Source organism: Labrus mixtus, chromosome 2, assembly GCF_963584025.1.
Source record: "Labrus mixtus chromosome 2, fLabMix1.1, whole genome shotgun sequence".
NCBI lineage: Eukaryota > Metazoa > Chordata > Actinopteri > Labriformes > Labridae > Labrus > Labrus mixtus.
This window is the reverse complement of record NC_083613.1, coordinates 27,687,250-27,759,338: the sequence shown is the minus strand read 5'-3', so window position 1 is coordinate 27,759,338 and position 72,089 is coordinate 27,687,250. Positions and strand designations below refer to the sequence as shown.

At 39.9% G+C, this 72,089-nt stretch overlaps 2 protein-coding genes across 8 annotated transcripts; one reads left to right on the top strand and one right to left on the bottom strand.

Annotated features, from left to right (window-relative positions):
- Positions 1-38,576: 38,576 nt before the first annotated feature.
- Positions 38,577-47,524, bottom strand: mettl14 (methyltransferase 14, N6-adenosine-methyltransferase subunit). The gene is made up of 11 exons (XM_061059783.1): positions 47,323-47,524; positions 47,098-47,186; positions 45,852-45,939; positions 44,663-44,740; positions 43,243-43,330; positions 42,844-42,934; positions 42,542-42,683; positions 41,339-41,431; positions 40,136-40,252; positions 39,322-39,532; positions 38,577-39,176 (listed from the first exon to the last, which is right to left on the bottom strand). Exons 1-11 carry the CDS (start codon positions 47,386-47,388, stop codon positions 38,869-38,871), a joined length of 1,371 nt encoding a protein of 456 aa, XP_060915766.1. The 5' UTR covers positions 47,389-47,524; the 3' UTR covers positions 38,577-38,868.
- Positions 47,525-48,611: 1,087 nt separating this feature from the next.
- prss12 (serine protease 12) lies at positions 48,612-71,604 on the top strand. 7 transcript variants are annotated; one of them, XM_061059759.1, is made up of 13 exons: positions 48,612-49,217; positions 51,053-51,191; positions 52,139-52,311; positions 52,541-52,691; positions 53,281-53,459; positions 53,988-54,129; positions 54,207-54,445; positions 57,241-57,382; positions 61,180-61,385; positions 62,029-62,107; positions 62,995-63,117; positions 67,880-68,175; positions 70,342-71,604. In XM_061059759.1, the coding sequence occupies exons 1-13, from the start codon at positions 48,821-48,823 to the stop codon at positions 70,677-70,679; spliced, it is 2,604 nt and encodes an 867-aa protein (XP_060915742.1). In that variant the 5' UTR covers positions 48,612-48,820; the 3' UTR covers positions 70,680-71,604. The 7 variants fall into 7 exon arrangements, with proteins under 7 accessions (XP_060915742.1, XP_060915725.1, XP_060915715.1 ...); XM_061059742.1 differs by having other exon boundaries at positions 48,613-49,217; positions 61,180-61,394; XM_061059732.1 differs by having other exon boundaries at positions 48,614-49,217; positions 61,180-61,406.
- Positions 71,605-72,089: the final 485 nt, after the last annotated feature.

Genomic DNA, 72,089 nt, shown 5'->3' with positions numbered 1-72,089 from the left:
TTTCTTATTTTAAGTGTGAGTTTATAAATTGTCTGATTATATTGTACATGATATGATCTGTATTGTCCAAAATCCCTACCCAGTTAGATCCTAACCTAGGTTTCATTACCAATTGAATTGAAATATACCATTAACATTTTTTTTACTGTTACAAGGACTGTTTTCATAAAGTTATTAGCTGTTAATAAAATTATCCCATGTTCAACAAAAGTGCAACAGTATATAGTTTAACAAAAAATCTTCAAATGATAAAAGACTCCAAATTACTTACTGCTGTGGTTACTTTGTTTTTCAATTCTTTGAACGCTGGTGAGGATTTATTTGCAAGCTGGGCTGTAAAGTTTTGCTGCAATTTGAATTGCAACATAATTTTTGGTTCAGGTGGTGATGCAGTTTTAGTTGTTTCCAGTGCAGAAGTTGTTGCAATTGATGGTGCTGCTGAAGTTCCACTTTGAAGGGGAGTTGACGGAACATTTGAGGTTAAAGCTGGTGATGAGGAAGTTGGGAAGTCAGGTAAAGTTTGAGTTGTTGGTGATGATGATACACTGACTGGTGCTGAAGTTGTCTTGACTGTCTCTAAAGTTGATGATATTGGTGTTGGGGATGACTTTACAAGTGTTGCAGTCGACTTTGCAGGGGACGAGGTTACAAGTGGTGGAGAGGTTTGAAATACAGTTGATGTTTCACTGACTTTCTGTGATGTGGTCTGTTGCACTGAGGTGGTATCAAGGGATGTGGATGTCTCAGTTGAGGCTTCAAAAGTTGTACTGCCTCGTGATGAAGTTGTTGCTGTTTCTGAACTTGTACTTCTCAATGGCAAATGAGACGTTCCAGGTGCTGTACTTGAATCAGGCTTTTGTGAACTTGTACTAAGTAGTGATGAAGTTGGGTTGACTGCTGGTGAGCTTGTTTTCTGTGCTTTTTGATTTGTAGTGAGTGGAGTGGAAGTTTGAGTTGCTGATGATACACTGACTGGTGCTGAAGTTATCTTGACTGTCTCTAAAGTTGATGATATTGGTGTTGGGGATGACTTTACAAGTGTTGCAGTCGACTCTGCAGGGGACGAAGTTACAATTGGTGGAGAGGTTTGAAATACAGTTGATGTTTCACTGACTTTCAGTGTTGTGGTCTGTTGCAATGGAGTGGTATTAAGGGGTGTGGATGTCTCAGTTGAGGCTTCAAAAGTTGTACTGCCTTGTGATGAAGTTGTTGCTGTTTCTGAACTTGTACTTCTTGATGGCAAATGAGACGTTCCAGGTGCTGAACTTGAATCAGGCTTTTGTGAACTTGTACTAAGAAGTGATGAAGTTGGGTTGACTGCTGGTGAGCTTGTTTTCTGTGCTTCTTGATTTGTACTGAGTGGAGTGGAAGTTTGAGTAGCTGCTGATGATGATACACTGACTGGTGCCGAGGTTGTCTTGACTGTCTCTAAAGTTGATGATATAGGTGTTGGGGATGACTTTACAAGTGTTGCAGTCGACTTTACAGGGGACGAGGTTACAAGTGGTGGAGAGGTTTGAAATACAGTTGATGTTTCACTGACTTTCTGTGATGTGGTCTGTTGCACTGAGGTGGTATCAAGGGATGTGGATGTCTCAGTTGAGGCATCAAAAGTTGTACTGCCTTGTGATGAAGTTGTTGCTGTTTCTGAACTTGTACTTCTTGATGGCAAATGAGACGTTCCAGGTGCTGTACTTGAACCAAGCTTTTGTGAACTCGTATGTAGTTGCGATGAAGTCACAATTAGAGGTATTGAAGTGGTAGGAGTTGAAGATGGAATTGTTGTAGCAGCTTGAGTTGGTGCCAACACAGCTGTAAAGTTGACATGTTAAATTGTATTTAATGTTGATGCAGGGATAACTCAAACAACATAATTTGTTAAAAAAGATGTAAACATTGGTGACACGCTCAATAAAGAATGCATGTAAACCAACTTACACTCAAGCCTGGTAATAACTTTAAAGTCTTACTTGTTACGACAATGGACGATGTGTTTATACTCAGAGAGAAATTAGAGCTGGAAGCAGCAGACCCCACAGTTTCAGCCACAGAACTGGCAGTTGGTAGTGAGCTGACATTATTGAATATCACCTCAGCGTCTACCACAATGGATCCTTGACTGTAATGAAATATTATTAAAGAGTTAATCACTTAATTTGAAAGTCTAGTAAAGACATTCAAGAAAGGAATATCTGTTTCATTTGAATGTGAACTGCAGAGTTTCATACGAAGCGCTTTGTCTTCAATGCTAACAGCATGCCCACATTTGGACTTCTACTTATTAAGATTAGTAAAGGTTCAACCAAATTATGATGATATTGTACATTTTGAAAGTTTATAAAAGGTAACATCAAAGTTTGCAATCATATCTGTAGCAACATGCTTTACCTGAAACCGTTGATCACAGTTCTGTTGAAGCTAGTTCCATATTTAGCTGAATATACTTGGTCGAGCTGTTAAAGGCAAATTTGGGAAAAATATTGCAAAAAGGTCAGAGGAAATGCATTTCTTATTTTAAGTGTGAGTTTATAAATTGTCTGATTATATTGTACATGATATGATCTGTATTGTCCAAAATCCCTACCCAGTTAGATCCTAACCTAGGTTTCATTACCAATTGAATTGAAATATACCATTAACATTTTTTTTACTGTTACAAGGACTGTTTTCATAAAGTTATTAGCTGTTAATAAAATTATCCCATGTTCAACAAAAGTGCAACAGTATATAGTTTAACAAAAAATCTTCAAATGATAAAAGACTCCAAATTACTTACTGCTGTGGTTACTTTGTTTTTCAATTCTTTGAACGCTGGTGAGGATTTATTTGCAAGCTGGGCTGTAAAGTTTTGCTGCAATTTGAATTGCAACATAATTTTTGGTTCAGGTGGTGATGCAGTTTTAGTTGTTTCCAGTGCAGAAGTTGTTGCAATTGATGGTGCTGCTGAAGTTCCACTTTGAAGGGGAGTTGACGGAACATTTGAGGTTAAAGCTGGTGATGAGGAAGTTGGGAAGTCAGGTAAAGTTTGAGTTGTTGGTGATGATGATACACTGACTGGTGCTGAAGTTGTCTTGACTGTCTCTAAAGTTGATGATATTGGTGTTGGGGATGACTTTACAAGTGTTGCAGTCGACTTTGCAGGGGACGAGGTTACAAGTGGTGGAGAGGTTTGAAATACAGTTGATGTTTCACTGACTTTCTGTGATGTGGTCTGTTGCACTGAGGTGGTATCAAGGGATGTGGATGTCTCAGTTGAGGCTTCAAAAGTTGTACTGCCTCGTGATGAAGTTGTTGCTGTTTCTGAACTTGTACTTCTCAATGGCAAATGAGACGTTCCAGGTGCTGTACTTGAATCAGGCTTTTGTGAACTTGTACTAAGTAGTGATGAAGTTGGGTTGACTGCTGGTGAGCTTGTTTTCTGTGCTTTTTGATTTGTAGTGAGTGGAGTGGAAGTTTGAGTTGCTGATGATACACTGACTGGTGCTGAAGTTATCTTGACTGTCTCTAAAGTTGATGATATTGGTGTTGGGGATGACTTTACAAGTGTTGCAGTCGACTCTGCAGGGGACGAAGTTACAATTGGTGGAGAGGTTTGAAATACAGTTGATGTTTCACTGACTTTCAGTGTTGTGGTCTGTTGCAATGGAGTGGTATTAAGGGGTGTGGATGTCTCAGTTGAGGCTTCAAAAGTTGTACTGCCTTGTGATGAAGTTGTTGCTGTTTCTGAACTTGTACTTCTTGATGGCAAATGAGACGTTCCAGGTGCTGAACTTGAATCAGGCTTTTGTGAACTTGTACTAAGAAGTGATGAAGTTGGGTTGACTGCTGGTGAGCTTGTTTTCTGTGCTTCTTGATTTGTACTGAGTGGAGTGGAAGTTTGAGTAGCTGCTGATGATGATACACTGACTGGTGCCGAGGTTGTCTTGACTGTCTCTAAAGTTGATGATATAGGTGTTGGGGATGACTTTACAAGTGTTGCAGTCGACTTTACAGGGGACGAGGTTACAAGTGGTGGAGAGGTTTGAAATACAGTTGATGTTTCACTGACTTTCTGTGATGTGGTCTGTTGCACTGAGGTGGTATCAAGGGATGTGGATGTCTCAGTTGAGGCATCAAAAGTTGTACTGCCTTGTGATGAAGTTGTTGCTGTTTCTGAACTTGTACTTCTTGATGGCAAATGAGACGTTCCAGGTGCTGTACTTGAACCAAGCTTTTGTGAACTCGTATGTAGTTGCGATGAAGTCACAATTAGAGGTATTGAAGTGGTAGGAGTTGAAGATGGAATTGTCGTAGCAGCTTGAGTTGGTGCCAACACAGCTGTAAAGTTGACATGTTAAATTGTATTTAATGTTGATGCAGGGATAACTCAAACAACATAATTTGTTAAAAAAGATGTAAACATTGGTGACACGCTCAATAAAGAATGCATGTAAACCAACTTACACTCAAGCCTGGTAATAACTTTAAAGTCTTACTTGTTACGACAATGGACGATGTGTTTATACTCAGAGAGAAATTAGAGCTGGAAGCAGCAGACCCCACAGTTTCAGCCACAGAACTGGCAGTTGGTAGTGAGCTGACATTATTGAATATCACCTCAGCGTCTACCACAATGGATCCTTGACTGTAATGAAATATTATTAAAGAGTTAATCACTTAATTTGAAAGTCTAGTAAAGACATTCAAGAAAGGAATATCTGTTTCATTTGAATGTGAACTGCAGAGTTTCATACGAAGCGCTTTGTCTTCAATGCTAACAGCATGCCCACATTTGGACTTCTACTTATTAAGATTAGTAAAGGTTCAACCAAATTATGATGATATTGTACATTTTGAAAGTTTATAAAAGGTAACATCAAAGTTTGCAATCATATCTGTAGCAACATGCTTTACCTGAAACCGTTGATCACAGTTCTGTTGAAGCTAGTTCCATATTTAGCTGAATATACTTGGTCGAGCTGTTAAAGGCAAATTTGGGAAAAATATTGCAAAAAGGTCAGAGGAAATGCATTTCTTATTTTAAGTGTGAGTTTATAAATTGTCTGATTATATTGTACATGATATGATCTGTATTGTCCAAAATCCCTACCCAGTTAGATCCTAACCTAGGTTTCATTACCAATTGAATTGAAATATACCATTAACATTTTTTTTACTGTTACAAGGACTGTTTTCATAAAGTTATTAGCTGTTAATAAAATTATCCCATGTTCAACAAAAGTGCAACAGTATATAGTTTAACAAAAAATCTTCAAATGATAAAAGACTCCAAATTACTTACTGCTGTGGTTACTTTGTTTTTCAATTCTTTGAACGCTGGTGAGGATTTATTTGCAAGCTGGGCTGTAAAGTTTTGCTGCAATTTGAATTGCAACATAATTTTTGGTTCAGGTGGTGATGCAGTTTTAGTTGTTTCCAGTGCAGAAGTTGTTGCAATTGATGGTGCTGCTGAAGTTCCACTTTGAAGGGGAGTTGACGGAACATTTGAGGTTAAAGCTGGTGATGAGGAAGTTGGGAAGTCAGGTAAAGTTTGAGTTGTTGGTGATGATGATACACTGACTGGTGCTGAAGTTGTCTTGACTGTCTCTAAAGTTGATGATATTGGTGTTGGGGATGACTTTACAAGTGTTGCAGTCGACTTTGCAGGGGACGAGGTTACAAGTGGTGGAGAGGTTTGAAATACAGTTGATGTTTCACTGACTTTCTGTGATGTGGTCTGTTGCACTGAGGTGGTATCAAGGGATGTGGATGTCTCAGTTGAGGCTTCAAAAGTTGTACTGCCTCGTGATGAAGTTGTTGCTGTTTCTGAACTTGTACTTCTCAATGGCAAATGAGACGTTCCAGGTGCTGTACTTGAATCAGGCTTTTGTGAACTTGTACTAAGTAGTGATGAAGTTGGGTTGACTGCTGGTGAGCTTGTTTTCTGTGCTTTTTGATTTGTAGTGAGTGGAGTGGAAGTTTGAGTTGCTGATGATACACTGACTGGTGCTGAAGTTATCTTGACTGTCTCTAAAGTTGATGATATTGGTGTTGGGGATGACTTTACAAGTGTTGCAGTCGACTCTGCAGGGGACGAAGTTACAATTGGTGGAGAGGTTTGAAATACAGTTGATGTTTCACTGACTTTCAGTGTTGTGGTCTGTTGCAATGGAGTGGTATTAAGGGGTGTGGATGTCTCAGTTGAGGCTTCAAAAGTTGTACTGCCTTGTGATGAAGTTGTTGCTGTTTCTGAACTTGTACTTCTTGATGGCAAATGAGACGTTCCAGGTGCTGAACTTGAATCAGGCTTTTGTGAACTTGTACTAAGAAGTGATGAAGTTGGGTTGACTGCTGGTGAGCTTGTTTTCTGTGCTTCTTGATTTGTACTGAGTGGAGTGGAAGTTTGAGTAGCTGCTGATGATGATACACTGACTGGTGCCGAGGTTGTCTTGACTGTCTCTAAAGTTGATGATATAGGTGTTGGGGATGACTTTACAAGTGTTGCAGTCGACTTTACAGGGGACGAGGTTACAAGTGGTGGAGAGGTTTGAAATACAGTTGATGTTTCACTGACTTTCTGTGATGTGGTCTGTTGCACTGAGGTGGTATCAAGGGATGTGGATGTCTCAGTTGAGGCATCAAAAGTTGTACTGCCTTGTGATGAAGTTGTTGCTGTTTCTGAACTTGTACTTCTTGATGGCAAATGAGACGTTCCAGGTGCTGTACTTGAACCAAGCTTTTGTGAACTCGTATGTAGTTGCGATGAAGTCACAATTAGAGGTATTGAAGTGGTAGGAGTTGAAGATGGAATTGTCGTAGCAGCTTGAGTTGGTGCCAACACAGCTGTAAAGTTGACATGTTAAATTGTATTTAATGTTGATGCAGGGATAACTCAAACAACATAATTTGTTAAAAAAGATGTAAACATTGGTGACACGCTCAATAAAGAATGCATGTAAACCAACTTACACTCAAGCCTGGTAATAACTTTAAAGTCTTACTTGTTACGACAATGGACGATGTGTTTATACTCAGAGAGAAATTAGAGCTGGAAGCAGCAGACCCCACAGTTTCAGCCACAGAACTGGCAGTTGGTAGTGAGCTGACATTATTGAATATCACCTCAGCGTCTACCACAATGGATCCTTGACTGTAATGAAATATTATTAAAGAGTTAATCACTTAATTTGAAAGTCTAGTAAAGACATTCAAGAAAGGAATATCTGTTTCATTTGAATGTGAACTGCAGAGTTTCATACGAAGCGCTTTGTCTTCAATGCTAACAGCATGCCCACATTTGGACTTCTACTTATTAAGATTAGTAAAGGTTCAACCAAATTATGATGATATTGTACATTTTGAAAGTTTATAAAAGGTAACATCAAAGTTTGCAATCATATCTGTAGCAACATGCTTTACCTGAAACCGTTGATCACAGTTCTGTTGAAGCTAGTTCCATATTTAGCTGAATATACTTGGTCGAGCTGTTAAAGGCAAATTTGGGAAAAATATTGCAAAAAGGTCAGAGGAAATGCATTTCTTATTTTAAGTGTGAGTTTATAAATTGTCTGATTATATTGTACATGATATGATCTGTATTGTCCAAAATCCCTACCCAGTTAGATCCTAACCTAGGTTTCATTACCAATTGAATTGAAATATACCATTAACATTTTTTTTACTGTTACAAGGACTGTTTTCATAAAGTTATTAGCTGTTAATAAAATTATCCCATGTTCAACAAAAGTGCAACAGTATATAGTTTAACAAAAAATCTTCAAATGATAAAAGACTCCAAATTACTTACTGCTGTGGTTACTTTGTTTTTCAATTCTTTGAACGCTGGTGAGGATTTATTTGCAAGCTGGGCTGTAAAGTTTTGCTGCAATTTGAATTGCAACATAATTTTTGGTTCAGGTGGTGATGCAGTTTTAGTTGTTTCCAGTGCAGAAGTTGTTGCAATTGATGGTGCTGCTGAAGTTCCACTTTGAAGGGGAGTTGACGGAACATTTGAGGTTAAAGCTGGTGATGAGGAAGTTGGGAAGTCAGGTAAAGTTTGAGTTGTTGGTGATGATGATACACTGACTGGTGCTGAAGTTGTCTTGACTGTCTCTAAAGTTGATGATATTGGTGTTGGGGATGACTTTACAAGTGTTGCAGTCGACTTTGCAGGGGACGAGGTTACAAGTGGTGGAGAGGTTTGAAATACAGTTGATGTTTCACTGACTTTCTGTGATGTGGTCTGTTGCACTGAGGTGGTATCAAGGGATGTGGATGTCTCAGTTGAGGCTTCAAAAGTTGTACTGCCTCGTGATGAAGTTGTTGCTGTTTCTGAACTTGTACTTCTCAATGGCAAATGAGACGTTCCAGGTGCTGTACTTGAATCAGGCTTTTGTGAACTTGTACTAAGTAGTGATGAAGTTGGGTTGACTGCTGGTGAGCTTGTTTTCTGTGCTTTTTGATTTGTAGTGAGTGGAGTGGAAGTTTGAGTTGCTGATGATACACTGACTGGTGCTGAAGTTATCTTGACTGTCTCTAAAGTTGATGATATTGGTGTTGGGGATGACTTTACAAGTGTTGCAGTCGACTCTGCAGGGGACGAAGTTACAATTGGTGGAGAGGTTTGAAATACAGTTGATGTTTCACTGACTTTCAGTGTTGTGGTCTGTTGCAATGGAGTGGTATTAAGGGGTGTGGATGTCTCAGTTGAGGCTTCAAAAGTTGTACTGCCTTGTGATGAAGTTGTTGCTGTTTCTGAACTTGTACTTCTTGATGGCAAATGAGACGTTCCAGGTGCTGAACTTGAATCAGGCTTTTGTGAACTTGTACTAAGAAGTGATGAAGTTGGGTTGACTGCTGGTGAGCTTGTTTTCTGTGCTTCTTGATTTGTACTGAGTGGAGTGGAAGTTTGAGTAGCTGCTGATGATGATACACTGACTGGTGCCGAGGTTGTCTTGACTGTCTCTAAAGTTGATGATATAGGTGTTGGGGATGACTTTACAAGTGTTGCAGTCGACTTTACAGGGGACGAGGTTACAAGTGGTGGAGAGGTTTGAAATACAGTTGATGTTTCACTGACTTTCTGTGATGTGGTCTGTTGCACTGAGGTGGTATCAAGGGATGTGGATGTCTCAGTTGAGGCATCAAAAGTTGTACTGCCTTGTGATGAAGTTGTTGCTGTTTCTGAACTTGTACTTCTTGATGGCAAATGAGACGTTCCAGGTGCTGTACTTGAACCAAGCTTTTGTGAACTCGTATGTAGTTGCGATGAAGTCACAATTAGAGGTATTGAAGTGGTAGGAGTTGAAGATGGAATTGTTGTAGCAGCTTGAGTTGGTGCCAACACAGCTGTAAAGTTGACATGTTAAATTGTATTTAATGTTGATGCAGGGATAACTCAAACAACATAATTTGTTAAAAAAGATGTAAACATTGGTGACACGCTCAATAAAGAATGCATGTAAACCAACTTACACTCAAGCCTGGTAATAACTTTAAAGTCTTACTTGTTACGACAATGGACGATGTGTTTATACTCAGAGAGAAATTAGAGCTGGAAGCAGCAGACCCCACAGTTTCAGCCACAGAACTGGCAGTTGGTAGTGAGCTGACATTATTGAATATCACCTCAGCGTCTACCACAATGGATCCTTGACTGTAATGAAATATTATTAAAGAGTTAATCACTTAATTTGAAAGTCTAGTAAAGACATTCAAGAAAGGAATATCTGTTTCATTTGAATGTGAACTGCAGAGTTTCATACGAAGCGCTTTGTCTTCAATGCTAACAGCATGCCCACATTTGGACTTCTACTTATTAAGATTAGTAAAGGTTCAACCAAATTATGATGATATTGTACATTTTGAAAGTTTATAAAAGGTAACATCAAAGTTTGCAATCATATCTGTAGCAACATGCTTTACCTGAAACCGTTGATCACAGTTCTGTTGAAGCTAGTTCCATATTTAGCTGAATATACTTGGTCGAGCTGTTAAAGGCAAATTTGGGAAAAATATTGCAAAAAGGTCAGAGGAAATGCATTTCTTATTTTAAGTGTGAGTTTATAAATTGTCTGATTATATTGTACATGATATGATCTGTATTGTCCAAAATCCCTACCCAGTTAGATCCTAACCTAGGTTTCATTACCAATTGAATTGAAATATACCATTAACATTTTTTTTACTGTTACAAGGACTGTTTTCATAAAGTTATTAGCTGTTAATAAAATTATCCCATGTTCAACAAAAGTGCAACAGTATATAGTTTAACAAAAAATCTTCAAATGATAAAAGACTCCAAATTACTTACTGCTGTGGTTACTTTGTTTTTCAATTCTTTGAACGCTGGTGAGGATTTATTTGCAAGCTGGGCTGTAAAGTTTTGCTGCAATTTGAATTGCAACATAATTTTTGGTTCAGGTGGTGATGCAGTTTTAGTTGTTTCCAGTGCAGAAGTTGTTGCAATTGATGGTGCTGCTGAAGTTCCACTTTGAAGGGGAGTTGACGGAACATTTGAGGTTAAAGCTGGTGATGAGGAAGTTGGGAAGTCAGGTAAAGTTTGAGTTGTTGGTGATGATGATACACTGACTGGTGCTGAAGTTGTCTTGACTGTCTCTAAAGTTGATGATATTGGTGTTGGGGATGACTTTACAAGTGTTGCAGTCGACTTTGCAGGGGACGAGGTTACAAGTGGTGGAGAGGTTTGAAATACAGTTGATGTTTCACTGACTTTCTGTGATGTGGTCTGTTGCACTGAGGTGGTATCAAGGGATGTGGATGTCTCAGTTGAGGCTTCAAAAGTTGTACTGCCTCGTGATGAAGTTGTTGCTGTTTCTGAACTTGTACTTCTCAATGGCAAATGAGACGTTCCAGGTGCTGTACTTGAATCAGGCTTTTGTGAACTTGTACTAAGTAGTGATGAAGTTGGGTTGACTGCTGGTGAGCTTGTTTTCTGTGCTTTTTGATTTGTAGTGAGTGGAGTGGAAGTTTGAGTTGCTGATGATACACTGACTGGTGCTGAAGTTATCTTGACTGTCTCTAAAGTTGATGATATTGGTGTTGGGGATGACTTTACAAGTGTTGCAGTCGACTCTGCAGGGGACGAAGTTACAATTGGTGGAGAGGTTTGAAATACAGTTGATGTTTCACTGACTTTCAGTGTTGTGGTCTGTTGCAATGGAGTGGTATTAAGGGGTGTGGATGTCTCAGTTGAGGCTTCAAAAGTTGTACTGCCTTGTGATGAAGTTGTTGCTGTTTCTGAACTTGTACTTCTTGATGGCAAATGAGACGTTCCAGGTGCTGAACTTGAATCAGGCTTTTGTGAACTTGTACTAAGAAGTGATGAAGTTGGGTTGACTGCTGGTGAGCTTGTTTTCTGTGCTTCTTGATTTGTACTGAGTGGAGTGGAAGTTTGAGTAGCTGCTGATGATGATACACTGACTGGTGCCGAGGTTGTCTTGACTGTCTCTAAAGTTGATGATATAGGTGTTGGGGATGACTTTACAAGTGTTGCAGTCGACTTTACAGGGGACGAGGTTACAAGTGGTGGAGAGGTTTGAAATACAGTTGATGTTTCACTGACTTTCTGTGATGTGGTCTGTTGCACTGAGGTGGTATCAAGGGATGTGGATGTCTCAGTTGAGGCATCAAAAGTTGTACTGCCTTGTGATGAAGTTGTTGCTGTTTCTGAACTTGTACTTCTTGATGGCAAATGAGACGTTCCAGGTGCTGTACTTGAACCAAGCTTTTGTGAACTCGTATGTAGTTGCGATGAAGTCACAATTAGAGGTATTGAAGTGGTAGGAGTTGAAGATGGAATTGTCGTAGCAGCTTGAGTTGGTGCCAACACAGCTGTAAAGTTGACATGTTAAATTGTATTTAATGTTGATGCAGGGATAACTCAAACAACATAATTTGTTAAAAAAGATGTAAACATTGGTGACACGCTCAATAAAGAATGCATGTAAACCAACTTACACTCAAGCCTGGTAATAACTTTAAAGTCTTACTTGTTACGACAATGGACGATGTGTTTATACTCAGAGAGAAATTAGAGCTGGAAGCAGCAGACCCCACAGTTTCAGCCACAGAACTGGCAGTTGGTAGTGAGCTGACATTATTGAATATCACCTCAGCGTCTACCACAATGGATCCTTGACTGTAATGAAATATTATTAAAGAGTTAATCACTTAATTTGAAAGTCTAGTAAAGACATTCAAGAAAGGAATATCTGTTTCATTTGAATGTGAACTGCAGAGTTTCATACGAAGCGCTTTGTCTTCAATGCTAACAGCATGCCCACATTTGGACTTCTACTTATTAAGATTAGTAAAGGTTCAACCAAATTATGATGATATTGTACATTTTGAAAGTTTATAAAAGGTAACATCAAAGTTTGCAATCATATCTGTAGCAACATGCTTTACCTGAAACCGTTGATCACAGTTCTGTTGAAGCTAGTTCCATATTTAGCTGAATATACTTGGTCGAGCTGTTAAAGGCAAATTTGGGAAAAATATTGCAAAAAGGTCAGAGGAAATGCATTTCTTATTTTAAGTGTGAGTTTATAAATTGTCTGATTATATTGTACATGATATGATCTGTATTGTCCAAAATCCCTACCCAGTTAGATCCTAACCTAGGTTTCATTACCAATTGAATTGAAATATACCATTAACATTTTTTTTACTGTTACAAGGACTGTTTTCATAAAGTTATTAGCTGTTAATAAAATTATCCCATGTTCAACAAAAGTGCAACAGTATATAGTTTAACAAAAAATCTTCAAATGATAAAAGACTCCAAATTACTTACTGCTGTGGTTACTTTGTTTTTCAATTCTTTGAACGCTGGTGAGGATTTATTTGCAAGCTGGGCTGTAAAGTTTTGCTGCAATTTGAATTGCAACATAATTTTTGGTTCAGGTGGTGATGCAGTTTTAGTTGTTTCCAGTGCAGAAGTTGTTGCAATTGATGGTGCTGCTGAAGTTCCACTTTGAAGGGGAGTTGACGGAACATTTGAGGTTAAAGCTGGTGATGAGGAAGTTGGGAAGTCAGGTAAAGTTTGAGTTGTTGGTGATGATGATACACTGACTGGTGCTGAAGTTGTCTTGACTGTCTCTAAAGTTGATGATATTGGTGTTGGGGATGACTTTACAAGTGTTGCAGTCGACTTTGCAGGGGACGAGGTTACAAGTGGTGGAGAGGTTTGAAATACAGTTGATGTTTCACTGACTTTCTGTGATGTGGTCTGTTGCACTGAGGTGGTATCAAGGGATGTGGATGTCTCAGTTGAGGCTTCAAAAGTTGTACTGCCTCGTGATGAAGTTGTTGCTGTTTCTGAACTTGTACTTCTCAATGGCAAATGAGACGTTCCAGGTGCTGTACTTGAATCAGGCTTTTGTGAACTTGTACTAAGTAGTGATGAAGTTGGGTTGACTGCTGGTGAGCTTGTTTTCTGTGCTTTTTGATTTGTAGTGAGTGGAGTGGAAGTTTGAGTTGCTGATGATACACTGACTGGTGCTGAAGTTATCTTGACTGTCTCTAAAGTTGATGATATTGGTGTTGGGGATGACTTTACAAGTGTTGCAGTCGACTCTGCAGGGGACGAAGTTACAATTGGTGGAGAGGTTTGAAATACAGTTGATGTTTCACTGACTTTCAGTGTTGTGGTCTGTTGCAATGGAGTGGTATTAAGGGGTGTGGATGTCTCAGTTGAGGCTTCAAAAGTTGTACTGCCTTGTGATGAAGTTGTTGCTGTTTCTGAACTTGTACTTCTTGATGGCAAATGAGACGTTCCAGGTGCTGAACTTGAATCAGGCTTTTGTGAACTTGTACTAAGAAGTGATGAAGTTGGGTTGACTGCTGGTGAGCTTGTTTTCTGTGCTTCTTGATTTGTACTGAGTGGAGTGGAAGTTTGAGTAGCTGCTGATGATGATACACTGACTGGTGCCGAGGTTGTCTTGACTGTCTCTAAAGTTGATGATATAGGTGTTGGGGATGACTTTACAAGTGTTGCAGTCGACTTTACAGGGGACGAGGTTACAAGTGGTGGAGAGGTTTGAAATACAGTTGATGTTTCACTGACTTTCTGTGATGTGGTCTGTTGCACTGAGGTGGTATCAAGGGATGTGGATGTCTCAGTTGAGGCATCAAAAGTTGTACTGCCTTGTGATGAAGTTGTTGCTGTTTCTGAACTTGTACTTCTTGATGGCAAATGAGACGTTCCAGGTGCTGTACTTGAACCAAGCTTTTGTGAACTCGTATGTAGTTGCGATGAAGTCACAATTAGAGGTATTGAAGTGGTAGGAGTTGAAGATGGAATTGTCGTAGCAGCTTGAGTTGGTGCCAACACAGCTGTAAAGTTGACATGTTAAATTGTATTTAATGTTGATGCAGGGATAACTCAAACAACATAATTTGTTAAAAAAGATGTAAACATTGGTGACACGCTCAATAAAGAATGCATGTAAACCAACTTACACTCAAGCCTGGTAATAACTTTAAAGTCTTACTTGTTACGACAATGGACGATGTGTTTATACTCAGAGAGAAATTAGAGCTGGAAGCAGCAGACCCCACAGTTTCAGCCACAGAACTGGCAGTTGGTAGTGAGCTGACATTATTGAATATCACCTCAGCGTCTACCACAATGGATCCTTGACTGTAATGAAATATTATTAAAGAGTTAATCACTTAATTTGAAAGTCTAGTAAAGACATTCAAGAAAGGAATATCTGTTTCATTTGAATGTGAACTGCAGAGTTTCATACGAAGCGCTTTGTCTTCAATGCTAACAGCATGCCCACATTTGGACTTCTACTTATTAAGATTAGTAAAGGTTCAACCAAATTATGATGATATTGTACATTTTGAAAGTTTATAAAAGGTAACATCAAAGTTTGCAATCATATCTGTAGCAACATGCTTTACCTGAAACCGTTGATCACAGTTCTGTTGAAGCTAGTTCCATATTTAGCTGAATATACTTGGTCGAGCTGTTAAAGGCAAATTTGGGAAAAATATTGCAAAAAGGTCAGAGGAAATGCATTTCTTATTTTAAGTGTGAGTTTATAAATTGTCTGATTATATTGTACATGATATGATCTGTATTGTCCAAAATCCCTACCCAGTTAGATCCTAACCTAGGTTTCATTACCAATTGAATTGAAATATACCATTAACATTTTTTTTACTGTTACAAGGACTGTTTTCATAAAGTTATTAGCTGTTAATAAAATTATCCCATGTTCAACAAAAGTGCAACAGTATATAGTTTAACAAAAAATCTTCAAATGATAAAAGACTCCAAATTACTTACTGCTGTGGTTACTTTGTTTTTCAATTCTTTGAACGCTGGTGAGGATTTATTTGCAAGCTGGGCTGTAAAGTTTTGCTGCAATTTGAATTGCAACATAATTTTTGGTTCAGGTGGTGATGCAGTTTTAGTTGTTTCCAGTGCAGAAGTTGTTGCAATTGATGGTGCTGCTGAAGTTCCACTTTGAAGGGGAGTTGACGGAACATTTGAGGTTAAAGCTGGTGATGAGGAAGTTGGGAAGTCAGGTAAAGTTTGAGTTGTTGGTGATGATGATACACTGACTGGTGCTGAAGTTGTCTTGACTGTCTCTAAAGTTGATGATATTGGTGTTGGGGATGACTTTACAAGTGTTGCAGTCGACTTTGCAGGGGACGAGGTTACAAGTGGTGGAGAGGTTTGAAATACAGTTGATGTTTCACTGACTTTCTGTGATGTGGTCTGTTGCACTGAGGTGGTATCAAGGGATGTGGATGTCTCAGTTGAGGCTTCAAAAGTTGTACTGCCTCGTGATGAAGTTGTTGCTGTTTCTGAACTTGTACTTCTCAATGGCAAATGAGACGTTCCAGGTGCTGTACTTGAATCAGGCTTTTGTGAACTTGTACTAAGTAGTGATGAAGTTGGGTTGACTGCTGGTGAGCTTGTTTTCTGTGCTTTTTGATTTGTAGTGAGTGGAGTGGAAGTTTGAGTTGCTGATGATACACTGACTGGTGCTGAAGTTATCTTGACTGTCTCTAAAGTTGATGATATTGGTGTTGGGGATGACTTTACAAGTGTTGCAGTCGACTCTGCAGGGGACGAAGTTACAATTGGTGGAGAGGTTTGAAATACAGTTGATGTTTCACTGACTTTCTGTGATGTGGTCTGTTGCAATGGAGTGGTATTAAGGGGTGTGGATGTCTCAGTTGAGGCTTCAAAAGTTGTACTGCCTTGTGATGAAGTTGTTGCTGTTTCTGAACTTGTACTTCTTGATGGCAAATGAGACGTTCCAGGTGCTGAACTTGAATCAGGCTTTTGTGAACTTGTACTAAGAAGTGATGAAGTTGGGTTGACTGCTGGTGAGCTTGTTTTCTGTGCTTCTTGATTTGTACTGAGTGGAGTGGAAGTTTGAGTAGCTGCTGATGATGATACACTGACTGGTGCCGAGGTTGTCTTGACTGTCTCTAAAGTTGATGATATTGGTGTTGGGGATGACTTTACAAGTGTTGCAGTCGACTTTGCAGGGGACGAGGTTACAAGTGGTGGAGAGGTTTGAAATACAGTTGATGTTTCACTGACTTTCTGTGATGTGGTCTGTTGCACTGAGGTGGTATCAAGGGATGTGGATGTCTCAGTTGAGGCTTCAAAAGTTGTACTGCCTCGTGATGAAGTTGTTGCTGTTTCTGAACTTGTACTTCTCAATGGCAAATGAGACGTTCCAGGTGCTGTACTTGAATCAGGCTTTTGTGAACTTGTACTAAGTAGTGATGAAGTTGGGTTGACTGCTGGTGAGCTTGTTTTCTGTGCTTTTTGATTTGTAGTGAGTGGAGTGGAAGTTTGAGTTGCTGATGATACACTGACTGGTGCTGAAGTTATCTTGACTGTCTCTAAAGTTGATGATATTGGTGTTGGGGATGACTTTACAAGTGTTGCAGTCGACTCTGCAGGGGACGAAGTTACAATTGGTGGAGAGGTTTGAAATACAGTTGATGTTTCACTGACTTTCAGTGTTGTGGTCTGTTGCAATGGAGTGGTATTAAGGGGTGTGGATGTCTCAGTTGAGGCTTCAAAAGTTGTACTGCCTTGTGATGAAGTTGTTGCTGTTTCTGAACTTGTACTTCTTGATGGCAAATGAGACGTTCCAGGTGCTGAACTTGAATCAGGCTTTTGTGAACTTGTACTAAGAAGTGATGAAGTTGGGTTGACTGCTGGTGAGCTTGTTTTCTGTGCTTCTTGATTTGTACTGAGTGGAGTGGAAGTTTGAGTAGCTGCTGATGATGATACACTGACTGGTGCCGAGGTTGTCTTGACTGTCTCTAAAGTTGATGATATAGGTGTTGGGGATGACTTTACAAGTGTTGCAGTCGACTTTACAGGGGACGAGGTTACAAGTGGTGGAGAGGTTTGAAATACAGTTGATGTTTCACTGACTTTCTGTGATGTGGTCTGTTGCACTGAGGTGGTATCAAGGGATGTGGATGTCTCAGTTGAGGCATCAAAAGTTGTACTGCCTTGTGATGAAGTTGTTACTGTTTCTGAACTTGTACTTCTTGATGGCAAATGAGACGTTCCAGGTGCTGTACTTGAACCAAGCTTTTGTGAACTCGTATGTAGTTGCGATGAAGTCACAATTAGAGGTATTGAAGTGGTAGGAGTTGAAGATGGAATTGTCGTAGCAGCTTGAGTTGGTGCCAACACAGCTGTAAAGTTGACATGTTAAATTGTATTTAATGTTGATGCAGGGATAACTCAAACAACATAATTTGTTAAAAAAGATGTAAACATTGGTGACACGCTCAATAAAGAATGCATGTAAACCAACTTACACTCAAGCCTGGTAATAACTTTAAAGTCTTACTTGTTACGACAATGGACGATGTGTTTATACTCAGAGAGAAATTAGAGCTGGAAGCAGCAGACCCCACAGTTTCAGCCACAGAACTGGCAGTTGGTAGTGAGCTGACATTATTGAATATCACCTCAGCGTCTACCACAATGGATCCTTGACTGTAATGAAATATTATTAAAGAGTTAATCACTTAATTTGAAAGTCTAGTAAAGACATTCAAGAAAGGAATATCTGTTTCATTTGAATGTGAACTGCAGAGTTTCATACGAAGCGCTTTGTCTTCAATGCTAACAGCATGCCCACATTTGGACTTCTACTTATTAAGATTAGTAAAGGTTCAACCAAATTATGATGATATTGTACATTTTGAAAGTTTATAAAAGGTAACATCAAAGTTTGCAATCATATCTGTAGCAACATGCTTTACCTGAAACCGTTGATCACAGTTCTGTTGAAGCTAGTTCCATATTTAGCTGAATATACTTGGTCGAGCTGTTAAAGGCAAATTTGGGAAAAATATTGCAAAAAGGTCAGAGGAAATGCATTTCTTATTTTAAGTGTGAGTTTGTAAATTGTCTGATTATATTGTACATGATATGATCTGTATTGTCCAAAATCCCTACCCAGTTAGATCCTAACCTAGGTTTCATTACCAATTGAATTGAAATATACCATTAACATTTTTTTTACTGTTACAAGGACTGTTTTCATAAAGTTATTAGCTGTTAATAAAATTATCCCATGTTCAACAAAAGTGCAACAGTATATAGTTTAACAAAAAATCTTCAAATGATAAAAGACTCCAAATTACTTACTGCTGTGGTTACTTTGTTTTTCAATTCTTTGAACGCTGGTGAGGATTTATTTGCAAGCTGGGCTGTAAAGTTTTGCTGCAATTTGAATTGCAACATAATTTTTGGTTCAGGTGGTGATGCAGTTTTAGTTGTTTCCAGTGCAGAAGTTGTTGCAATTGATGGTGCTGCTGAAGTTCCACTTTGAAGGGGAGTTGACGGAACATTTGAGGTTAAAGCTGGTGATGAGGAAGTTGGGAAGTCAGGTAAAGTTTGAGTTGTTGGTGATGATGATACACTGACTGGTGCTGAAGTTGTCTTGACTGTCTCTAAAGTTGATGATATTGGTGTTGGGGATGACTTTACAAGTGTTGCAGTCGACTTTGCAGGGGACGAGGTTACAAGTGGTGGAGAGGTTTGAAATACAGTTGATGTTTCACTGACTTTCTGTGATGTGGTCTGTTGCACTGAGGTGGTATCAAGGGATGTGGATGTCTCAGTTGAGGCTTCAAAAGTTGTACTGCCTCGTGATGAAGTTGTTGCTGTTTCTGAACTTGTACTTCTCAATGGCAAATGAGACGTTCCAGGTGCTGTACTTGAATCAGGCTTTTGTGAACTTGTACTAAGTAGTGATGAAGTTGGGTTGACTGCTGGTGAGCTTGTTTTCTGTGCTTTTTGATTTGTAGTGAGTGGAGTGGAAGTTTGAGTTGCTGATGATACACTGACTGGTGCTGAAGTTATCTTGACTGTCTCTAAAGTTGATGATATTGGTGTTGGGGATGACTTTACAAGTGTTGCAGTCGACTCTGCAGGGGACGAAGTTACAATTGGTGGAGAGGTTTGAAATACAGTTGATGTTTCACTGACTTTCAGTGTTGTGGTCTGTTGCAATGGAGTGGTATTAAGGGGTGTGGATGTCTCAGTTGAGGCTTCAAAAGTTGTACTGCCTTGTGATGAAGTTGTTGCTGTTTCTGAACTTGTACTTCTTGATGGCAAATGAGACGTTCCAGGTGCTGAACTTGAATCAGGCTTTTTTGAACTTGTACTAAGAAGTGATGAAGTTGGGTTGACTGCTGGTGAGCTTGTTTTCTGTGCTTCTTGATTTGTACTGAGTGGAGTGGAAGTTTGAGTAGCTGCTGATGATGATACACTGACTGGTGCCGAGGTTGTCTTGACTGTCTCTAAAGTTGATGATATAGGTGTTGGGGATGACTTTACAAGTGTTGCAGTCGACTTTACAGGGGACGAGGTTACAAGTGGTGGAGAGGTTTGAAATACAGTTGATGTTTCACTGACTTTCTGTGATGTGGTCTGTTGCACTGAGGTGGTATCAAGGGATGTGGATGTCTCAGTTGAGGCATCAAAAGTTGTACTGCCTTGTGATGAAGTTGTTGCTGTTTCTGAACTTGTACTTCTTGATGGCAAATGAGACGTTCCAGGTGCTGTACTTGAACCAAGCTTTTGTGAACTCGTATGTAGTTGCGATGAAGTCACAATTAGAGGTATTGAAGTGGTAGGAGTTGAAGATGGAATTGTCGTAGCAGCTTGAGTTGGTGCCAACACAGCTGTAAAGTTGACATGTTAAATTGTATTTAATGTTGATGCAGGGATAACTCAAACAACATAATTTGTTAAAAAAGATGTAAACATTGGTGACACGCTCAATAAAGAATGCATGTAAACCAACTTACACTCAAGCCTGGTAATAACTTTAAAGTCTTACTTGTTACGACAATGGACGATGTGTTTATACTCAGAGAGAAATTAGAGCTGGAAGCAGCAGACCCCACAGTTTCAGCCACAGAACTGGCAGTTGGTAGTGAGCTGACATTATTGAATATCACCTCAGCGTCTACCACAATGGATCCTTGACTGTAATGAAATATTATTAAAGAGTTAATCACTTAATTTGAAAGTCTAGTAAAGACATTCAAGAAAGGAATATCTGTTTCATTTGAATGTGAACTGCAGAGTTTCATACGAAGCGCTTTGTCTTCAATGCTAACAGCATGCCCACATTTGGACTTCTACTTATTAAGATTAGTAAAGGTTCAACCAAATTATGATGATATTGTACATTTTGAAAGTTTATAAAAGGTAACATCAAAGTTTGCAATCATATCTGTAGCAACATGCTTTACCTGAAACCGTTGATCACAGTTCTGTTGAAGCTAGTTCCATATTTAGCTGAATATACTTGGTCGAGCTGTTAAAGGCAAATTTGGGAAAAATATTGCAAAAAGGTCAGAGGAAATGCATTTCTTATTTTAAGTGTGAGTTTGTAAATTGTCTGATTATATTGTACATGATATGATCTGTATTGTCCAAAATCCCTACCCAGTTAGATCCTAACCTAGGTTTCATTACCAATTGAATTGAAATATACCATTAACATTTTTTTTACTGTTACAAGGACTGTTTTCATAAAGTTATTAGCTGTTAATAAAATTATCCCATGTTCAACAAAAGTGCAACAGTATATAGTTTAACAAAAAATCTTCAAATGATAAAAGACTCCAAATTACTTACTGCTGTGGTTACTTTGTTTTTCAATTCTTTGAACGCTGGTGAGGATTTATTTGCAAGCTGGGCTGTAAAGTTTTGCTGCAATTTGAATTGCAACATAATTTTTGGTTCAGGTGGTGATGCAGTTTTAGTTGTTTCCAGTGCAGAAGTTGTTGCAATTGATGGTGCTGCTGAAGTTCCACTTTGAAGGGGAGTTGACGGAACATTTGAGGTTAAAGCTGGTGATGAGGAAGTTGGGAAGTCAGGTAAAGTTTGAGTTGTTGGTGATGATGATACACTGACTGGTGCTGAAGTTGTCTTGACTGTCTCTAAAGTTGATGATATTGGTGTTGGGGATGACTTTACAAGTGTTGCAGTCGACTTTGCAGGGGACGAGGTTACAAGTGGTGGAGAGGTTTGAAATACAGTTGATGTTTCACTGACTTTCTGTGATGTGGTCTGTTGCACTGAGGTGGTATCAAGGGATGTGGATGTCTCAGTTGAGGCTTCAAAAGTTGTACTGCCTCGTGATGAAGTTGTTGCTGTTTCTGAACTTGTACTTCTCAATGGCAAATGAGACGTTCCAGGTGCTGTACTTGAATCAGGCTTTTGTGAACTTGTACTAAGTAGTGATGAAGTTGGGTTGACTGCTGGTGAGCTTGTTTTCTGTGCTTTTTGATTTGTAGTGAGTGGAGTGGAAGTTTGAGTTGCTGATGATACACTGACTGGTGCTGAAGTTATCTTGACTGTCTCTAAAGTTGATGATATTGGTGTTGGGGATGACTTTACAAGTGTTGCAGTCGACTCTGCAGGGGACGAAGTTACAATTGGTGGAGAGGTTTGAAATACAGTTGATGTTTCACTGACTTTCTGTGATGTGGTCTGTTGCAATGGAGTGGTATTAAGGGGTGTGGATGTCTCAGTTGAGGCTTCAAAAGTTGTACTGCCTTGTGATGAAGTTGTTGCTGTTTCTGAACTTGTACTTCTTGATGGCAAATGAGACGTTCCAGGTGCTGAACTTGAATCAGGCTTTTGTGAACTTGTACTAAGAAGTGATGAAGTTGGGTTGACTGCTGGTGAGCTTGTTTTCTGTGCTTCTTGATTTGTACTGAGTGGAGTGGAAGTTTGAGTAGCTGCTGATGATGATACACTGACTGGTGCCGAGGTTGTCTTGACTGTCTCTAAAGTTGATGATATAGGTGTTGGGGATGACTTTACAAGTGTTGCAGTCGACTTTACAGGGGACGAGGTTACAAGTGGTGGAGAGGTTTGAAATACAGTTGATGTTTCACTGACTTTCTGTGATGTGGTCTGTTGCACTGAGGTGGTATCAAGGGATGTGGATGTCTCAGTTGAGGCATCAAAAGTTGTACTGCCTTGTGATGAAGTTGTTGCTGTTTCTGAACTTGTACTTCTTGATGGCAAATGAGACGTTCCAGGTGCTGTACTTGAACCAAGCTTTTGTGAACTCGTATGTAGTTGCGATGAAGTCACAATTAGAGGTATTGAAGTGGTAGGAGTTGAAGATGGAATTGTCGTAGCAGCTTGAGTTGGTGCCAACACAGCTGTAAAGTTGACATGTTAAATTGTATTTAATGTTGATGCAGGGATAACTCAAACAACATAATTTGTTAAAAAAGATGTAAACATTGGTGACACGCTCAATAAAGAATGCATGTAAACCAACTTACACTCAAGCCTGGCAATAACTTTAAAGTCTTACTTGTTACGACAATGGACGATGTGTTTATACTCAGAGAGAAATTAGAGCTGGAAGCAGCAGACCCCACAGTTTCAGCCACAGAACTGGCAGTTGGTAGTGAGCTGACATTATTGAATATCACCTCAGCGTCTACCACAATGGATCCTTGACTGTAATGAAATATTATTAAAGAGTTAATCACTTAATTTGAAAGTCTAGTAAAGACATTCAAGAAAGGAATATCTGTTTCATTTGAATGTGAACTGCAGAGTTTCATACGAAGCGCTTTGTCTTCAATGCTAACAGCATGCCCACATTTGGACTTCTACTTATTAAGATTAGTAAAGGTTCAACCAAATTATGATGATATTGTACATTTTGAAAGTTTATAAAAGGTAACATCAAAGTTTGCAATCATATCTGTAGCAACATGCTTTACCTGAAACCGTTGATCACAGTTCTGTTGAAGCTAGTTCCATATTTAGCTGAATATACTTGGTCGAGCTGTTAAAGGCAAATTTGGGAAAAATATTGCAAAAAGGTCAGAGGAAATGCATTTCTTATTTTAAGTGTGAGTTTGTAAATTGTCTGATTATATTGTACATGATATGATCTGTATTGTCCAAAATCCCTACCCAGTTAGATCCTAACCTAGGTTTCATTACCAATTGAATTGAAATATACCATTAACATTTTTTTTACTGTTACAAGGACTGTTTTCATAAAGTTATTAGCTGTTAATAAAATTATCCCATGTTCAACAAAAGTGCAACAGTATATAGTTTAACAAAAAATCTTCAAATGATAAAAGACTCCAAATTACTTACTGCTGTGGTTACTTTGTTTTTCAATTCTTTGAACGCTGGTGAGGATTTATTTGCAAGCTGGGCTGTAAAGTTTTGCTGCAATTTGAATTGCAACATAATTTTTGGTTCAGGTGGTGATGCAGTTTTAGTTGTTTCCAGTGCAGAAGTTGTTGCAATTGATGGTGCTGCTGAAGTTCCACTTTGAAGGGGAGTTGACGGAACATTTGAGGTTAAAGCTGGTGATGAGGAAGTTGGGAAGTCAGGTAAAGTTTGAGTTGTTGGTGATGATGATACACTGACTGGTGCTGAAGTTGTCTTGACTGTCTCTAAAGTTGATGATATTGGTGTTGGGGATGACTTTACAAGTGTTGCAGTCGACTTTGCAGGGGACGAGGTTACAAGTGGTGGAGAGGTTTGAAATACAGTTGATGTTTCACTGACTTTCTGTGATGTGGTCTGTTGCACTGAGGTGGTATCAAGGGATGTGGATGTCTCAGTTGAGGCTTCAAAAGTTGTACTGCCTTGTGATGAAGTTGTTGCTGTTTCTGAACTTGTACTTCTCAATGGCAAATGAGATGTTCCAGGTGCTGCAGTTGAATCAGGCTTTTGTGAACTTGTACTAAGTAGTGATGAAGTTGGGTTGACTGCTGGTGAGCTTGTTTTCTGTGCTTTTTGATTTGTAGTGAGTGGAGTGGAAGTTTGAGTTGCTGATGATACACTGACTGGTGCTGAAGTTATCTTGACTGTCTCTAAAGTTGATGATATTGGTGTTGGGGATGACTTTACAAGTGTTGCAGTCAACTCTGCAGGGGACGAAGTTACAATTGGTGGAGAGGTTTGAAATACAGTTGATGTTTCACTGACTTTCAGTGTTGTGGTCTGTTGCAATGGAGTGGTATTAAGGGGTGTGGATGTCTCAGTTGAGGCTTCAAAAGTTGTACTGCCTTGTGATGAAGTTGTTGCTGTTTCTGAACTTGTACTTCTTGATGGCAAATGAGACGTTCCAGGTGCTGAACTTGAATCAGGCTTTTGTGAACTTGTACTAAGAAGTGATGAAGTTGGGTTGACTGCTGGTGAGCTTGTTTTCTGTGCTTCTTGATTTGTACTGAGTGGAGTGGAAGTTTGAGTAGCTGCTGATGATGATACACTGATTGGTGCTGAAGTCATCTTGACTGTCTCTAGAGTTGATGATATTGGTGTTGGGGATGACTTTACAAGTGTTGCAGTCGACTCTGCAAGGGACGAAGTTACAATTGGTGGAGAGGTTTGAAATACAGTTGATGTTTCACTGACTTTCAGTGATGTGGTCTGTTGCACTGAGGTGGTATCAAGGGATGTGGATGTCTCAGTTGAGGCTTCAAAAGTTGTACTGCCTTGTGATGAAGTTGTTGCTTTTTCTGAACTTGTACTTCTCAATGGCAAATGAGATGTTCCAGGTGCTGTACTTGAATCAGGCTTTTGTGAACTTGTACTAAGAAGTGATGAAGTTGGGTTGACTGCTGGTGAGCTTGTTTTCTGTGCTGCTTGATTTGTACTGAGTGGAGTGGAAGTTTGAGTAGCTGCTGATGATGATACACTGACTGGTGCCGAGGTTGTCTTGACTGTCTCTAAAGTTGATGATATAGGTGTTGGGGATGACTTTACAAGTGTTGCAGTCGACTTTACAGGGGACGAGGTTACAAGTGGTGGAGAGGTTTGAAATACAGTTGATGTTTCACTGACTTTCTGTGATGTGGTCTGTTGCACTGAGGTGGTATCAAGGGATGTGGATGTCTCAGTTGAGGCATCAAAAGTTGTACTGCCTTGTGATGAAGTTGTTGCTGTTTCTGAACTTGTACTTCTTGATAGCAAATGAGACGTTCCAGGTGCTGTACTTGAACCAAGCTTTGGTGAACTCGTATGTAGTTGCGATGAAGTCACAATTAGAGGTATTGAAGTGGTAGGAGTTGAAGATGGAATTGTCGTAGCAGCTTGAGTTGGTGCCAACACAGCTGTAAAGTTGACATGTTAAATTGTATTTAATGTTGATGCAGGGATAACTCAAACAACATAATTTGTTAAAAAAGATGTAAACATTGGTGACACGCTCAATAAAGAATGCATGTAAACCAACTTACACTCAAGCCTGGCAATAACTTTAAAGTCTTACTTGTTACGACAATGGACGATGTGTTTATACTCAGAGAGAAATTAGAGCTGGAAGCAGCAGACCCCACAGTTTCAGCCACAGAACTGGCAGTTGGTAGTGAGCTGACATTATTGAATATCACCTCAGCGTCTACCACAATGGATCCTTGACTGTAATGAAATATTATTAAAGAGTTAATCACTTAATTTGAAAGTCTAGTAAAGACATTCAAGAAAGGAATATCTGTTTCATTTGAATGTGAACTGCAGAGTTTCATACGAAGCGCTTTGTCTTCAATGCTAACAGCATGCCCACATTTGGACTTCTACTTATTAAGATTAGTAAAGGTTCAACCAAATTATGATGATATTGTACATTTTGAAAGTTTATAAAAGGTAACATCAAAGTTTGCAATCATATCTGTAGCAACATGCTTTACCTGAAACCGTTGATCACAGTTCTGTTGAAGCTAGTTCCATATTTAGCTGAATATACTTGGTCGAGCTGTTAAAGGCAAATTTGGGAAAAATATTGCAAAAAGGTCAGAGGAAATGCATTTCTTATTTTAAGTGTGAGTTTGTAAATTGTCTGATTATATTGTACATGATATGATCTGTATTGTCCAAAATCCCTACCCAGTTAGATCCTAACCTAGGTTTCATTACCAATTGAATTGAAATATACCATTAACATTTTTTTTACTGTTACAAGGACTGTTTTCATAAAGTTATTAGCTGTTAATAAAATTATCCCATGTTCAACAAAAGTGCAACAGTATATAGTTTAACAAAAAATCTTCAAATGATAAAAGACTCCAAATTACTTACTGCTGTGGTTACTTTGTTTTTCAATTCTTTGAACGCTGGTGAGGATTTATTTGCAAGCTGGGCTGTAAAGTTTTGCTGCAATTTGAATTGCAACATAATTTTTGGTTCAGGTGGTGATGCAGTTTTAGTTGTTTCCAGTGCAGAAGTTGTTGCAATTGATGGTGCTGCTGAAGTTCCACTTTGAAGGGGAGTTGACGGAACATTTGAGGTTAAAGCTGGTGATGAGGAAGTTGGGAAGTCAGGTAAAGTTTGAGTTGTTGGTGATGATGATACACTGACTGGTGCTGAAGTTGTCTTGACTGTCTCTAAAGTTGATGATATTGGTGTTGGGGATGACTTTACAAGTGTTGCAGTCGACTTTGCAGGGGACGAGGTTACAAGTGGTGGAGAGGTTTGAAATACAGTTGATGTTTCACTGACTTTCTGTGATGTGGTCTGTTGCACTGGAGTGGTATTAAGGGGTGTGGATGTCTCAGTTGAGGCTTCAAAAGTTGTACTGCCTTGTGATGAAGTTGTTGCTGTTTCTGAACTTGTACTTCTCGATGGCAAATGAGACGTTCCAGGTGCTGTACTTGAATCAGGCTTTTGTGAACTTGTACTAAGTAGTGATGAAGTTGGGTTGACTGCTGGTGAGCTTGTTTTCTGTGCTGCTTGATTTGTACTGAGTGGAGTGGAAGTTTGAGTAGCTGCTGATGATGATACACTGACTGGTGCCGAGGTTGTCTTGACTGTCTCTAAAGTTGATGATATAGGTGTTGGGGATGACTTTACAAGTGTTGCAGTCGACTTTACAGGGGACGAGGTTACAAGTGGTGGAGAGGTTTGAAATACAGTTGATGTTTCACTGACTTTCTGTGATGTGGTCTGTTGCACTGGAGTGGTATTAAGGGGTGTGGATGTCTCAGTTGAGGCTTCAAAAGTTGTACTGCCTTGTGATGAAGTTGTTGCTGTTTCTGAACTTGTACTTCTCGATGGCAAATGAGACGTTCCAGGTGCTGTACTTGAATCAGGCTTTTGTGAACTTGTACTAAGTAGTGATGAAGTTGGGTTGACTGCTGGTGAGCTTGTTTTCTGTGCTGCTTGATTTGTACTGAGTGGAGTGGAAGTTTGAGTAGCTGCTGATGATGATACACTGACTGGTGCCGAGGTTGTCTTGACTGTCTCTAAAGTTGATGATATAGGTGTTGGGGATGACTTTACAAGTGTTGCAGTCGACTTTGCAGGGGACGAGTTTACAAGTGGTGGAGAGGTTTGAAACACAGTTGATGTTTCACTGACTATCAGTGTTGTGGTCTGTTGCAATGGAGTGGTATTAAGGGGTGTGGATGTCTCAGTTGAGGCTTCAAAAGTTGTACTGCGTTGTGATGAAGTTGTTTCAGTTTCTGAACTTGTACTTCTCGATGGCAAATGAGACGTTCCAGGTGCTGTACTTGAATCAGGCTTTTGTGAACTTGTACTAAGTAGTGATGAAGTTGGGTTGACTGCTGGTGAGCTTGTTTTCTGTGCTGCTTGATTTGTAGTGAGTGGAGTGGAAGTTTGAGTAGCTGCTGATGATGATACACTGACTGGTGCCGAGGTTGTCTTGACTGTCTCTAAAGTTGATGATATTGGTGTTGGGGATGACTCTACAAGTGTTGCAGTCGACTCTGCAGGGGACGAAGTTACAATTGGTGGAGAGGTTTGAAATACAGTTGATGTTTCACTGACTTTAAGTGTTGTGGTCTGTTGCAATGGAGTGGTATTAAGGGGTGTGGATGTCTCAGTTGAGGCTTCAAAAGTTGTACTGCCTTGTGATGAAGTTGTTGCTGTTTCTGAACTTGTACTTCTCGATGGCAAATGAGACGTTCCAGGTGCTGCAGTTGAATCAGGCTTTTGGAAACTTGTACTAAGTAGTGATGAAGTTGGGTTGACTGCTGGTGAGCTTGTTTTCTGTGCTTCTTGATTTGTAGTGAGTGGAGTGGAAGTTTGAGTAGCTGCTGATGATGATACACTGACTGGTGCAGAGGTTGTCTTGACTGTCTCTAAAGTTGATGATATTGGTGTTGGGGATGACTTTACAAGTGTTGCAGTCGACTTTACATGGGACGAGGTTACAAGTGGTGGAGAGGTTTGAAATACAGTTGATGTTTCACTGACTTTCTGTGATGTGGTCTGTTGCACTGAGGTGGTATCAAGGGATGTGGATGTCTCAGTTGAGGCTTCAAAAGTTGTACTGCCTTGTGATGAAGTTGTTGCTGTTCCTGAACTTGTACTTCTCGATGGCAAATGAGATGTTCCAGGTGCTGCAGTTGAATCAGGCTTTTGTGAACTTGTACTAAGTAGTGATGAAGTTGGGTTGACTGCTGGTGAGCTTGTTTTCTGTGCTTTTTGATTTGTACTGAGTGGAGTGGACGTTTGAGTTGCTGATGATACACTGACTGGTGCTGAAGTTATCTTGACTGTCTCTAGAGTTGATGATATTGGTGTTGGGGATGACTTTACAAGTGTTGCAGTCGACTCTGCAAGGGACGAAGTTACAAGTGGTGGAGAGGTTTGAAATACAGATGATGTTTCACTGACTTTCAGTGTTGTGGTCTGTTGCAATGGAGTGGTATTAAGGGGTGTGGATGTCTCAGTTGAGGCTTCAAAAGTTGTACTGCCTTGTGATGAAGTTGTTGCTGTTTCTGAACTTGTACTTCTCGATGGCAAATGAGACGTTCCAGGTGCTGCACTTGAATCAGGCTTTTGTGAACTTGTACTAAGTAGTGATGAAGTTGGGTTGACTGCTGGTGAGCTTGTTTTCTGTGCTTCTTGATTTGTAGTGAGTGGAGTTGAAGTTATAGGAGTATTAAAATATGTAGATATTCCATTGTTTGTGGCAGTGTTAGTTGATATAAATGGCTGTAGACTTGCTGTCATATTATCAGAATTTGTTTGAAGTGGTTGTGAGGTTGACAAGACTGGTGTTTGTCCTTCACTTAGAAGGGCGGAAGTGACAGTTTGCAATGAGGTGAGAGATGTCTGGAATGGACTTGTTGCAGGAGATGGAGTTGATGCCAAAACGACTGCAAAGTTGAAATTTTAATTTAATTATTTAATACAGTTTACCTAAAATTTCATTGTAAAACTCATCATACTTTTTTTATCATCACCATAGTTGAGATACTCTAAAATGAACTAAATATTATTTGTGGTAGAAAAAGTAATTCTTACTTGTTACAACAATAGATGTTGTGTTGATAATGAGGGAGAAATTAAAACTGGAAGTTGCAATCACCAAAGTCTCAGCAACAGAACTGGCATTTGGTAGTGCGCTGACATCATTGAATATTAATCCAGCATCTACAACAATTGATCCTGGACTGTGAGAAATAAAAATCAATAAATATTAATCATCAAATGTAGTCATATAATTTGATCAACATAGGAAGGAATATGTTGTAGTTAATGCTTTGATTTGATTGATTGATTTGAATGATTTTCTGAAAATGGATGAACTGAAAACACACAAAACAGGATTGTGAATGAAAATACAATAAAGACCATGGTGGATTGTTAATTCCAGAGGTTCATGACTGTATTCCACAGAGCACCCCTTATTATTTTTTTTTACAAAAATTAAAAGAGCAAAATTAGGGCAAAATAACAGCTATGATAATTTTACTAAAAATTAGATTTTGCAACGTAAAAATGTTATCCAAAAGCTCTACCCTGTAAAGAGAATTTATTCATATTTTTAAAAACCTAAGATATTTGTAGTTAAATACAATAACCACCATAGTCTGTAAATGTATCAGCAGTAGGATTCTGTACCTGAAATCGGTCACCACAGTTCTATTGAAGACTGCTCCATATTTAGTCGAATAGACTACGTTGAGCTGTAAAAATTAATTTTGAGAGAATGTTTGGAATTTCTTTCACACACCCATACACATATATTTATATATGTATACAAAGACTTACCGTTGTGGACACTTTATGTTCCAATTCCTTAAATTCTGCTGAGGATTTATTGGCAAGTTCTGTCGTAAAGTTTTGCAGAATTTTAAATTTTAAAGTAATATTTGTGTCAGGTGTTAGTGCAGCCTCCTTAATGGTAGATGGTGCATACGATATGCTTGTTGACTTTTGTGATGAGACTGTTCCATTAATTGTTGATGTGGTTAAGTGACCTGGTGGAGTGAAAACAGAATTATATGCAAGCAAAGAAATGTCATCATGGAAAGCTAGTTGTTTTGTTTTTGAAGAGCACTATGTCTCAAGGCCCTGACAAACCAAGCAGACTGCAGCAACGAAGGCTGCCTGTGGCGTCGCTTCACATCGCCTCACTAGAACACACCGCAAAGACTACAGCCAACGGCCAACCATCACGTACCTTCTGCGCATGCGTGAGAGGAATAACTCTCCATGCCAGCAGGCGGCGGTAGTCTGTTGTTATCATACAAGAAGACAATTTTCACACCCCTGTCGTGCACCACTCTTATCTTAATCTTACCCACATAGGTAGTCTACTATTCAAGAATAATGTCTGATAAAAAGTTTTAAAATGCACTAGCGTTGTCAGCCCTTGCCCTTTTAGTGGAAAAAGAAAAGAAGATGTGGAGAGAAACCGCTCTAATGGGTGAAAGCATGAATAATACAGCAGCATGCTCAAGGGGCTTTCCTGAACCAGTGTTGAGAGCTGGAGATAAATTAAACCTCCGAACAGCCAATCAGCCGATGCCAAAAAAAGGCAGACGGGTTGCGACGGAGCCAGACACACTACAAAAATTAGGGCCACGACCATTCAGTTGGACCAATGGCCGACAACCGTCTTGATGTGTCAGGACCTTAAAAAGATTCAAACTGGCTATTTCAGCTGAATTTTCTTGTGGAATGTAATACATTTTCTTTTACCTAGCGAGAAAGATGATGTTATGGACGTTGTTGTACAACTTGTTGGTTGTAAAGTTGTTCTTTCTGCGACAGTTGGCAATGTGTTAGTAGTTGGTGATGAAGCATTGTAGACCATTTTAAGATGCAGTGAAGTTGGACTTTTTGAAGCAGAAGCTTTACTCTCTGGTGCAGATGTCAAATTGAGAGTTGGAGCTTGCAAGGTTTCAGTGACTACTGCTGATGTTTCACTACCTTGTGATGATTGTGTTGCTTCTTCTAAGTTTTTTCCATTTGGTGACTTATTTGATATCGCTGGTTCTGCACTTGCTCCAAAAGTTGGTGAATTTTTAAGCATATATGATGATGTTGGTGCTTGACTGAAATTGAGTGGTATTGAAATTGTAATGACAAGCGATGAAGTCAGACTGACTGGAGATCTTGCGTTCAGCGGTGCTTGACTTGCAGAGATGGCAGATGAAAATGGAGTTGCTGAAGATGATGATACATGGACTTGTTTTGAAGTCATCTTGACTATCTCTGAAGTTCTTGCTGTTGGCATTGAAGATGATACTGCAAAAGTTGTGCTGCCTTTCAATGAAGTTGTTACCATTTCTAAACTTGTGCTCATGGGAGACCTATGTACCAGTGATAGACTTAAATCATGCGGTTGGTAATTTTCAAAAAGAGGAGATGAAGTGGTATTAGATAAAGATACAGTCACATGTGACAGTGTTTTAAATTCTAATGGTGTAGTTGAAATAATCTGTGATGAAATATCATTCAGGGTTGGACTTTCAGACACTGGTGATGAAGCCGTCTTTACTGATTCTAATGCTGCTATGAGTGGCTGTGAAGATGACTTGACTTGTGTTGAAGTTGGGTGGAAAGTTGTGAGTGACGAAGTAGTATCTTCTGGACAAAATGGGGTATTGACCAGCAGTGATGTCTTGTGTTGTGATAATGTTATGGTCAAAGTTTGCAATGTCTCATTGACTTGAGTTGATGTTGTATCCTCTTGTGATAAACTTGCTTCTAAACGTGTGTCGATTGGTGACGTATCAAATGTTGCTGTACTTGAATCAAGTTGTGGAGAACCTGTCAAGTATGATGAAGTTCTATTGAAAGGTACAATTCTTGGGGTCAGTGATGGGTGACCTGACAAAGTGGGGGCTGAGGTTTTAGTTGATGAAGACAGATCTACAGTAATACGTGATGAAGTTGTCTTGATTGATTCTAAAGTTGTTTTGACTGATGGTGAAGACAGCTTGACTTGTATAACAGTCCTGTCAGCATGGGGTGAGGTTGGAGTTGTATTGAGAGTTTGTGAGGTCTTAATGACATGTACTGAAGTTGTACTGTCATTTGATGAACTTGTGGCAGCTTCCAAACTTTTGTTGATTGGTGACATATCTGATGTTGCTGGATAAGAACCAAGTGACGTATAATTAGTAAGCAGTGGTGATGAAGTGCTACTGACTGGTGGCAAGGTTTTGATCAGTGGTATTTCACCTGAAGAAAGTGGAAGTGAATTTTGGGTTACTAGAGACAAGAAAGCCTGACTGTTGGAATAAAAGTTGTCTTGCCAAGTTCCAAAATTGTTATCAGTTTAGTGGGGTCAGTTTGCAAGGTTGCATTTTTTTTCACCCTACCCTATTGACAATTTTGCACTTCAACAGACAGCAACCCATACAGCCAAAGTTCACTGAGATGTGTCCAATGACCAGTATTCATAATAATGATAGCAGTGAGGGTGACAAGAGGACGCACAGACATTAACGCATACTTATTGCACGTTTGGAGCAGTTTGGACCGCATCAGTGAGTGACTACAGTCTGCAGTTTAGATCACATTCTTCTCTGGTAAACAGAGTTACATTAAAACAGATGTAGTTGAAGTTTCTGTTTCATATCTCTCCACCTCTGTGCGCAGAGTTTCAAGTCTCTCAATCTCTGTGTGAAATTGCACTCTCTGGCTTCTTTGTATGAGCTCTCTCTCTTTTTCAGAGGTTTTTCTGTATTTCTGTAGTTATTCAAATAATAATCAACAAAAACTCCAAAATCTAGGATAACATCTAGTTACGTTGCTCTTTCTGTCAGGATGACCACACTTCTTTGATTTATTTGATTCTGCCCTTTGGCAGTGGTTACAGGCATGACAAATAATGATAGAGAAATGATCCATCTTGTCACTTAAGGTTTTGGTTGTAGGTCAACTGCTGTACCAAGCTATACTTTGGCTTTACTTTTACCAAGAATATGAATTGGTCCTACACGGGCAGATCAATTCATATATTAATCAATATTAATATAAACATCAACATCAACATAAAGGTGATATCATGATTAGAAATAATATTTAGTAAATATTGAAACTCAAATCACTTAAAATCTTACCTGTTGGTGTATTAGTTGTTTGTTGTGATGATGTTGGCAAAAGCCCTGAAGAACAACAAAAATGTAATGTAAAAAAAACCCTGAGCTTTAACACACATCCCCAGCCCCCATCTGCAAGAGCATGCACATTACAACAAATACCTGCTAAAAGAAGAAGGAAAATGAGATGTTCCATCCTCCCCCTCTATGTCCCCTGTAAACAAACAGAAAACATAATGGATGTCATCACATTTATCTTGAACAAAAAAATGCAAACTGATTTAATCACAACTTCTTTATATGACACAAACACAGGCCACTGATGGCCAACCATTTAGTTTAACTAGTTGCCTAGGGCAACACTTTGGCAAGGGAGGGGAAATTGAGGCCAATTATTAATTTGCATATTTGCCAAAGTCACAAAATGCTGTAAATGAGGAATGTTTAGTAATCAACAGTGTCTTCCTTTCTTGTACAATTAAAAAGTAATCTGTACCTGCTCTCTAGTTCTTTACTCTACAATGATCTGTTGTTGTGCATCATTTTTGTATATTGGACACACATAAGAACGGGAGATGTTGTAACATTTGCACAGGATATAAAGTTAAAATTTGATTGTTTAGAAAATAGCTTTAACATTAAAACTTCTGTGCTTCTTAAAAAAAACCTTACCCCTTTAACCTTAAATAGTTTGTTAACAATGATGCTTTTCTCAAAAACAGCCAGGAGTCTTGTCATCAACCGCTTCCCCTCTCACATGAAGTCACACAAAACATCAACTAATAGGTTTAGACATAGTTGCCTTTATTAAACACCACAAACAAGATGCTCAGGAAAAGTTGGGTTCCTTAAAGACTATTCGATTCATGATAACACTATGAAAGCCTGTGTCAAACATTTCCCGACAAGGTTTTATAGTGACCAATACAATAGCCATTTCAGAGGGCGCAGGGAGAGATTTTTTAAGGAAAATATTTTATATTAAGGGGAAGATTTGTGCAGAGATTAAGCAATGAATTGACTGAAGAACAAACATTTTCAAACAGGCAGAAAACACATCACACTGCTCTGGAAACTGAATGACATACCTCTTTGCACAGGTACGATGGAGGATTAGGGCCAAGTTAAAGAAAAAAATCTCAAATTTACGAGAATAAAGTCATACATTTATGACATTAAAAAACACAAATATCTGATTAGTTGTGTTGGGGCTTTACTTATGCAGATATGAAACTACACATGCCTTTGGCATATCATCATCATCAAATTGTCATAAAACATCAGGAGGACCCTAAAAAGATACTGCAAGAAACTGTATCTAACTGGAAATTGTGTCTTTTGTGGCAGAAGAAAAGGCTTTAAGGGTTCTACTTTCATCATTTTCGCGCAGGCTGGTCTCAAACTCCTAAATGTACATGATTATTCTCGTAAATGTATGACTTTATTCTCGTAAATTTACGAGTTTAATCTAGACATTTTTTATTTTTTTTCCTTTAAGATGGTCCTAATACTCCGTTGTACACAGGTATATAATATGATAATAAAAAAACAGCAGTGCATGTCCGAGTACATTCTATATAACTAGCAAATGATATAACATGCTGTTGGCCTGTGTTCAAACATATACAGTATCTTGCTGTTTTCTGCATAATGAAAAATGCATAAGCTAGCCAGCTCATACTCTTTACAACATGGGGGGTAATGCTTTTATACACTCGCCTTTTAGATAATAGATCATTAAATTGTAGAGCGTTAAAGATTAAGTCAAGGAAGGGCTGAACTGAAAATATTCTCCAAAAAAGGACTCAGAAAGAAAAGATATTGCAGATAGTTTGACTCTCATTGAGAGGTGCATCTTAAGCTTCTTCTGCATCTGCATAGTAGGACCCTGTGTTATTATCACATCCAAATAAAGATATTTGTGTATCATTGAGTATATTTGAAAATGCACAGCCCTTATATTGATATATTATCTACCAAGCTTCATATGTTTAAATAAATAGCATGAAGTTAGCAGTCAACTTACTTTAGTCAAGTCAAAGTTTATTTGTAGCACATTTAAAACAGCCTCAGTTGACCAAAGTGATTTACAGGCACTGAAATAAACTTTACATGTAGAACAGTAAAGCAACCCAAGAGAAAAATATACATTAAATGATTAAATGACTATTCAGTTCTACTGATGAGTTTTCAAAAAGATAACAGCATTTTAAAGCAATGTCAATATAAATGGAATATTCCCAATTTTCTTACCCCAATGTTTCAAATTCCAACTCTGTAGCCAAACAGAAATAATCTCTTGAGCTTTGGTCAAAATCTGCTGTTCACTGGATGTCACCAGCTAACAATACTACACACACAACCTTTATCTGGCCTTCTTCAGTCCAAATCTACAAATGGAAAGATTTTTGTGAGAGTAAACTCTATAATTGTGGGTTAGGGTAATCACTTGTTAGACTTGTTTTGCCCCATTGACCTTTCTAAACAGGTTGAAAGGCATAAATGCCCTAAATCCACATTCACTCACTTTGTCCCTGAGGCCAGCTATGTCCCTGTCAAAAAAACTGTGACAAATCAAAAAGTAAAGCCTTCACACTCATATATGGAAAAAGTGGGTAGTATAAAATTGTGCTTCATAGTAATTAATAGTCAGACATCATTGATAACTGCTTGCCTTATGAAAGAAAACCCGTTTGTATTCTTTCCATGGATAATCTATCATGCAGTCATATCAAGTAGGCCATTGATTAAATTGGTTGTTAAAGCTTTAAACTGTGTCTCATACCCAGATTTGTTTCTGGGGCAGTGTCAATGAGCCCATTACTTGTGGATATTTTAATGAAAGGGAGGCTATAAAATGCTATTGGATCTTAGAATGACTTTATATTTGTTCACAGTTTTCTTTGGTTTTCTGCTGCAGGATGTTATGACACAGCTGCCTTCTGAAGGAATCAGGACGGGTGAATGTGCAGAATATTTTGTACAAAAAAAAGAGACTTAAGGAAAATGAAGATAAACAATAGTAATTGAACATAGCAATATATTCTGTCCCAGTGCAATGATAATCATTGTGAATATGATAGCCCTTTGGTTGTTGGTTTTCTATGGAGTGTTTTTAGAAGTTTTGTGAGTGATTCAAACAGTTTGTAACAAACACAAGATACATGTGTCCTTATAAATGGATAAGTGCTCAGTGAAGAGACACCCCTTTGCTTCAGTCATGCCCCTATATCCTACTGATAAGTTACATAACCTACCCTATAAGCTCTAAGCAGCTCTGTCTTAACATTGTCTGTTCACATCAGAAGTTTTCGTACCAGCTTATTAGCTTGAGAACACAGTTTGCAGCACTGACGCTGCACATCATCATCATCACTCATGCCCGAATATGTGCCTTTGTCCACAACACTATGGCTTGATAAGAGATGAAGAAAGAAGAAAAATGTTGCTTTTGATCATCTTTGGCTTTTCCTATCATGATTACACTCTTTTTGACTGTTAAACTTTCCGTCATCACCGTAACATAACTAAAATTGAAATTAACATAGGACACATCAAAGTAATACTCCTGATGAAACTGTATGTAAATGAACATTACCTAAGGTTAAGGTTTTCATTGCCATATGGGTTTCCATGTTTTCTATGAAGGTAGAGGAAGTGTTGTTGGGAAATTAGTTAAGGTCATTAAAGTTAAAAAAAAAAAAAATTACAGCAAGGAGGAGTTAATGTGTTCTCCTCTAACAGGCATAACAAAGTTGACTGAGATTTGAGAGATTAATGTAGAAAACACATACACAGTCTCGAGAATAAAGAAAAGTCTGACACATAATAAGATAGTGTTCACTGACAATCGAGGGCTCTGTAAGGATGTACAGTGGCATGACAGTGCTTTAAACCAATAATAAAGATATTTTTTTTCCATGCTCAAGAAATGTTCTAGTTAGCTGATATCTACTGATATAGAGTGTGTTTACCATTTGACCTTCTTAGTGTTATTAGTTTATATGCAAATTTTTGGTGGCACTAAGTGAGTCAGGGACTGTATAAAGTTATTGCTACTGTTCCTGGCCAGGGAAAGTATGTCTGTACCAGATTTCATTGCTCTCATTCAAACTGTTAAAACGCTTGACTTAAAAGAAAAACTTGAGCTCATTGTGGTAAAAGGCAGAGAACATCAATTACAGAAAGTAATAAAAGACAAACTGGCCACATAACAGGCATTCACAAATCATTTCTGTCAGCCTTATACTGCTTGGGACCATTTTACCTCTTTGGGTTTTTTTTTTTTTAACGCAACAGCTAAACACACAGCTGAAGAGTGAATATGCAAATTTAAGTAGAATTAGAGGACAAATATGTAATACATTCCTCAAAAGGTACTCTTGCTTAACTCCACCTGGTTGACATTCTCGAAGCATGCTCCATACATGCATGCGAACAGCCAGTCACTGAAGAATACAAACATTTTCATTTCTCAGTTGTTGGACACTCACGCTTTGTAAATGCATTTCAAACACTTCGGCCTTGATAGTAGTTGTTCAAGATAATCTATGATAAGATATGCCAAACTTAGATCTTGATAAAACGCTTTGCAATATTTTAGACTAACAATTAGATGAACAGTGGAAAATGACTCACAATATGTCTTGTTGTTGTGTCATAGCACCCTAATCTATGAAGACAATGGAGCTGTAACTACAAAGCTTCAGACATTCTAGGTGAGGTGTTTAAATCATTACACAACATCATAGCAGAAAGAATGTTTATTTAGATAGTTTATTTAGAAGGACTATGAAAAAAAAAAAAGGTTAAAACAAACCGCAACATGTCAACTGTCATACACTAAACATACTTGGACTGTGTTGTGTCTATCAAAATGAGCATTTAAATCCAGATGTTCCAAAGGTGGAGGGCTCAGTAGTTTATGGGGAATGTCAGCCATTAACAATAGAAGATCATAAAGCCCAGTTTTTTAACAACCATACCAACTGTAGACAATGCAGATAGAAATTCCTAGCATACAGTGGGAAAGCTCATTCTCTAGCGAGGAGGGAAACCCCTGTGAGGCCCTCCCCTGCCCCTGAACCCTCCCCTGTCACCACGGAAGTTTGGCCGATTTCTTTCCCGGCCCCTGTCTCCGCCTCTTCCTGCATTCGGCCCACCACGTCCGCCTCTTGGTGCTCCACCACCACGATCTGACTTAAGCTTATTGGGGGGAGATTTAGGCCGCAATCTCTCTATTTCCTCGGTGCAGCCAGAGAGGTGGGAGCTGGGCAAGCCGAAGTGTGAGGCGTATGTTTCTGGGTTAAAGTTACTGTTCGTCAACGTCGGACCCACTGTCAGCCAGCCTGGAATGAGAAGACAAACAGGAACAGCGTCGGTTTTGAGAAAGAAGCAAACGGACAGAGCAAGGCAAGAAACGTATGAATTAAAAGCAAACATATAAGACACAGATGGCAACTTAACTATCTAAGGAGAACACGTTTATCTCACCTGGTCTTATAGTTGAGTCCCGTCCAAACAGGTGCAACCTTCTGCGGCCCAAACAGAAGTGTTCGATGATGTGGAAGATCTCCACAGGCTTCTCCACATTACCCATCTCTGGCTCCTCTGTAATGATCAAGTCAATGTCCACGTTGGCATGGATAAAGTCACCATCAGTACTCCTGCGCACCGTTCCTTTGATTCCCATGAGGCAGTGTTCCTGTGGAGAATGTACACGTAACAAGTTTAACTTTAATGTATCATGAGTGGAGGAGCTTTCCAAACGTCGTATTCTGCATCGTATGCTTCATGTATAGATTTTAAAGGACAACAAATCCCCCAAAACATCATATATTCTAACGTTCACATGGGAAAAATGTACATTAATGCTGCATTCATGTGGCATCGGACAGATCGGAAAAACGAGTTTCCGAGTTGTAAAATGCAGCTGCTCAAGTCGGAACAACAACTCGGAAAATAATAATATGCCCGACTTCCCGACATGATGTCAGAATCGTCCCCACATGGGGGGCAAAATATGTTTTGTTAATATTAACATACTTTTTTATTAATTCAAGTATTGCACATCAACTTTTTGCTCTTTCAACAGTCACATTTCACAGATCTTCTTCGCAGCATCAAAGCTTTTTTTGTGCTGTTATTAAAACATTCCGACTTCCCGAACTGAAATCACGTGAACACACTGAAGTCGGAACAACGACTCCCCAACTCGGAAACTGGGACCACCGGAGCAGCACACGAATGCAGCAAAAATAATGTAGATATTCACTGTTCTGATTGGCCCGTGGTCGGTGCGGTGTACCTTGGTCCTCTGGAATACTGCTTTTGGGTCCAGGGCCTTGGTCTTGCCTGGGTTGTTCTTGTTAGTCTTTATCCAACAGATATCCTCACAACGCCTAAAGCCCCACTTCCTCAAACACTGAAATCAATCAAAGAAGAGTAGATATTATGATGGATGGGCTACAACAATATCACAGCACATGCTTAGTCTGGACATCTACTGCTTGGAGCATCAGATAGTAAATCATAAATAATGCAGATTCAATGAAGGAACCCAGTTGATTAGAAAACATTTATTTTTACTAGTTCTCAACTACTCATGAACTACTCTGTACTCTTCTAGTGAATCTCTTAATGTGACTTCACCAAGAGTATCAGTAAATGCCATTAAACATTTTATATTTGGTTTTCATTCCAGTTTGGTTGACTGATGTTTCTGACCTCATATAAAAAAGAAATGTGACTATTGTTATCAACACAGTCTTTTTCTTTAAATGTGTCCCCTCTGAGCTTATTGGTGCTTTAAATAATAGCCCAGGTAAAAACTCAAGACAATAAGATGTTTTTTGTTTTTTTTAAATTTGCCAAAATTCCTCTATTGGCCCACAGTCATACGTCTTCTCTCCATTTTATTTGTAACAAAATATATGAGCACACAAAAGTAAAGCTTTTTTAAGTAAAATATGAAATGAGAGAAAACAGGGACAACCTTTGCCCCCCTTTTTCTTAAGGTGAGTATGTTAGTTGCAAAAATAAAGGCATGCAGTGAAAACATACCGACATCAGCTGAGGGTACAATAAAATCTATTTTCAGAGAGCGATGACTCATTTGTATTGACAGGCTCAAAAAGGTCGTACATCACCTACAGCAGACAACCAGCTCCCACAGGCTGATACAGGTGACTGGATATAGATTAGCAAAGGGCCTCTGCTGAAGGGGCTTAAGCCTTAATAGCCAGGTATGAACAGATGTACTTCAAAGGTATTCAAAGCTATTGTTGTAACGTTGTACAAGCAGTATCCTAAGTCAGTTGTTACATTTTACCTGAACAAACAAGTTTCCTAAATGGCCAAAAATATGCAGTTTTGTCTTTCAAATAGCACACAAAAGAACCTCGAGACTTACGTTGGTGTAAAGAGATAAAATATGAGATCAGTTTTGTACAAAGAGTAATGGTTTCAATGCGTGCTTGTTTTGCTATTCAAAATAAAAGATTGAGTTTACCATTCTACCCAAGTCCAAGCCTTCCCCAGAGCCACACCAAAGGAAGACGAAGGATCGTAGAGCTGATATCTCCTCAATTTCCAGTTTCATAATCTACAAAAGAGGTAAAAAACAGAAAAACAATCATGTAAAGATGAGATAAAACACACAAGGAAAAAATCATTATCCATTCACTGCAGGCTCCCTGGATGGTCCGGTTAGTGCCACTACACTTTATAAAATTAAGGTCTTTCTGATTCCTTGTTTCTCGCTTATGCAAAAGGACACACACCCAAGTATTGCAATCCCAGACACATGACCTTCAATATCAAATATATATTGTCTCTTAGTAAGAGAGCTTTCAGTGTGACAACTTCTTCACAAACAAATGGGCTCGACTCTCATTGTGTAGAATTAAAAAAGACTCAGCATTGGCGGTTATAGGCAGGGTCCAACAGGGGCCAGTACCCCTGGAACACCGAGCTTGGTCCCCCCTGTGGCCACCCCTCCAAAAGGAGTTAACATACACAGTATTTGACTAAACAACCGGACTTACAATCTAGTATTAAATACTGTTACAGAAACTAATATAAAGCATGGTATTTTATGTTGTGGTATTTAATGATTTTTTTTTGGCATAATATATATATATATATATTAAAGCAATCATCTTTGTCTATTTTTCACCTGGGTTTAATGTTCCCCTCTGACAACTGGCCCCAGTTTGGCCCCCTCAGTAAAAGTGGTCTAGAACCGCCACTGGAAGTGAGATGAATAGACTGAGAAGGTTTTCTTATTTGACAAAACGGTTCTTGATTTAGTTTAGTGTAGTGGACATACTATGCATTTCAAAAAGTTCAATCACAATATATTGTATCGCGATTCTCAGCATGTCACAAAATGTATGAAACCGCAATGATATGGTGACTCAAGTATTGTGATGATATCAAATCGTGGGGCCTCTGGTGATTCCCACCGCTGGATACTACGGGCGGGCCTTATTTCCACTCTCACGGTAAGACATACATGAAAAACTAAATTAAACACCCTCCACTACTCGAAAGATCCTTCAATAAGAAAACAACAGCAAAGAAAAGGTGCGATTTTACAGGACAAAATAAATCAGGATGAAATGAAGAGATGAAAAATGGAACATTCTCCCTCCAATGAACATGCTAGTGCAAACTACTAAAACAAGCGAACCAGTCAAACGTGGGCACGTACGTCATCCCAGTTCCAAAAACGTTCAGTGTGGCTGATGCCTGATTCTCTGTAGTATTCCTCTAAAGGAGGCTCGAGCAGAATGACATCAAACTTGCACTGTAAGTCCTGCAGATCAAAGTGCTCTGGGTCAGCCTGGAGGTACCTAAACATACAAACACATACATTCAATAGTGCCAACTCTTTCCAAATGCCAAATTGAAATGACTACTTTCCTAATTGATCAAAATCATTTTCTTTGATTAGAATTACCCTGACATTAAGGTACGTATTTAATCTGAAAGATGCATCATCAGTGAACATACATGGGAGGGGTGTTTGTGGTGGAGATGAGTTCATCCTTCAGTCTGATTAGCTCTCGCAGTTTGGGGTATTCTTCAAATCTGTCAGCCAAGCCTGAACCAAAGAGAACAACAAGGTTAACAGGTACTAATATTAACACACACACACACGCAAACACACACACACCCACACACACACACACACACACACACACACACACACACACACACACACACACACACACACACACACACACACACACACACACACACACACACACACACACACACACACACACACACACACACACACACACACACACACACACACACACACACACACACACACACACACACACACACACACACACACACACACACACACACACACACACACACACACACACACAATCAAATACTCACCAACATCTCTAATGAAGTTTTGAGGCCTGTGCCCTGTGTCAACAAAGTGCTGACAGTAGTCATTGTGAGGGTTCAAACTCTGGGTACCCTGAGGAAGAACAACACATAACATAAAACACCTCTGGGGATCATTCTATAGAACCAAATGAGATAATTACATGTTATGACTGTGCGATCACGAGTCATCCACTGGTATGTTTACAGTCAGCGAAAGCATTCTCTTTGGCTTCTGCCTATCATTAAACTGGTTCTACACGTTTTTATTTAAAGGTTTCAAGACCAAAAATTTGAAACTAATAAATCACACACGACATGATTCTTTCACAGCATAACTTTTCTCAAGCTGGGTTGAAAGGACGCCTGCCAAATAAAACCTGTCCTACCAGCATAAAAAAAGAAGTGACCGGGATGTACCGGTATCGCTTGAAGCTCATGATCGCTTGAAGTGCGTCATAACAATGCTCCAAAAATGTTTTCTATCAGCTTGTGTTGTTGATTTCAAGAATGTCACAGAATTCACATCGCACCACACGACACCCCTCGTCACACAATCATCACCAGCTCCACCCTGATGCTGTTCATCCTGGTTACTGTAGCTGTTTTAAAGACATTATCATATATATATATATATTTTTTTTTTATGACTCTTAACATCAGCAGAATTTTTATTTGTATGTATTATCGGTATGTTTTTTGTTTTATTGTGTGATTTTCTTTTCTTTTTTTTATTTAATTGTGAACTTCCTTTGAAGGATTCTTTGGAGAGGGATGACATTTGTTTTTTTTATTGCGATGAAAGCTCCATTGTGTTTGTGTGCACGTGACAATCAAGGAAATGTAACCTGAAAGTTACGGTAAGTCTATTGCGGTTGACAGTGATGGCACTTTCAGGAAATGTTGACATGTAAAATGTTTGTGTACAGAAAAACTAATTCTAAAACCATGTTAAATAACATCCTCATACCAACTTGTTGGCAAGCTTTTACCAGTGTTTTAGATTGGTGAGGTCTTCATCTAGTTATACTACAATGACAATGATTTTCTTATATCACATTATATTCTCTGTCAGTATTTGTTGACATGCAGCGCAATTCTACATTCAGGAAGCCCATTGAATTACCTCCATTAAGATTTGTTTTGCTTTCTAAAACCTCAAAAACTGTTTGAAATGCTACAAATTGTTTGTTTGTTTCTAATGATGTTGTTGCTTTTTTTTTGTAGTTTTCTGACTCTAATCATTCAAAATTTTAGGTTGACATTTTTTTTGTTGGAATGAATTGTTAACTGTATGAATGATGCAACTCTTAAAAAAATAAAGTATTAAAAAAAGAAAAGAAAAACTACAAATATAATTAAAGTGTAAAACATATTAAAAAGGTGAATTGTATGTGTAAAAGAAAAAGAGGGCAAGTTTTCTAACCTTAAGGAAAGTACTGGAGTCCTTGTACACTTCCTCATATGGGTTGCTTTCATCTGGCTGCTGCACCTCCACCACATCCTTACACAAAACAAACACAAAGATACCAAATGAGTTTCAAAGTTGTTGCTATCTATACGAGCCTGCTAGATGTTTGATTGTTCAAGAATAATATCAAAAGGTTTCTATTGAGAGAGATAATTCAATTATGAAATAATGTGGGGTATGAATACATACGAATAATAACAATAACAATTCATTTTATTTGCGGTGCACTTTTCATTTAGGTGACATTCCTCCAAACTCAGTCAAATCTGAGCTAACATTGCTCAATATTTAATAAGATCAATTCAACCAACATCTCCATCAAAACCTAAAAACTTGTTGACTGATTCTGTTGGCCAAATTAAAAAAAAAAGAAAACTTAATTTTGGGTGGCGGCTGAAGAGAGAAGAGCCACACACAAACATGCAGGAGGGCTTTTCTCAAACAACCTCCTGTTGATTTTTATGATTCTTTTAATTAAAATTAAAAGCCTAACTTCCTGTTACAGCATCTCTTTTTTCAGGCACCGAGACGCCAGTAGAACCGGCGTGAGAAGACTCAGTGCCCCCCCCCCCCCATGCATTAAGCTGCATTCCTGTCTACTTGTCATGTTGTATAGATCTGAAGATTTTATTCTTGTTTTAATATCCTTTTTAAGTAATTATTTAATATATCACTGGGGGGAAAAAAGTTAGAATAAACAGCAACATGTCAATTGTTATACACTTAACATCCTTGGACTGTGTTGTGTCTATCAAAATGAGCATTTAAATCCAGATGTTCCAAAGGTGGAGGGCTCAGTAGTTATTGGTGAATGTCAGATATAAACAATAGAAGATCAAAAAGTCTATTGACCCCATTTCTTAGGAACCTTGTCAACTGTAGATAATGCAGATAGAAATTCCAAGCATACAGTGGGAAAGCTCTTTTCTCTAGCGGGGAGGGAAACCCCTATGAGGTCCTCCCCTGCCCTGGAAAAATGTTTGATTGATTTCTTTCACGGCCCCTGTCACCGCCTCCTCCTGCATTTGGCCCACAAAGCCCGCCTCTTGGCTCACATATCTTCAAAAGAGTGCAACGTGAAAGACGGTTGTTGTCATTACACAGTGTAAATTACTACAGCTCTCCAACATGTGATTGCGTTCACCTTTTGTTCTTCCACATCTTCCTCAGGTTCCTCTCCTTCCGTCTGTGCCTTCCTTTTGGAAGGTGCTACTAGACTATCAAGTGAAGCCCTGCAACACACACACACACACACACACACACACACACACACACACACACACACACACACACACACACACACACACACACACACACACATCCATGAACCATGCCCTGGTCTTGTTAAAGCACAAAATCAATTAACCATTGGGCAGTCACAAAATGGCAAGCAACATGGACAAATGTTGCAATGTATTGCACTCCGAATATGTTTTGCTGAACTCAGGGAGAAGGTACAGGGTTCCTCTGTGCAAACACAACCGCTTCAAAAACTCACTAGTCCCTTTTTCAGTTAAGCTCATCAATGAGCAAAAAACAGAGGATGAACGGAAAACCAGGAGGCCCCCAATGTACCGATAACGGTAGACATGTATGTATGTATGAAACCGTCTGGAGTGGCATGTGTGCATGTGCACAGTGTGCATGCGCCTGTGACTGTAGGAGTGAGTGTGCGTGCGTGTGTGTGCATGTGTATGGATACGTAAGCAGACGCTTGGGTGAACTGTAGCACGGATAAGCTAAATGTTTTTTTTCCACATTTGTAATTACTGTTTTTATATTGTTTTCGATATATTGTCCATGCAGCAATTTCCCAGCATCCGAGACAAATTTCTCCCTAGGGAGACGAATAAAGAAACCTTGACCTTGAATAAAGACAACAAAAATGTAAAAAAAAAAAAAAAAAAGGAGGTAAGGTTTTGAACTTAGAACTATGATAATTATCTCTACAGATGATGGCAGTATGTGTATTGTGTGTAATAAAACAGGGACTAAACAGCACAAAGGAAGCAGCTGAGCAATTCAAAAGCCTTCATGTGATTTCACGACGTCCAGTCTGCATGTTTGTGCAATTCCCATGTGCATACATCAACGCTTTTGGGGTACTCTGCACCCTCAGCCTGGAATCTGTTGCAGGATGACTTAAAGCTCAAGGAGCACGGTGTCCTTCTAAAATGAAAGACATGGAAGCAGATTCTATAGGACGTCGATGTGGTAGCTCGGCTGCCCAGATATGACTCATAAAGATGGTTCTATTTTAATCCAAAAATGTTGTGCTTTGTAAATTGTACTGTCATGTCTCTCTTTGTATTTCCGTCTGTAACTTTTGTGTTTTTGCACTACTTCCTCTTTGTTGGCGACAGTTCAGGGGGTCTGAGACACTTCATTACCTGCATGTTTCTCTTGTCTCCTCTATCTCCTTCAGTTCATCTTTACTGTTCAGTACAGCTCCGATACTGTCTGCACTTTCAGCTCCCAACTGTGGCAGGAGAGGAATGACACAGTCAGTACACATTTTTTTTTACATCTGGCATCGTCACATTGTTGGGTTATTGTCACGTTAATGTTTTTGTCCTCCTTGTTAGGTTAGCTGCTCGATAACAACAACAACTTGCCTGTTGAGCTAAAAGCTGCCGCCTCAGTTTTTGTCGTTCGCGGATCTCTTGCAGTCGACTGTTCATCTCTTTATATCTCGTTTTTATAAACTATTATATGCACTTTATTAGATTGAATTCAAGGCCGATACTATTAACATGTATAGCTTGCTATCACGTTGGTTAACAGTCGTCCCTAAAGCGCTAAAATTCACAATGGGTACGCTGGATATGATCACCGGGTGGGTGACGCAGGTGGAGTCGGCCGCTGAAATAAATATAGAAACACGCAGTAATTAATGTATGTTATATTGTTCATGCGTGCTTAAGCGTTTTATTGTTATTTTTTTTTTTTTTCGTGGCAGGGTTAAGCGGTGAGAGGTTTTTTTTTAAGTTCCGACTCCCATGACGGCGTACGCTGTGTGCAATATTGAACAACACTTTGTTTGCTTGAATCGGCGCGATTTGATGACGTCTTTAGATAGGGGACGCTCTTGTTCATCCAATCAGAGCACACTTTTGTAGGCACTAGAGGCGCTATGTATTCTGCCCGTCTATCACATACACAAAACTCAATGAAAACATTTTCTCAGTCTCATTTTCATAAGGATTTGGACTTAAAAATAAGGATTTAACCTCAATCACTCATCTTCCTCTCATGTTCAGCATCTCATTTATTTCTTATATGGTTCCAAAAAGAAGATTTCCTCTCTTTTATTGAGAAAACTATAAATTTAGCCTAAACAACATTTGGGATCCATGTGAGTTGATGGTAAAAAAAAAAAAAAAAGTTTAGGACGACAGTGTGAATCCAAAACGTAGCCTATATAGCAATTAAGAGACTATATAGGCTCATATCAATCAATCAAACTTTATTTATACAGCACCTTTCAGACATATTAAATTGCAGTTCAAAGTGCTTAACAAGAGTGCAGAAAAGTTGCTGACAAAAAGTAGTTTGTAAAATCATTGAGAGACTAATGCACACCAATAAGAATTTAAAAAATATGTATAAAAATAAAATACAAATAAAATACGACACATAAAAGCAACAAGATATTAAAATAAATATTTAAAATTGTCGTAGGATAAAAAAGACAATACAGTAAGATTAGAGCTAGTTATCTGACCATGTCTCTACAAGTGGATATCCTTTACAGTCCCAAATGCACCTTTTTTTTTTGAATGAAATAATTTGAAGTTTTTGTCTTTTTTTTTTGGCTCGTCTCCCTATTGTGTTGCCTTACATAAAATACAGATAGGTGGGCTGGATTATTCTAGCCTATGTAGCCCCTAGGATATAAGGCTAAAATGAACATATGGAATGAAATGGTAGGTTATAAGCCTGCATGATGGGACAAGTTACTTTATCATTTATGCTTTTCATGGGGGGCTGTCTGCCTGTTAAGCCCACGTAAACAGGAGTTTCATTGATCCGCGTCGTTTTTTCTCCCCTCGGTTCTCACTCTCGTCCGGGCGGCAGGGTGATGAAGCAAACTGAAAATCGTCTCCTCAGCTCATGACAGACGCTACAGACTTTTTTTTTTTTTTTTCTATTATCACGAACAATCGGAGACCTAACATGAATTTGGCATTTCTTATTATAGTAGCCGCGCTGTGGACCGCGAACAGCGGCGTGTGTTACTCCAGCAGCGTCCCTTCATTCATCCTGCCTTTCACAGACTGCTTGCAGAGCCGTGGGAAAGACGCTTTCTACCGGGGAGCAATAGACGTCACCGAGTCCGGGAGCCGGTGCATGAACTGGACTGAGGTGACCGGCTTCACGGATCGCCACCCGGGCAAAGGAATAGGAGAGCACAATCACTGTCGCAACCCGGACGGCAGGATAAGACCCTGGTGCTTTTTCAGGAACCACAAAGGCAGAGTGGACTGGGGCTACTGCGACTGTAAACAAGGTAAACAAACAGGCCTGGACGCTCAAAACAACACTGTAATATAGGGATCAATGATTAAAAACATGTAGAATAATGACGAGAACAGTGCAAACTAGACTCCAGAAGCATTTCAAAAATCAAGACAGGAATATTGAGATAGATTAAGTAGGCTACATGCGGTTTATTTTAAAAAGAGGGTAGCTACTGTTTGCAATTTTCCTGCTCAATTTTTGTTCAACTCAGGAAGCCCACACTGAAGTAATTTAACAGGACACACCCTCATAGGTGTCAGTACAGTGTGCAGATGGTAAGTCTAAGCACATTTATTCTGTAATGAGTGCACAGGTATTTGCTTTAGGCCAGGTGTGTTTGGCAATAACACAGTCCAGAGATCAAAGGTGTTAAGAGTAGAAAGAAGTACATAAAACCTCTCCTCTCACATAACGATATGAGACATGGGAATCACAGCACTTCCTGTACACAGACTTGAAGTACTGGATGTTGCTAAAGACGAATACTGAAGATAAATTGGCCCTTCATCTCTGGATTGATGGAAGGTAGTTTGGTGAGAGAGTGGTGAAAGGGAAAGTGTGTGTGAGTTTTCCATCTGGCAAAAGAAGACCTGTGGTATTTTTAGCCTTGGAGTATGTTGGTATCATTTATAATTTATCTTTTGGTAATTGATACATGGAATTGACATATTCATTCAGTAATTGGAGATGTTCAGATTTTAAAAGCACTATGGGGGTTGCCTCATACAGTTTTTACATTTTCTGTATCTGCTGTACAAGACCACACACTAAACGTTGTCTGCAATATAAGATATAGGTTTGTTTGTTGCATATGTGTTGTACCCGCACATTCTCTGCTTGCATCAGAACTCCTCTATGATATAACACTAAAATAAATAAAGCTTTTGCCGCTTTTTAACATATACCCAAACCCACTGTACCCATGTCTTATACACATTCCTGCACACATTCGGAAACTTGTGAAACACTTGACCACTTTGATCAATTGTATGTCAGTGAGGCATGGGACAAAAAACAAGATTTCTAAAGAAAATATACTATGTGGTATATTTCCTCTTGAATTACAAACAGGTCGCTTCCACCCAGCTCCAAAGGAGCATCGAAGCTGCTCTCTGTGTGGCCTGGGGGAGGTGGAAAAGAAAATGCACTATTTGTTCCAGTGTCCATTAAATCACATTCTTAGATGTCAGCTTTTCCGCCAAATGTCAGAAGCTCGACTTGTCCTTTGTTTCTGATAATGACAGACTTCAGTCCCTGTTCACACTCAACATGTTTCAGAGATCCCTTTGTGTTAAATGTCTTTCATCTGTGCAAGAGTATGCTTTAGGTTTGATCTTTTGAAGTTACCGCTTCTTAAGCACCAGTCGGTGCTAATGCCTCAGGAGCATGATTGTGATAATACTTGGTTTGTCATTTTTTTGACATGTCATGCAATTTCTTTTGTTCTTTTTCTCTCATAATGTTGTCGCTTCTGTCTCGTTTGTTTTCTGGTGCCTTGTAAGCCCTTGCAGACACACCTGCTACTACTTCATCATGATGTGTTAATAAATGTAAATGTCACTATTAATATCTATAGTAATAATAAATAAATAATATCTGTATTTATAGTCACAGGACTTTATCTTTAGCATGAATTTACCATTTTTTTTGCTTTCCTTTCTCCGTGTGAAAAAAACTTTTGTCGCAAGGCCCTATTTGTTTAAATATTTTGATAATCTTCATCACATTTTTACTTTACATTGTGTCATCGGTTACCTCCCATTCGGCGCTAAAACTGATGTCTCTTTAAACATCTACTGTTCTCCAACCCTTTCTCTGTCCCAGGCTCTGTGCGTCTGCTAGGAGGCTGCTCCAAGCTCGATGGCAGGGTGGAAGTCTATCTGGGAGGAGAGTGGGGGTCTATCTGTAGCGATGATTGGGGCGACCAAGACGCTGTAGTGGTTTGTAGACAGCTGGGCAAGGGGTGAGAGAGCACGCACACATGCAAACACAAGAACTATCTGCTGCTCTCTGTCTGCCTCACCCTCTCCAATACATATTCAGACACAGGAAAAATATCCATCTGCCTTATGAATCAACAATGTAAAGCTGCCGTCAGAGGCCTGGCAGATGGTTAGGGTGTGATGGAAATTTGGTGGGAATGTAAGAGAATTTTCCTACACTTTAAGACTTACGCATGCATGCTCGCCACAGTCTTTGTACTTTTCTTAAGTGACCTCTGCATTCCAACCCCCCATTCCCTAGAGGTATTTAAATACCTTTAGTGCTCAGCTATTTACCTTGTTACGGACTCTCCTTTTGTCTCTGTCTGACACACATGCGGGAGTGTTTCTATTTGGTCTGGAATTATGACAAGAGCAACTCATTTGCTTGGTCAAAATTTGAACCTTTACAAAGAACATACACTGACAATAATCATTTGCTGGGGTATAGTCAGTTGCCAACGCATGTGATATTCCCTGGAGAACAGTGGCGTTCTGTGCACTCACTGCACATGTTGATGCTAACACCAGCGCTGGCATGCATGCTGACATGAACACATGCCTGTGTGTGTGCATGTTCACACAGGAGTCAATGCAAGTCCACAGCAGAAAGGAAACAGGGCAAATGTCAGCCATATGTCGGCTCAAATCGTTGGTGATGACTTACACATGCTCACTTATTGAAAGCTGTTGGGTGTGTAAAACGGACGACCATGTTGGCCCTGGATCATGACAACACAGATGGCTCAATGTTACCGCTAGTTTGCTAAAACAATCACTTCGCTATTTGTGCAGGACCCATCTCTGAATTCAAATGTCCAAACATAATATCAGTTTACTGTTTGATGTTGCAGGTTGAACAGGTTTTTCAAATGAGTAAAAAAAAAAAAACTTATTTTCTTATTTATTTACTTATTTATCCTTCCAGGATCTCAGGTAGTGCACGTGCAGTTCCTCTGTTTCGTCCAGGATTGGCCAAGCTTCATTGGAGAGCCATCCACTGCCAGGGAGATGAGCCAGACCTGCTCCAATGTCCAAAGACCAGCTGGAATGGAGGGGAGTGTTCTCTGGCTGCAGCCATCACCTGCACCCCGCAGCCATGTAAGCACTCCTCATGGTGAATGATGAGCCCTGTGTTGGAGGGATGGAGGTTAAGCATCAACACAAAGAAAGCTGATAACTATAACACCCCCTCTATGCTTGAAGAATTGTTTCTATTCATATGCAACATATATTTCAAAATGAAAAACATACCCTCAATTTTGTTTGCATCTATGGATTCAGTCAGAAGACCCATGAACTTTTGTTTTTGTGTGCGTGTGTGTTTCAGTGATAGTGTCACTCCCCATACGACTGGTTGGAGGCCAGTCAAGGTCAGAGGGCACAGTTGAGGTTTTCCATGCAGGGCAATGGGGTTCAATATGTGACGACCAATGGGACGACAGTGATGCAGAGGTGGTGTGTCGACAGCTAGGGCTTAGGTAAAACACACACACACACACACACACACTCACACACACAGACCCAAACACACATACACACACACACACAGGTGTTAATGCTGATATGTACAATAATTCCAACCAATAAGCAGCTGTGAGTATGAAATCAGAAGACAGAAGTGTGACAGAAAGATAGAGTGGGAAGCTGAGATGAGTTGATGTGGGTGTCCAGCCGTCTGTCTCTCCCTCTGTTTCCAAAAGTATGACAAGTATTCTTTCCATTTGGACACACAGAGAGAGGAGCGAGCAGTAAAGAACATCTGGGGGTCAGATAGTGAATCAGGCTCATTGTTCCTGCATGAATTCTAGGACCACAGAAATATGCATATTTAGCAACACTACACTCTCCCCGAATCTCTGGTGTGTATTTTCTGTGCATGCCACTGTGATGTTGATGTTGCAGTACTTATGTATGCACATTTGAGCATTGAAGGCGGTTTCTCCTAAATTGATTCCTATGACATCTATTTTGTAAGTCAGGGTCAGGCAGTACATCTGTTGTTAATTGATTCAGTTTTCCTGCAAACCAAACTTTGAATCGATTTTGAATCTTCTCTATTCTTTGTAGCGGCGTGGCCAGGGCATGGGGCCAGGCACATTTTGGCAAAGGTTCAGGACGTGTGTGGCTGGATGAGGTGCGGTGTACCGGCAATGAACTCACTCTGGAGCAGTGTCCCAAAAGTGGCTGGGGGGAACACAACTGTCTGCACTCCGAGGACGCAGGAGTGTCCTGCAACCCTCTTACAGGTACTACGACACCCCAATCAGCTTTAGCAATTCATCCGGTTAATAATATCACGATACGGTGATAAATGATATTTTGCAAGACAATCATATAACTAATGATACATCACAATATCTGATTAACAATGTCCTTCAACTTCTATTCAACTCTGTCTGACATTATCCTGCGCTCCCTTTCTTCTTCTACGATGCTGTTGTCTTCTTCGTCTTTGGCCAATTTTTTTTTTTTTTTTTTACGATACCCTCATTCGTGTCAGGAAGTGGTGACACAGTGAGTTGGATTTTTAAAAATGTAAAGATCATTATTTGGCACCAGCTATTTGATTATTGTATCATGAGTCAGGAGGACAATATATTGCAGTATGGATATTTTGTCCCACCCCTATTCAGTTCATTCACCCCATGGAGTGATTAAAAAAAAAAAATGTTTTAATTCAAACAAAGACCTTGAAAAAAACATTTTTAAATGTACCCTCAGGATTAACCTATTGTTCTGTCTGTCTGACTGTCTGCCTTTCTCCTTCCATCCAGATGGTACTGTTCGGCTAGCAGGGGGTTCAGGCAGCAACGAGGGACGTCTAGAAGTCTTCTACAGAGGTCAGTGGGGTACAGTGTGTGATGACGGCTGGACGGACTCTAACACACAAGTGGTGTGCAGACAACTTGGTTACAGGTAACGTGCCAGCAGACAGAGACAAGCCAATGAAAACAGACCCTTATAACTTAATCATAATCATTTTGAAAATGCAGTGCATGTCTACCTTCCAGATTAGGTGAGACTCTCCTCTCCGAAGGACTAGACATCACCCCGGTCCCACGCTTTGGGGTGGGGTCAGGTCCAATTCTTTTGGACGATGTGAGCTGCACAGGGAAGGAGCCCAGCCTAATACTGTGCAACAAGAGGGAGTGGCTCCGTCATGACTGCACACACCATGAAGACGTTAACATCGCGTGCAGCCCTGAACGCATCGGAGAAAGTCTTCCTGCTAGTAAGTAGTTCTCCTACTGTAAGACACATGAAGAAATGTTACATGTATAGCAGAGGAATCATGAATGCTGATAAAGGTACAATGTAACTGTGTAAAATGTATTCATTTGTTTAGATTTTTAAATGATTTCAACAATGTATGTTGGCAGTGCAAAAACAGCAGACTGAGGAAGAAGATAGGCCCGCGCACACTCTGCTCAAACGCCACCAAAAGTTTGAATTCATCACAATCACAAAGTTTCGACCAGAGGTCTTCTTCAGGTGATTTTCCAAAAATGAAGAAGACCTCTAAACATTGTGAGAACGTGTTGCGGACATATCTTCTTCCTCAGGTTTGGTTTGTCACACAATGAAAATGTGCTGTTTTCAAGTTAGTGAGTGCTTGTGTATGGGGTTTTGATACTCTTATTTTCACTCTTTATTAACAGAAGGGGATCCCATGAAAATGTCAACTTGGTTAAAGAGTTGAACTTAGGCTAGCACAAAAATATCAATCCATCAAAGTTATGCGTATTCCCCAGAAGTCCAAACTGATCATTTAAGGTGTGGTTTAGGCGTTAAGTTAATACATTCACTTCATCAGCTGTTGTTTGTAAGGTTTATATTAAATCTTATCGGAAAACGTGATTGTAGAACAACTTCAACTGAAATGACTTCTGTACAAGAATAATTATATCATTATCAATAAAAGCCTACACTGAGGACTGCTTTCTCTACACGCACATGTGCTTTATAGGCAGAGAAGAACAGGAAACCTGTACGATAAAAGTCTCTACGCTTTGTTCCTCGAACCTTATGAAAACGGGAAATTTATTCAAATCTGTCTCTGAGATCTTTGCCAAACTCAACCTGCAGTCGATTGGAGCTCGTCTTACTTAGGAGCGGAAACCCGGCCCTTTCTGTTAGACAGATAGAGGATGATGTCAGTCATGTTAACACTAACAGGCACAGCTGTTAGCTAGCTTAATAACAGCTTCTCTTGTATAGTCCTCATGATTAAACGGTCATTCTAACGACAGTGTAGCTCTGACATGGTTGACAGGTTACCACAACATCACATCAATTAGGATCAGCGTAAGGGCAAGGCTGCACTTCTTACACCTTTTGTGTGAAGAGCCAAAAGGGTTGAGTGAGAGGGAGGAAAGGGTTGTGCCACGAATAAACCTTGTGTTTATAGCCTCCAGCAATTAATACAGACATGCTTGGACAGAGCTGGGTGGAAGCATTTGTGGCTCAGGTTTCAGCTCATCTTGTATAACTGCTCAGTTCTCTGTCCTCTGTCTTGAGAGGTGAGATGTTGCAGCTTTAAAGTCTGATAACTCTGTTGAATGTCACTTAAAGGATGAATCCAGTTTTAAAGTGATTGCTTAGTTGAGTTTAGCGGGCTTATGTCGTTTGGCTAGAAGCGCAGGGACACTCTCAGCTCCACACGATAGAATGATGTCGTTACTGCAGAGTTTTTCTGTGTATGTGACTGTTTGTGTGTTTAAGTGTGGGACTAAATCCCCCCTTCCCCTCAACATGCCACGGGCAGATTGGTTTATGTTGTTTTTGGAAAAGGAGAAAAAGCAGATAAGCCAAGCTGGGCTTTGAACTCTCCCTCTCTCTCTCTCTTTTGCTCCCTTTCCCTCTTGCTCTCTCATTGTGAGTGACCATCACATTAGAGTTGCAATGCAATGTGTGTGTGAGTGTGTGTGTTTGTGTGTGTGTGTGTTTGTGTGTGTGTGTGTGTGTGTGTGTGTGTGTGTTTGTGTGTGTGTGTGTGTGTGTGTGTGTGTGTGAGGGAGAGAGAGAGAGAGAGAGAGAGACATTAAAACAGTGTTTGTGTTTCTAAGTGAGAGGACAAAGATGAGCATTTCCTCAATTGCCGTTACCACCAAATAAGCAAACATTCCCACAATTAACCCACGCTGTCTTCTTTCCCCCCTCCCACAATTCTTATGTTCTGCCCACACACAAGGTTTTGTCATTCCAGTCCACACAGTCACAGAGATACGCATTACAACAAACGCTTTTGCAACAAACCACTTTGTTAGTTATTAATGATCTTAGCAAAATCTGTCACTTGGCATGGATATAAACTTGCTCTGAAATGATCTACACAAAGTAAAGAGATTGGAATTCACTGAAATAAGAAAATTATGCTTGAGTGAACATGTCTGTATATCTGCGTGCTTAAAAATGATGATAGAGTGACTAAACTCATTTCTTTAAGAGAGAAAGAACAAGAGACAGAGCACTAGAGAGGAGAGGAAATCAAATAAATGAAAAATTCCCCCTCTGGAAATAGTCAGATTCAGACTTACAACACAGAGAGCATGGCAGCTACTTTGTGTCTTATATTGTGTCATTTTAGTCAGATACAGCCATGAAACTCTGGATTTCTCCATAATGAAGGCTGTCAGCGTTGTTTACCCGCGTGCTTGTGCTCGTGCATGAAGTGTACCGTGCCGAAGCACATCTCTCCGAAGTGTGCCAAAGCCAAGGAAGTGTACCGTGCCTGAGCACGATACGGAGCGGTCACACTGGTCAAACGAACTGGACTTTAGCGTTGAAGCGCGCTTGGGCGCGGTACGGATGGCCAGTGTGACCGTGCCCTAAGGTGTCCTGGTTACCTACCTTTTGTTTCTTCCATGTTAGTCTGGAAGATCAGGTTTGTGAGGGAATGTGGTATGTGTCATGTCTTTAAGTATTTCGACAATGAGGGGCTTTTTGTAGCTTCAGAGAACAGGAATAACTACGTGACAGCAGGGTGACGTGGAGTGACTGTTAATTGTGTCTGTGTGTAACCATCAGATGTTCCAGTAAGGCTTGTGGGAGGAGAGACCCCGAGGGAAGGCAGGGTGGAGCTCTATCTGGCAGGTCAATGGGGGACCGTGTGTGACGACGGATGGACTGACCATGACGCTGAGGTGGTTTGCCGACAGTTGGGATACAGGTGTGTGTTTCCGGCTTTAAAAAAACCTCTAAAAAAAAAAAAAAAAGAGACTGAGCGAGTCTACTCGAAAATACTTTTCTTCACACATGAGAAGACCTGTTTGTTTGGGGTAATTTCCCTCATCACATTTTTTATTTCATTTGGGGCACAGATAGCCCTGCTGTTTAGTCACGCCCCATGTCAACATATTTGTTTCCAAAAAGGTTGCAGAATAGCTCTCTGTAGTCTTGCATTGTGACCACGCTATACATCAAACTTTTAAGTGAATCCAGACTACCCGCTCTGTTTGCAAAAATCAATCACCACTTCCCATACTTGGCATGTGTCCTCCAGTACCCTCGCTCCCTCTTTCTGTGTCTGTCTTTCATCTCTCCATCTCTAAACCCTCCTCTGTTTTGAGTTTGCACCTCATCATGCACGTTTCAAGCTAACCAACAATGGAAAAAAAAAAAAACTGCAGTATGCTTAAAAGCATTCAAAATGACAGACAATTAATCTTTAAAACTCCACTCTCATGATCCTCTGGTGTGCTGCCAGTTGCCTTTATTAGAGGATTAAGCTGTGTCCTTTAGCAGAGCCAAGATAAACATCCAATTAAAGGACAAGCCAATCATGAAAATGACACTTTGACACAGTGACAGATACAGCCAGGGCATGTCAACTACCTCATCTGCTCCTCTCTGTGTCCCATTATCTTCTCCCTCTGAGACGTTGTCCTCTTTTCCAAAACAATGGCGAGGGAAAACTGTAGCGTAATAAACTCTCTTGTTTTCCCTCACATCACTCCTCTGCAAGGGAGACTCGTCTCTTAGCCACCTCATTTTTCTGTGACGCATCTGTCATGTACATGAGAGCCACATCTGGAGTGCATGAGCGTGAGAGAGGGAGACGAAGCGTGTTGCAGGCGTGTAGAATCCGTGTTAGGATCATCATTCTGTCTTGCATGAGGTGTGGTGAAAGGTCATTACATGCACAGCAGGCCCCCAAGGGTTGGAGGTCGCTATGGGTGTGATAAAAGAAAATATACGCAGCTACGCACACACTTTCACGCAAATCATATTCAAAGTCAACCGTTTGACCCAAAGTCACCCTGAATTAAGCTCTACATTTGGCTTTATTTTAGAGATAGGACAGTGGACAGAGTCAGAAATCAGGGAGAGAGAGGGGAACCACATGTGGGAAAGGAGCCACAGGTCGGATTCGAACCCGGGTCGCCCGCATTCAAGGACTTCATCCTCTGTACATGCGTAGACTAACCAGTAGGCTACTGGCAGAAATGGCTAGGCCACTGAAAGGCCCAGTGAATGGGCCCTCCCAGGAAATGATTTAAATCAACATATGCACATTCGATCAGTACTGTTAGCTGCTAGCCTCCTGGCTAACATGAACTCCCTCTGTATGGCTCCCATCAGCTTTTGGAGCTGACTGAAATAAGTTCTTTAACAATTTCTTGTTGGGGTCAAATGCCTGAGCCAGCTCCCTCCTTTTCTTCTTATTTTCTTTTCTGGCAGCCTAACTGCATGCAGGTCCTGCAATGGCTGTGCTAAATGTGACATACAGTAACTGGGCCTGTCTGGGCTTTTACTCATCTTGATGGCTTGTTAGAAGATCGTCCAAACTCTGACACCAGTTTGCTTCAGTGTGTGATTTGTTGCAGTCACCTTGGCTGCATCGTTTCTTCCATCCCCCCCATGAAATATTTTAAACGCATACTCTAACATTTAAAAATGTCCTTTCAGAATTTAATTTAAACGGACAGTACATGAAATATTATGTCTGAGAAAACACAAAACAATTTGGCTTTCCTTTCTAAGTTGAACATTCAGTGTCCAAAGTGGATCGTGTTTAATTTTTGACGGTTCAAATCTGTGCTGTCACACGAAGACGCCAAGCAGGCTTGTTGTCAGTCTCAAGGCTTATTTCCATGAGACTTGTACGTATACCCTTTGCATGCTGAGTACTGCTCAGGGAGCTACATGAGACACAAGTACACAAAGCTAGATGTCTCAAAGAGAGACATGAGATTCCCTTTGGAATCAGTGGGGAAGTGAGACCTGCCATCCATCAAACCCCAGGGATGCAACATGAGATCCCTCAGGTCAGTTATCTATCAATCTTGATTGGAGTGACAGTTTCAGCCGATACAGGCTCACATACACAGCCACAGCTCACAGGCCCCTGTGTGTTAGCTGTGTGCTAATTAAAGTCAGAGGTGAGATAGTGATACAAATACTCTTGTTAGATTGTGACCGAGGTTTGACCTGATTTGTGTCACAGCCAGAGAATGTCATACCATTACATCTATGCTATCATGTTATCAGAAACTCTATATGCCTGTACATACACATACAGAGAGAAAGATGTAACCGCTCAGCCTTCAACAATTGACTCTTTTATTTGTGACATACTGTAAAGGTTATTAACGAAATGTAAAAAAAAAACAATTAGTCAAGTAAATAATAGAGTTGAAATAATTTTTTCACAATCATTTAAAGTAAATTAATGCATACAAAACAGATAACTTATTCCTAATTCAATAGCACAGCTTCTAAAGAAAGAAAAATCTAAGTTTTGGGAGTAGGGTAAATTGACCACCCTCCATCGCCTGCAAGTTGAGTTGAGTTTTTTGTTGTTGTTTTTTTTAAAGAAAAATGTAGTTATTACATCTGAGGCTCCTCTGAGTACGTTATTAAATTGTTGTGTCCGTAAAGTAACTCAGGTCAGCCAGCGGTGTCTCAATGTTTCGAGATCCCAGCTTGCAGCTCCTTTGAGCAGGGAGCACTGACTTGTGCAGGGTTGGACCTGAAGTTTGTGTGCACACATGAATGAAGAGCATTTGTTTACCTCTTGTGCCTTCACTGGTCACATCAAATGTTAACAAACACAAGTATATGATACAACAAATACATCTTCTAAGCTTGATTCTTCAAGGACTCAAAACAGTACAGAGGCTATAGCCAAAGTCACAATTTAAAGCATTTTTTAAAATTGCAAACAAACATCTGCACAAAGAAAACAATGAGCTACACAAGTCCCACCTCTGGAAAGGCAAATAGCTAAACAATAGTCAAAGATTTTGGGGTGAAACCCGTGGTGGCCAATAAGATTTCAAGGGGGGCCCATGCCACCCCTGGTCACCTCTCTGGACACGCCCCTGCCTGTGAAGAAGTTTTGTCTTTTGTCAATGTTGGCGCCCCCCCCCCCCCGTGGACAAACCAGTACATCTTATATCTTTGCGGATCTTGTTCTCTACACCTGTATTCAGAGTTTTCAGTGAAAGGAATCGCATGCTGCCTCCTTGCGACAGTCAAATGTTTCATTCACTGTGAATATTTCTGTGGAAAATCTTCTATCTTTGATGATATCGTTTTTTGATAGTTTCCGATGAAGCATCAAGATTCATTTCAGTCTTTTTCATGACTCCTGTGAGGAGTTTGAAAACAAAAAGAAACTGAGCATTTTGTGTCTTTGGGGACCCAAGACGTTTCTATGTTTATATTTGATCATTGAATTCCAGTGACTCTTTAAGACTCTGTTGTATTCCCTCGCTTTTCTTATGACATTTAAATATTTCTAGATTAGTTTTGTTCATTCTCTTTTTGTTGCTTTGAGTTTGTTTCTATCTCACTTTTTTTTTATTACTTGAATGCTTTATTGTAAAACACTTTGTAAGCAACAGTTCTGTATAATTAAACCCTTTTTATTATTTTGACAGGCCTTACACATTTCCAGGTTAATATCGTTCAGAAGGCAATGACAGTGAATTCTCTCTTTTGCCTCTTGTCCGCCCTCTCCAGTGGAGCCTCGAAGGCCCGTGTGATGGCATACTTCGGGGAGGGGACGGGGCCAATCCACGTGGACAATGTGAAGTGTAGCGGCGAGGAGCGCTCTTTGGCGGACTGCATCAAACAGGCACCCGGCACACATAACTGTCGCCATAGTGAGGATGCCGGGGTCATTTGTGACTATGGTGAATCACAGCCCGGCTACAAAGAAGTCAAAGGTGCCACAGGTCTGTTTTTTCGTAAGTGTTACTCTGAGAAAGAAAGAAAAAAAGCTCCTGTGATTTATCTGTAGCCTGGATTCCACTAGAGCATGTTTAGCAAACATTTCCAGTGTGATATACGCTCTGGAAAAGTAATGACAAACAGAAACTGAAGAAAATGTAGAGGTAAGTTAAAGAGCGAGGAGAGCAGGGAGGACTTCAATGTGTGTGTATATATCCAGATGGTAAAATGAGAGAAGGTTGTTATTGCTTCACCCTGTCTGTCACACATCACGTCAGACTCACACTAAGCTATCCGTTACCGGCACATATGCTATTCCTTCACACACACTGATGAAAGTCAAACCAGTGCAGGAGGGTGCTTTGTCTCCTCAGTATGATAAATTACAGCTTCTGAAAAAGTACTTAACCTCAGTTTGCAGACCTCAACATCACACACACGCAGCCTATGAAAACCATCACTCATTTATTCAATTTGCTTTATTTGGAGGATGAATCCCAGGCTTTTATTTCTGTTCAGTCAGTCTTAAATATTTAATAAGAGCAACATCCGAGACGTAATGTGTGGTTTTGCAATCATCGCCCTCCCTCAAACTCTCACATATACACACCCAAACGGTTCCCCTTTTGTCTCTGTCAGATCCTGACAACTCAATTTGTGGTCTGCGGCTCAAACACACTCGCCAGCGACGAATCATAGGAGGAGAGAACTCTCTGAGGTAAGCTGGAAGAGACAGAAGGGATTAATAATGGTACAGAGAACGCCTGCCAAAGACATATAGAATGAAACCAGTTGGAAGCATTTTCAAGTTAGATTGAAAACAGCTGATCTGAGAATACAGGCAAAGATATACACGACAGGGATGTGTACTACCTGCAAACATGAACATCCACAGTATGTGGTGAAGTGAAAGTATGCGAGTATAAAGAGTCGGAATGTTGGCGTCTAATTTGTGAGTCACAGTGATGATTTACAAGAGAAACACGTACACAGAAGACGTCTGGAATTAAAAAGGAATGTCTTGTGGTTATGTGTGTGTGGGTGTTTCCAGCTTGCTTACACCTGCTGCACGTAAACTAGTTCTGCTAGCTTTGTTTCCGATCTTATGTCCTTTAAAAGTATGTGTATGTGTGCTGCGTGCTGTGCTCTTTATTGTCCATAAATGTGTCTTCATTTATATATATATATATATATATATATATATATTTATATTTCTTTTCAAAGTTGCCAGAGTGTTAAAATGTTAAGAGTTTAAGTTTGTTAAATGCATGTGATGCAGAAGTTGTAAAATCGACAAGTAATCGTGTCTAATAATCCTGATCTCAGTATCAATCCAAAACACTGTGATTATGATTTTTTGCCATAATGGAGCAGTCCTGATCAACATAATGATCGAGGTGTGGCTACCATACCATGAAGACTTTGTTCTAAAGTCAAATTTAGTCAAATGTCGTTCCTTTTGTAGCATTGCAAAAAAAAAAAAAAAGAAGCATTCATTTGCTTTTAAATGCTATAGACTGGATTCTGTGTCTACACTTTCATTTCAGGTTATTTGTGCACTTACACACAGTAACTGCACTCGTGTGTTTGTGTTCCTGTCTGTAGGGGCGGCTGGCCATGGCAGGCAGCAATACGTCTGCGAGGGTCTCGTGGAGACGGGAGGTTGGTGTGTGGAGCGACTGTAATCGACACCTGCTGGGTCCTCACCTCTGCACACTGCTTCAAGAGGTCAAACATACAAACTTACACGTACACACTAAAGTAGAGCGTCTTTGTGTCACACTTTGTGTTGCCGTGTACCAGTAATCTATTTTTAGCTGCAGAAGGCAGGAGCACAGACTTACTTCATCTCACTTTCATCTGGGCTGATGGCCTCCACATGGTGCCGCCATCTTGGAATCGATCACCTAATGCATACAGCAGAGAAGGCGGTGGGAAGGCTAATGCAAAGAAAAAGAAATGAATTGAACAGAGAGCCAACATGAGAAAGTAGGGGGTTTAGGGATCACTTGCCCTGGAGTCTGCTTTGGATCTTGATGCATTAGCTGTAAGGTTTGAAGGCTGTATTTAAAGTGAAACATTTTTCAATTGTGTCACTGGGTATTGTTTTTAATGTTCGGGTTTCCTAGTCAAACCAGAAGTCTTTGCAGACTCCAGCAGCTCAAGCCTTTCAAATCCTGATGTTTCCGCATTAAAGAGAGGAAAAGCTCATTCACTAAATCCTCACTTGTGCCATTGCGCAAGACATTCCCAGGCCCCTTCCACTGCCGGAGGTGTACTCCTTAATACAAGAACCTCGTCCTCTGCACTGTAACTCATCACACACAGGAAACACATCTGTGCAGCCCTGCAAATTAAAACCGCTCAGGATGTAGAAATCAGGAGCTCTCAGACTGAGTAATGCAAACACTGCGACCAGTTTGCCACAGGTGTGATTGCACAAAGGACTCATCAGTTTAACTTGACTGGTACTTCAACTGAAGTTATTTAAAACCACACAAAGGAGTTGTAATTTCAACAGATGATCTGCCAAGGTAAATAAACAATGGGTGTTATCCATTCAAGGTCATGTTCTAAGAATAATAATAATGATAATAAAAATAACTTGATTTATATAGCACCTTTTAAAAACACAGGTTTATAAAGTGCTTTGACAAACAAGAACAAAGCAAACTAAACCAACCACAGAAGAACATAAACAACAGCAAGAACATAACAGATGCAAAATACTAAAAATAATTAAATACAATTCAACAGAAAAGAACCCAAAGTGCACGATACCCAACAGACATACAGTATATAACCCGACCATCACAAGAACCATGATAAGAACCCAACAACACGAGCTGAGACCAAGAGGAACCAAAGATTTAAAAAGATGTAAGAAACTAAAAGAGATAAAAGCAAATAAAAAGATAACAGCAATAAGAAGGTAAGAGCAGTAAAAGAAATAGAAACAAGTGGTTAAAGGATCAAAAAACCCAAAACTATAATATTAATAAAAATACAAAGTAAATAATATGTTATGACGCATGCTCACACCTAGGAGCCTCAGGCCTGTTGTGTGGGTGTTCTTTTTAGACTTGTTGATCCTTTGGTCGCAGTCTGTTTGATGACATAGTGTAGACAAGTATTCTGCTGACTGCTGCAGATTGGCAATTTATACAAGACACACGCGGCACAATACATTTGACTGTTGTGACAGACTATTCTTTGTGATTAATGTTTATTATCAAGATGATGTAACACACAACTACACAGGGCTGGGTATATTGGGTATATACTGGGTATATTTAGTTTTTAAGATTTATTGATATATTTTCAAATGAGATAAAGAGTAGAAAAATATCTTGTATATATCGATATGGTTTATGTCACTTTAAAGTATTGTTATACGTTTCTTCCGTAGAGCCGCCAGTTCACCTGTTTCTCCTCTCTCTGTCTGATCCTCATCACCCTGCTCCACTTCTCTGCCTCACTGAGCAAAACTTCAAAAAAACATGCAGGAAAGGAAAACCAATATATCCATTCTATTTCATTTAAGGATCATTTTTACAATACAATACTTTATTGTCCCCCAGGGGGAAATTTGTATCACAGCTTTGCAGCTTTGTACGGTTGGTACACATAAAGAAAACATACAACACATGAAGAAACACATAACAAAGAAGGGGCCGGTCAGCGTGGAAGCTTGTTTAGGGGACAAAGCTCTTTTTGAAGTGTGCCCTCTTCCAAGTCAGGGTTCTGTATCTAAGAAAAGAGTGGATTGAGTGGGTGAGAGGGGTCCTGGGCTATAGTGAGTGCTCTGTGAGTCAGGGCTCTGTAGTGGAGTTGTGAGAGGTTTTAGATAGGTAAGCCTATGATTTCCGAAGCACTATTTGTGATACGGGTGAGTTTACTTTAGTTTGTAACAGTGAGCATGTTGAAGAAACATGTAAAGGAGGATGGGTTGGATGATTTTGTTACTCAGAAAGTAACAGGAGGGGAGGTGAGACAGACAGGGCTCGGAGTTTCCGTATGGACTAAAGTCTTTGCGGGCAGCGTTTATGAGTGTCGGCCGTGTGTTGAAAGTTAAGTTTATTGTCATGGGTGAGTCCAAGATATTTGAAGGAGCTGACCATTTCGACAGTTTCGTTGTTAATGTATGTGAGGTTATGGACTGTATGTGGGTTTTCAGCTCATTTTTCATGCGCATGTTGACGTTGTGGAGCAGGCTGTCAATCAAAGTGTCGGTGTGACATTCCGACCATGTGGATTTGACTTTGTTTTTGTTATTTCTTTACAGAAAGAATATCGAGATATGTATTCTGCATCCCCGTTCTGCTAAAAAAAATATCGAGATATGACTCTTGGTCCGTATCGCCCCGCCCTACAACTCCACACCACATCATAAGAAACAACAGAGATCATGAAATCATCGTGAAGCTTCCTGTAAAAAAATGTTTTATCAAAGACATTCCGAGAAAGTGAGAAAGGTCATGTCGTCGTTCTTTCATTGGTCAGATATCAGCTATGGTAGCTTGAGCTATGACAGCTTTGAAAAGTAATTTGCTGCATGCTGCCAGAGCATGCAGACCAAGATAGAGACTTCCGACTACACAGTGTCACCTTTCTTTTACAGCAACTGAAATATTACACACATAGAAACACACACGCTGACGGAAAAACAGGCGCAGACGAAGCACGCAGCACGCAGCACAATACTCTCGATTATCTTGTTTTCATGATCATTGGCAGCCAAAATCCTGGCCAAAGCCAAAGTCCTAACCATGATTTCATTAAGAAATGAAGCCTTTGAAAGGTGGCAATGAGGGGAAGAACAAGTATTTTATCTAAGAAGGATTTATGGAAGGTCCAAAAAAGTGTGAACTAGTTGTCACTAGTTCTGTTGGACAAAAATAAACACTCAAATAAAATGTCACTTTCTCTCTCTCTCTCTCTCTCTCTCTCTCTCTCTCTCTCTATTTCTCTCTCTCGCTCTATTTCTCTCCCTAGACACCACACACACACACACACACACACACACACACACACACACACACACACACACACACACACACACACACACTTAAAACAAACAAACAAATCAACTAACTCACTCCCAGTAACATAATACACAGAAAACACACAAACATGTTGGTGTGCCTACATCTACTTGTTCAAATTTGCAACACAGATGGTTTGAGCGTGACACATGAGGTGACATGATCATATTACATTATTCCAAAACTACAATTTCCGATTAGTAGGCCCATCAAAATTTGACCTTAGGCCAGTGGTCACATGCTGTCAATGCATTAAACCTATTTATACCTTTGAGCTGTACAGCTGGGGGCTTGCCAACTGTAACAGAACGCCAGCAGTTTTTTCAGATGCTTTTAGCAACAACAACAACAACAATGTTAAGATAACTTGGGTGTGACTGCATGCCATAATCTTGTGCCAGTCCTTAATAGATTTGTACAACAGCGTCATTCAGTCTGGAGCTCAAAACCTGTGGGCCATTGTGCATGTGTGTGCATGTGTGTTAATGGTTATGTACTGTACTCTACTTAGAAGACTTGTCAGCAGTGTCTCCGCTCTGCCAGGAAGGCTGTAACATTCCCAGGTCAGGAGATCTTTCCGGAAACACTCCACCAGTTGTAACTGGACACAGCGGCTTGGCTCGATCAAAAGGCCTCCTTCTTTCACTCCTCTCTTCATCCTTCTCCTCCCTCGCTCCATTGACTTTAATTCAGCCATTGTCCCAGACTCCCCCTTCTCCTCTCCTCTTCCTCTTCCCAGCTTCTTGCGGATAAAGCCAAACATCTTAGGCGTGGAAACCCCTTCAGTAGCCTATGATTCAGATGAAAGTACAAGTACATGGGGCGCTGGTGGTGCAGCGGTTAGTGCTCGCGCCCCATGTATGGAGGCTGTAGTCCTCCAAGTGGGCGGCCCAGGTTCCCCTCTCTCTCTCTCTCTCTGTCTCCCCCTGATTTCCGACTCTATCCACTGTCCTATCTGTCGAATAAAGGCACAAATGGCCGAAGACTAAATCTTTTAAAAAACAAAAAAATTACAAGTACAAATGTATTTGTTGTTATTGTCTTTCCTTTATTTATTCTAATTTATTCTTCACAGTTATTATTGCTTAAGTGTTTAATGTAACCATAAATGCACTTTGAATGTATTGTGTTGCAGAGAGATGGGCACAGAGGAGGTTTGAAAAGATAATACTTAGCCTACTGATTAGCAAAGCTCCTAAAGAATAACAACAAAACCCCTCAAAATCTAAAGTACTCGCTGGCGAAAAGAACAGATTTCATGACTGCATGGTCTGAATGTAACATCATGGTATTTTTCCAGCTGTAGAACAACTACTGGTGATCTAACCCCTACCGGAGCTCTTAATTTTATTGCTCATATTTTATGTATAAAGAAGAGTGATCCTTCACACATGCACACACCCTCTAATGGCCCCTGTGGCCCTTCTCTCTGTTTCTCTCTGCAGGTATGGAAACAGCACCAAGCAGTATAAAGTCAGAGTGGGCGACTACCACTCGCTTGTCCCCGAAGAGTACGAGGAGGAGTACGCCGTCGATCAGATCGTCCTTCACCCAAGCTACCACTCCCAGAGCAACGATTACGATCTGGCCTTGGTCCGTCTGTCACCAGGAGCAGTGGGCCACATGCCGGGAGAGTGCGTGTCATTCAGCAGACATGTTCTTCCTGCCTGCCTGCCCATGAGGAAAGAGAGAGTGCTCAAGCAAGCCAGCAACTGTCACATCACCGGCTGGGGTGACACAGGTGAGGGTGTGTTGTGTGTTTGTGTCACAGGGGAGATAATAGAGTGACCCTGGATGCTTCACACAATCACATTTAGATATTGGTTTCCATTTTATATACAATTGAAAACAATTCTCAATTCTCAAAAAAGCACTGAAACGCACCAGATTGAGTTGGCAGACATGTCCCTCTGACATCATGCTCAGGGCGAGCAGCTCACATTCTTCTTCAATGTTTTTCTGCTTTATATGAGGTTTCAAATCCTACAAATGTAGCAAATAAGACAAATGTATAGCCCTCCAGTACTTCTCAATTGATAACCATCAAAAACAACCAGTAGTGAAAACTAGGGCGACATTTGGCCTGATTTCAAGTAAAAACAACATAGTTTGAGAAGCAGTTAGCTAACGTTAGACATTAGCGTACAGTCAACTAAGCTAAGCTTTTCATATTGTCACAAGAAATTTCTAGCTAAAGGTCATGAAGACAAGCTAACAGTTATGTTACTGTAATAAATCTTACCCTTAAGCTAGTAGTTGGCTTATTGCCAACATTAGCATAATTAGCTGGGTTTTTTTTAGCTGTATTTTCAAAGCACTCGTTGTCTCTCCAGATTTTGACCACTCATTGTTTATTTATTTTTTTACTTGGGATCAATTGAGATGCTTTCAAATGATCAGAACTTGTTAGATTCCAGTTGATACATAGATGGGGTTTATTGGGTTTGTGTTTATGAACTATAAATACAGCTGTTTGATGTTGTGAGCCTCTCAATGGCCCTCTGTGTATAGAAGGGTTAATAAACACAAGAAAAGGAGAATGTTGTCAATAATTTGGCTTTATCTGGTCCCGTTGGAGTCTTCCTATATCAATTATTATCATTTATTTTTTAAAGTTTTTTTGGGGGGGCTTTTTGCCTTTATTGGATAGGATAGCTGAAGAGCAAAGGGAAATGTTGGGGAGGAAAGTGAGGGTGTTGAAATGCAGCAAGGTCGGATTTGAACCCACAGCCGCTGCAATGAGGACTACAGCCTCTATACACGGGGCACGCAACAAAACCGCTATCGGTGTCCTCCACACCAATTATTTTTCAGCTGAAATCTAGAGGAGAATCTTCCACCAGCTTTTGCACTTGTCTGACGTATGTGTCCGTACACTTGACTGAGTAAGCGACGCACATCTGTTAGCGATCTGTAAATTACATGCTGATGTCATTAATCATAACAACACAGTCACTAAGGGCTAGACAATGTCACAGTACATGCTTATGTCAAAAACATGTACTCCCTCTTGAGGGACCAGTGTATCATATTCCCTTTATAACTGCATGTGTATCGGAGAGAGTGCTTTCATTTGTTTCTGTAAGTGTTTTGACAACACAAGCTATTTACAGCGCCTGTGATGCAGGGAAAGGCTGTTTCATTAAGGGTGAGAAGTCTGGTTTGTACAGCTGTTTGTTTTTGGCTGTCTGCCACTCTGACATCACAAAAATACATGCAGGCTAATATTGCACAGAAAAACAGACTTAAGCTGCCATGCAAAGTAAATATGAATGTTTGCCCCTGAAGAGAGGCTGGAACTAAAGCCTCCCATAGATTTCTTTTGTCATCTTTTCCAAAGTAAAGAGAGAAAAAGATGTACGATAGGAACCTTCATTGAATGAAAAACAACAACAACAAATCTTAGATTTGACCAGAAATAAACAAAAGCAGGTGACTCAGTGGAGAAACATGGAGGCGTAACAGAGGCAAAATATTTTTACTGCCTAATTTAGTTTGTCAGAATGTTTTCATATAAAGACAAAAAGTAGCTAAAGGTTAAAGGTTGTCGTTATTTTTTGCAGATATTTTCTCCTAAACGGACGTCAATTAAAGGTTTGGTCCGATGATGGCGGTAGCTGAACTGTCAGAAAGTGATAAGGTTTAACAATGACTAAATCAATCCAGATATTTCTCTTTAAATCAAAGCTGGCAACAAGCATGGTCAAAACAAAACTACTCAATTATTCAAAGGCTGCAGACAATATGAGAGGCAGCTAATAAAAGAAGCATTGAGGCTCCGAAGTAAAATCTGTTTTTCAGCCTGCAGTTTCACAGGTTGTCAATCTACCAGTCTCTGACATTTGTCACATATAAACTTAGATGCTCAAACATACCACTCATTCTAACTCATCCCCCTCTTTCTCAGGTCGCTCATACTCCAAGACCCTGCAGCAGGCCCCCCTCTCCTTACTCCCCCGGCGTCACTGCCAGCAGCACTTCCAAGGAGCCTTCACAAGCCGCATGCTCTGCGCCGGCAGCATCCAGCCGGAGAGGCGGGTGGACAGTTGTCGTGGCGACAGTGGAGGTCCGTTGGTGTGCGAGCGCCCAGGAGGGGGTTGGGTGGTTTATGGGGTGACGTCCTGGGGCCATGCCTGCAGGACACAACAGTCCCCCGGCGTCTATACCAGAGTCTCTGCCTTCAGCTCCTGGATACACAAAGTCATCGGACATGGTGGCGAAAAGAGAGGGGGCATTGAAAGGTGAAACACTAATCACAGTTCACATGGGATCAGAGTGGATTACTCTCAAGACTGGCACGATAACTGACACAACAACATATTTCAGACATGAATACCTGATGCGTGTGACTCTGTTATTTCAGTCGTATAAACTGACTGTCAAAGCGAGAGGACAAGGAAACAAAACGTTTTCCCGTACAACCTTTTTTTTTTTTTTTTTTTTCTTTGTAGAGAGGAGTGCTATTCTGTTCACTCACCTGAGTCATTAGCACTTATTTGAACGATTTCATCTTGAAAGCTGCAAGATTATAAATGATGTTAACTCTCAAATTAAAAAAATGTCATTACTATCTTTTTGTTGCGACTGCACATGAAACTACAATGTCTTCCTTTCTGTTTTCAGTGCTTACTCTTGTTGTAAGGTTATATTATTATTTATGCTGTGAATCGTGGGATTACACTTGTTGAAAAAGGGGACCATAGTATCCAACATAAAGCATGCACTCCTGCATACACAATGAGTATTGATAGACATGAATTTGCAGATTTGCACTAAAACCCCTCTCTATGTACTTAATGCATGGTGTCCAGTGATTTTGTGTTTAATATTATCGTCATAGTAACATCTGCCAAAGTCAAATATATGCTCTTACACTTCATTTCATACTTGTTTATGGAATGTTTCTTCATTGTGACCTTTGTTTTACTGTGTTCAATGCAGATTTGATGTCTTAGGAATAACTCAGGCGTTGATGGTGTATTATCCAATCAGTATTAGTCCTTGTCTCGGCGCTGCTTGACATTTGCAGAGGAAAGAAGGGACTATAGTGTCTCTGAATCAAAGCACAAGACAGCATTTTTAGGTGTTGATTTGTCTTATAGACACTTTTGATTCATGTTGTGTGATGGTTTGTCCAGGGAGACAATCTGGTTCACTTGAAAAAAGAAAACAGCCACTACACTGCCTTTTTTTTATTTGGTCATGACTGACTGTGGTGTTTAAATGTACTGTAACATCTCTTCATAAACTTTGATTTTGTAAAAATGAAAGAGTTTTGTGTGTAATCATTACATTCTTCAAACCATTGCATCATAATGGGCGTATGCAGCTCTCTTAAAACCAGTTTGGTGCATATTTGTTGTTCTGAGTGTTTCTTTCATTGGAATTAGAGGATCTGTCATTCCCACACAGCAGCAGACCTGAAATACTTCCAGTGACAGCAGCTGGAACTGAAGTCTTTCAGGTTTGTTCCTGACCACAAACTGTCAAAGTGAGCACCGACATGTCAGACAATGTGTACACACACACACACACTCACACAGCAACAAACACTGTCTTCAGGAATGGCAGCCCTTTTCTCAGTCGTCCTCATCGAGTCTGTAAACACTTCCTGTTGACTCAACACTCATTTGAGAACAGGGACAACTGTTACAA

Bases quoted from the DNA above. Each gene is read 5' to 3' on its own strand.
- mettl14 (XM_061059783.1), bottom strand. From the start codon at position 47,388: ATGAACAGTCGACTGCAAGAGATCCGCGAACGACAAAAACTGAGGCGG. The intron at 41,432-42,541 runs GTACGTGCCCAC...CCTCTTTTGTAG, and splicing joins GTTTTTGGAACTGGGATGAC to ATTATGAAACTGGAAATTGA. The intron at 39,177-39,321 runs GTGAGATAAACG...TTCTCATTCCAG, and splicing joins GGACTCAACTATAAGACCAG to GCTGGCTGACAGTGGGTCCG.
- prss12 (XM_061059732.1), top strand. From the start codon at position 48,821: ATGACAGACGCTACAGACTTTTTTTTTTTTTTTTCTATTATCACGAAC. The intron at 51,192-52,138 runs GTGAGAGAGCAC...TTATCCTTCCAG, and splicing joins TGTAGACAGCTGGGCAAGGG to GATCTCAGGTAGTGCACGTG. The intron at 52,312-52,540 runs GTAAGCACTCCT...TGTGTGTTTCAG, and splicing joins CACCTGCACCCCGCAGCCAT to TGATAGTGTCACTCCCCATA.